Source organism: Cricetulus griseus (assembly GCF_003668045.3).
Source record: "Cricetulus griseus strain 17A/GY chromosome 1 unlocalized genomic scaffold, alternate assembly CriGri-PICRH-1.0 chr1_0, whole genome shotgun sequence".
NCBI classification, from domain to species: domain Eukaryota; kingdom Metazoa; phylum Chordata; class Mammalia; order Rodentia; family Cricetidae; genus Cricetulus; species Cricetulus griseus.
In genome coordinates, this window is record NW_023276806.1 from 192,342,654 (window position 1) to 192,414,742 (window position 72,089).

Here is a 72,089-nt window from a genome sequence, read left to right on the forward strand (position 1 = left end):
ACCCAGCACCTCTGAAAGGTAGCTTCACATTTGCACACACCACTGCTTCTAGCCCTCGAGTCTTCTCCTACAGAGGGTCTGCTGTGCCTACATCCCAGAACTGGGTTTTTTTGTTTTGGCTTCAAAGAAGCTTCTCCAAAAGGGCTAAAAAGACCTCTTGCCTCTCCATTAATAATTTCTTGAGACTAAGGTGTTTTGTTTTGTTTTGTTTTGTTTATTCTAGCCTCACTACTGAACTAAAGTATGAAAACAACATCTTTTTTTATTCATTCTTTACCTCATTTGACCTGCAATTAAGGTGTCTTCTGGTTCCACTTTTCTCAGCAACACATGGCCAGCCAGTGTTGTTCTGCTAAATACTGAGAGCTGAAAGAGGACTATAGTGGGTTTTTATATTCTTCATTTAGTTTTCTTCTTTGACAATTTCATACATGGATATAGTGCATTTCGGTTACTTTAAGCCCCACCCTCTCAACACCCCCTTCCAATCCTATTTTTCACATTTATATCACTTTGTTTTGTCTCATTAACCAGTGACAATTGTGTGAGCATAAGTTGTAAACTATATGCTTCGGATCCTGGTGATACACAAGAAAGAACAATGACTCCATTTCCCCTAGAATTCACCAATATTGGTATCTCATAAGGGTTGGATATGTTCCTGTAAATAGCTCCCTGATCTATAATGAACTAATGGCAGGCCCAGTCTCATACAGTCAGTGCAGGTAACCATAGCTGCTGTAAGATCATGATTGCATTCACTGTATCATGCCCAGAAGACAGCATTTCACAGACCTTCTGCCTATCTTATGGCTCTTATATTCTTCCTACATTCTCTACAGTGTTCTCTGAGCCTTAGAGGAAGAGGTGCAAGTGTCCTTTTAGGGCTGAGCACTCAACAGTCCATTTTTCCCACACCTTGAGCAGCCATGAGTCTCTGTATTTGCTGCAGTTCATTGCCAAGAGGAGCTTCTCTGGATAAGGCTGCATGTAGCATTCATCTGTTGGTATAAACACAAATACTTAGAAGGTGGTTTGGTGATGTTTGCTTAGCTGAATGAATGCTGTAAGTTCCTCTCTAGGGCCAAAGACCTTCTCAGCCATGGGTTTTTATTTTGGATTTACAGTACCAGGCATGAATTCCCTCCAGTAGAGCAGGCCTCAAATACAATCAGAATGACTGGTTTCTAGCATAATAGTACGACACCATTGTACAAGTGGGAACATCTTGCTAAGAAGGTCATTAGTATGGTTCTGAAGCTTCACTACTGGGTAAGACTCGTGATGTCTCTTCCTACCTAGCAGCCTGCATAGTATCTTTGTGCACTATGAAACAAAATAGCCCCCATGAAGAAAGTTTCCAGCTCAGTGCATGATGTCTTCAGCAAAACAGTCTTAACAACTAGTTCTGGTGGGCAACCATGAGGAGTGACAAGAGAGTGTGTTGTTTAGGGGGTTGGGAGAATTCTTGACCCAAAACTCTGCTTTGATAGTATGGCCATCCTTTCCCTGGAGGTCTCTGGGCAGAGTTTGAATGATAGGCAACCCCATGTTCATCACCAAATCCCAGAAGACGCTCTCCCTTGGAGTTATCACCACTTACTTCATTCCTGCTGTTTTTAATCTTTGTAGTTTTTAACTTTCAGATTCTCTTAGATTTCTAGGGAAACGTGTAATGATATTTAATTTTAATTCTATGGCTACAATGGATTCTGCTGATTAGAAGCAGGGGCTTCTTGGTGCAGTGCCATAATCCTCTTTAAAAATGGCTCCCAGGGCTCTCTGCAGCTGTACATTTTAAAAATTAAAGCAGGATTTTAAAAAACACACAAGTGCTGTGCATAATTATTTGAGTTTAAACAGTAATACGAATGCGTCTTTGGGATAACTGAGGTAGCCTTCATCTTGATTGTTGCTTACGCTACATTGATTGTACCATGTGCTGACAATACAAATCACTCCAAGGAGAAAAAACTCACCCCTACCTACCTCTTCTTGAGTCTAGAAATAGACATATAATAAACATGATACATAACTATTCCCCTGGCTTTACGGTAGCTGTCGTAGAAACGTCTTTTTCCTTTCATATTTACTTACACTTGTATTACCCAGGCAACTAATTACTACTGCAGGGGGTGTCCAACCTTTTGACACTGAAACATGATAGTGTTTTCTATAAATGTGTTCAGTCTCATTCCTAGCTTTTTTGAGACACAACCTGCCCATGAGCTACAAATTGCACACAATTTTTTGACTAAAGCATACGTTCTATGGGGAAAAGTCCATGTTTATTTTTATTGCACTCATAGTCATAGCACAGGACAGCAAATGGCCTTGTTTTCTTGAGAATGTCTCAGTTTAGACATGTCAAACTTCTGACTCCATATGAAACTGTCCAGCCACAAGAAAAGTGGGATAATCATCCTTACCACCAAGGACCTAGTTGCATGAACAACTTTTAAAATGAAAGAGCAGCTGAAGGAGTAGCACACATAGAACTAGACTGTGAAGATAGAACAGAGCAATGACTAAGCACATGAATGGACAGCCCAAGTTTGAATCTGAGCTCTTCACTTACCAGCCATGTGACCTTGAATTACTTAATCTACATCTGTCACGTGATCTCTAAGATGGGAAGAGAACCATACCGACTATAAAGGTTTTCTGGTGGTTTGAATGTGAGTGACCAGATAAGCTCATACAATTGAATGTTTGGCTACAAGTTGGTGAACTGTTTAGGAAGGATTAGAGGTGTGGTCTTACTGGAGAAAGTGTGTCACTGTGGGTGGGCTTTGAGGTTTCAAAACCTCTGTCCCTGTCTGTATCCATCTATCTGTCATCTATCTGTCATCTATCTATCTATATATCTGTGTGTCTGTCTGTCTGTCTGTCTGCCTGCCTGTCTGTCTGCCTGCCTGCCTGCCTGCCTTCTGCTTGTGGATATAAGCTCTTAGCTACTGCCCCAGTGTCATGCCTGCCTGCCTCCTGCCATGATGGCCATGGACTCATCCTCTGAAACTGTTAAGTGAGCCCCAATTAAATGCTTTGCTTTATGAGTCACCCTGGTCATAGTGCTCTTCATAGCAATACAACAGTAACTAAGACAGGAAAATTGTTAAAAATCCTCAATTAATATTTGTAAAGCATTGTGCAAGTGCCCAATAAATACATGCTTTAAACATATTAATTATGACATATGACATGCTACTTGGCACACAGTTGATGCCAACTTTTATTCAAATTAATTTGAATAGGACTAACTGTATACCAAATTCTAAACTATAGGAAATTGTTCTCCAATTTCTCTCATTTCCTTTCTTCCAAATTCACCAGCCAAATCATGTTTCTCCTCCTCCTGCATCAGTTCTCACTAACTCAGCCAATGTGGTTTAGTATTCAGAATGACCTCCCTAAAAGGAGTGGGACTGTCTTCATTCAAACCAAGCTTCACCTTCAACCATCTCTCTTGATACCTTGTCACTTTACACAAAGTTACCCTATTGAATGGGTGGTGGTGCAACCACATTCATTCTTTCCAAAGTATCTCTTTGAACTTGTTTTCCTAGCACTTCCACCCAAGGATGAGAAATAAGTTCTCTGAAAGCATCCCTTTTTGCTCATTAATAGTCACTTTGCATCCACACTGTCTTCATCCTGTTTGGAACTAAGTTGTTGGTACAGATAGATTCATTTGTGCTGAAATGCCTCCTACTTTTCTTTTTTCACTTCCCATGCCCATGGATTTAATTTTCAAAGGGAACTCTCTGTAACTTTGTGTTTTTTAATCTAGAGAAACTAATCTCTAATGATTGGGACTTAAGGCTATGTGGAAGGGAAGAGAGAATTTGGGAGCAGGGTCATTTCAATGGCATCCCACAAATCATTAGGAGGATGCCTGTCTGGTATATAGAAAGTTCATTTTGCTGAATGTTCTTTTCACAAATGCTTGCTTTGAGATACAAATTCATCACTGATTGTTTAATGTGTTCTGATGTTGATTGCATTGGAAAGCTGCTAACAAATGGAGACTTACTTCTCATCCTTGAATGCAAGTGCAAGGAAAGCAAGTTCAAGAAGATACTTTGGAAACAGTGAATGCTATTTCCCACCACCGGTTCAATGGGGTAACTTTATGTAAGAGGACAAGGTCTCAAGAGAGGCAGTGGGAAGTGAAGCTCAGATTGAAGGAAGACATTTCTGTTCCTTGAACTTCACCTTTACCTGGGAGAGAATGAAATGCTCAGCCAGGTGGAAAATGCAAAATGACCAGAGATTTATGTTTTATTGCTGATCTTCATCGAGCCACAATAGCCTTGGCTTGGGCACTCAGTTCTATTAAGCCCACTTTCATGACCTTTAAAAAAGACATATTTATTTTATGTATATGTGCCTCTGTGTGTGTGTGTATCTGTGTGTGTGTGTGTGTGTGTGTGTGTGTGTGTGTGTGTGTGTGTGTGTACATACACATGTATGTACCACATGCATGCAGATGCCTGAAGAGGCTAGAAGAGTGTATCAGATTCCCTAGAACTGCAGTTACATGAGGTTGTGAGCCACCTGACATGGGTGCTAGGACACAAACCTGGGTCCTCTACAAGAACAGACAGTGTTCTTAGCCATTGAAATATACCTCCAGGTCCTCTAATATCTTCTTCAGTCTTCCTTTCTATGTAATATCCCATATTTCTAACTCTCCCCTCTCATCAAAATTTACATGTTCAGTGTCTGACTCCTTCAGTACCTTATTTTTAAGGGAAAGTGAATAAAAACAAACAAACAAACTGTGTTAAGAGGTGATGGGCATTAGTTAGCATGTGCCCTTCTCATTTGCTGACTTAGAACCTTAACCCAAAGGTAGATTTTAAGCCCAGTAGGATCATAGAGAAGAAATTTTTTAAAAAGAGTATGTATGTCACACCCCCTCCAAAAAATTCTAGAGTTTTCCACTGGTAATCAGATGAGGTAGAAATTAATACTAATAGTTGCTTAACCTTTCCATGGCAAGATTTTATAAAATACATTTTTATTTTGCATTTGATTACTACATGAAGATTAAACTATATTTAGCATGGGATTTGAATTTTATGATAGAAGAAGAAATTTACTTATGATCAAGACTGGCCAGGTATTGTAGCACATTCTTCTAATGTCATCCCTCAGGAGGTAAAGGCAAGTTCAAGGCTAGCCTAGTCTACAAGTGAGTTCCAGCCTTCTCTACTTAGTGAGGTCCAGCCTAATCTGATTACATAATGAGACTCTCTTTCTCTCAATTAAAACAAACAAACATCTCAAAGTCACACTTCAATCAGCCCTCTTTTAAAAAGTGATACAAACAATAATGGATCCAGAAATACTACGGTTTCAGAGTCTGGATCCAGACCTCCATCTCCTCTTAATAAATTTAGACTTTACCCACAGCCTGGACAACAGACAACTGAAAGTTCAAACTCTGAAGTTCAAGGTTAGTAATATGAACCTCAAAAATATCATTGGCTAACATCAATCAATAATCTATGAACTATACTTAGAATATGTCTCTGGTATACAACCCAGCTCCTTGAATGAATAGGCAAGCCACTTTTGTTCAACTTTTAGAGACATGGAAAACCAAGATGGTACTCGGACCACTGCAGGAAGTTCTTCCCAGAAGAGGTCATTTGGGAGCATTGAAGTATTCTTTCAGCAAAACATGTTTTTTTCCTCCTCAGCCATCAGAGAAGCTGACGTGCTAACCTGTCCATCTCAGCTGAGGCTGGAGTTCCCCTGAAAGGCTAGAATTCCTTAGAAGTTTCTTAGAAATAACACATTAATCCAATATCTATCAATAACACTGTGAGGCCATGAGATGGGTTTAAGTTTTGGCTCACACAGTCAGAGAAAGCTGCAGGCACACAGCAAAGCAGTCCAGATCAGAAGAAAACCTTTAAACAAATACAGTAAAAGATGGTTAGAGACAGTCATAAAAACAGTTTAAAATAATAAAGTCTTTAAAAAGAGAGTAAAATATTATAAAAGAAGAAAGTCACATGAAGAAAAGGAAATACACAGGGAGTTTGGATCCTATATGGTGCCTTGTTGACTTTGAATTTTTTGAAAGCTAATGAATCAATGGCAGCTGATGAAAGACATTGGATGGTGGGAAGGACTGCTGAATTAAACCAGCCTAGATACTTTAGGGATGTCTTGGCTTCAAAGCCAGACAATGTGTTGCACTGGGGGAGAGTTGTGCTTTTGTTTTCATAGGACACGAAAAACTATCAGTTCCTTCAAAGTTAATCAATACCCAATGTGATTGAGGAAGACCTCCCAAAAATCTTGGCTACAGACATAAAGAAAACAAAACAAACAAACAAACAAAAAAACCCTACAACATAAGCGACTTACAAGCAGATCCTTCTACATGGGAAAAGCTGTGAGACTGGATGAGACAAGATAAATCTTGTTAGCTACAGAATCCTCATGACTTATTATTACATGCTATCTTTCATATGTCATGGATAGAGGTTTGGTTATATAGTCCAAACAAACTTATAAAGTTCAAAGATGACTTTTACTTGCTCAAACATAAAACAAAAAATAATCATAATTAATTGACTTGTGCACAATGCACATTCCATACATGTATTAACACAGATATATATGTTACTTTTAAAGGTTTATGTGTTTTCTAATAGGTTCAGTGTGGTTGGATTTATGTTGAGATCTTTGATCCATTTGGACTTAAGTTTTGTGCACAGCAATAGGCATGGATCTATCTGCAGTCTTCTTCATACCAGCATCCAGTTATGCCAGCACCATTTGTTGAAGATACTTTCTTAATTCCATTGTATAACTTTAACTTCTTTGTCAAAAACAGGTGTTCTTGGGTGTGTGGATTATATCAGGGTTTTAAACTCTATTCCATTGGTCTACCTGTATATTTTGTGCCAATACCAAGCTGTTTTCAGGACAATAGCTCTATAATAGAGCTTGAAGTCAGGGATGGTGATGCCCCCGGAAGTTTCTTTATTGTACAGAGTTGTTTTGGCTATCCTGGGTCTTTTGTTTTTCCATATAAAGTTGAGAATTAATCTGTCAGTGTCTGTGAAGAAGAGAAAGTGGGAAATACCCTTGAACGAATTGGTACAGGAGACCGCTTCCTGAGCATTACACCAGTAGCACAGACACTGAGATAAACAATTAATAAATGGGACCTCCTGAAACTGAGAAGCTTCTATAAGGCAAAGGACACAGTCAGCAAGACAAAACAGCAGCCCACAGACTGGGAAAAGATATTCATCAACCCCACATCCAACAGAGGGCTGATCTCCAAAATTTACAAAGAACACAAGAAGCTAGTCTCCAAAACACCAAATAACCCCAATTAAAAAGTGGGGTACAGAACTAAATAGACAGTTCTCAATAGAGGAATCTAAAATGGCTGAAAGATACTTGAGAAAGTGTTCAACATACTTAGTCATCATGGAAATGCAAATCAAAACAACTCTGAGATACCATCTTACTCCTGTCAGAATGGCTAAAATCAAAAACACCAATGACAGTTCATACTGGAGAGGATGTGGAGAAAGGAGAACACTTCTCCACTGCTGGTGTGAGTGCCAACTTGTACAGCCACTGTGGAAATCAGTATGGTGATTCCTCAGGAAAATGGGAATGAGTCAACCACAAGATCCAGCAATTCCAGTCTTAGGCATATACCCAAAAGAAGCACATTCATACAACAAGGACATCTGTTCATAGCAGCATTATTTGTAATAGCCAGAACCTGGAAGCAACCTAGATGCCCCTTAACTGAAGAATGGATAGAAAAAATGTGGTACATTTACACAATGGAGTACTACTCAGCCAAGGGGGGGGGGGCAATGGAATCTTGAAATTCGAAGGCAAATGGATAGATCTAGAAAAAACCATTCTGAGTGAAGTAACCCAGTCACAAAAAGACAGTGTATGTACTCACTCATATATGGATTTTAGACATAAAGCAAAGGATTACCAGCCTACAATCCGCACCTCCAAAGAAGCTAGGAAACAAGGAGGACCTAAAAGAGACATACATGGTCCACTGGAGAAGGGGAAAGGGACAAGATCTCCTGAGCTAATTGGGAGCATGAAGGGAGAGAAGAGGGAGCTAGGAGAATGAGAAGGGGAGAAGAGGAGGGGTGAGGAGGACATGAGGGAGCAGGAAGTTTGAGTTTGAGGAAGAATAGAGGAGAGCAAGATAAGCGATACCATAATACAGGAAGCAATTATAGGTTTAAAGAAAAATCAGGCACTAGAGAAATGTCTATAGGTTCACATCGATGACTCCAACTAACAGTCTAAGCAACAGAGGAGAGGCTACCTTAAATGCCCTCCCCTGATAATGAGATTGATGACTGCCTTATATGCCATCCTAGAGACTTCACCCAGCAGCTGATGGAAGTAGAAACAGACACCCACAGCTAAACACTGAACAGAACTGGAATCCAGTTGCAGAGAGGGAGGAGTGATGAGCAAAGGGGTCAAGATCAGGCTGGTGAAACCCACAGAAACAGCTGACCTGAACAAGGGAGAGCTCATGGATCCCAGACTGATATCTGGGAAACCAGCATGGGGCTGATCCAGATCCCATGAACATGGGTGTCAGTGAGGAGATCTCAAAAATCTATGGGGCCTTTTGTAGTAGACCAGTACTTGTCCCTAGCATAGGAATAGACTTTGAAGCCCATTCCACACAGAGGGATACTCCCTGAGTCTAGACACAGGGGGTGGGCCTAGGCCCTATCCCAAAGGATATGACAGATTCTGAAGACCCCCTATGGAAGGCCTTACCCTCCCTGGGGAGCAGAAAGGGTATGGGATAGGTAGGGTGTTAGTTGAGGAGGGACAGGGGAGGAAGGGAAGCAGAGGGAACTGGGATTGACATGTAAAATAATCTTGTTTCTAATTTAAATAAAAAAAAGGAGAGAAAGAGAAAAAATTATGTGTTTTCTGCGGGGAGAACCAGACACCAATAAAAACAAGTAGCCGAGGTGATACAGCCTCTCAGAATGCCTCTGTTGCAGTTTCCTCAAAACTCTGCATCCAGAACAACTTCAAAGCTGCTGGCTGACATCCCACGTGAAGGGATACACTCTGGCCCTGGACACATGGGGAAGGGCCCAGGACCAGCACAGGAAGATTTGATGGACTTTGCAGAGCCCCGGTTGAGGGCCCTACCCTGCTTGGGGAGTGGTGGGTGGATGGGGTGGGGGGTAGGTTGGGGTGGGGGAGGAGGGATGGGGTGAGGGGAGGGAGAGGGAAAAGGGACTTACATGTGAAACAAGCTTGTTCCCTAACTAGAACTTATAAATAAATTAAAAAAAAAAAAGCTGCTGGTTGAAATGGTCCAGACTCACAGACTATCCAGGCAAGACTTCAGATAAGCTCTACGCTTTCCTATCATACAGAGATTAAACAAAACATAATAACAGCTAGCTCTCCCAGAACTTGACCATTATACCAATTTTCTTAGGGTCACCTAAAAATTCCATCGCCTCCAGACAACATAAAGCAGTCTAAAAATCATGACGCCCACATTCCCAAGAGGTAGAATATGTGGTATTAGGGATTCAGGGGAGATTATGGATGTTTGTCACCATTTGGGGGGGTTGGATACAAGTTGCTATTGGTCATGGTCAGAGAGGAAACTAAGCAAAGGAGATTATATTCAGGTATCTCGTTCTGAAAAGAAAAAGGGTGACTATAGAAATTGTAGGATAAAAGGGTAGATTATTGAATCATTTTTAAAGTAAAAAAAAAATCTAGTCTCAAATATTTTACATTGGTATGGATTTTGTGTATTGATAGAAATTTAAGTTTATTTTTGTTATACTGTATATATGTTCCTATTCTTGCTTAAGGTAGTGTACCTATGCAGCTCATTTTAAAAGATTATATAAAGTTTTAGTCTTTGAAAGCTATTTAGGATAACAAATACAGATTAATAGTCATCTATAGCTATCAAACTTAAAATCATGTTAGATATGTTTTCAAGGTCACACCGACATAGTTTTTTAAATAGGTGATCTTCAAATACTTCAAAAACCTACAAAATTTGGCATTTAAAATGTTTCAATAATATGGAAAGATACCTTGCCCAGCCTGGACACAGGGGTGTAGGGTTGAAGAGGTTCCTTGGTCCTGCCTCAATGAGATGATGGGACAGACTTAGTAGACTTCCTAGGGGAGACTTTACCCTCTCCAAGGAACAGATAGGAGGAGGGGGAATAGGGAATTGGGATTGGAATATAAAAAATAATTTAATAAAAATTTTTAATGTTTTAATAACATAAGGCCTTTTAAGACAATGAGATATGTCTGCCCCTGGCAGCACCAATTTACTTTGGAAAAGGGTGATGGGCATTGAAGAATTTCCAAATGGAGCTTGCTTGCTTGCTTTATGGAAAAAGCTAGCTATCTGGGCAAGAAATTGCCCTTACCTCAACTGCTGGCAGTATGCTGTCTCAATTGAACAAATAGGAAACAAAAGAAGATGACTGCTGAACCTTATCACAACAAAGTAGGGAAGTCCTTCAAAGTTTCTGCTTCAAAGAAAATTCTGTCAGAAATTCTAGGCCTGTAGGCTAATGTGGATGCCCCAAAATTGCAGAAGAACCTTGGGTGACAGTCAGATATAAGGCAGCCAGATATCTCTGTTGTCTTATAATTTTGGAAGTGACTTGTTCTTACTTCCTCTTTATTCAGATAATATTATATTCTTCTGGAGTCTCTGATGGGGTTGAAGATTAGATAGTTATAGTTACAGTTTTCTGTACTTTTGATAAAAAGTAAGTTGGGTACAAAACTTTGAATTCACAAAGATAAGTAAGATAATGGAGTATTTTCTCTGATTTTACCAAATACTAATAGACTAGAAACTGTCAATGTATATCTTACTTGATAATTGTCCTTCTTGTATATAGTTTTACTATGTTAGAGTTAAAACCCTTCCTTTTTATTTAGACAAAAATGGGAAAATGCTATGAGATATTTGTATGCTGTGTGAAGGTGTATTGCTGTGATTGGTGTAATAAAAAATTGAACAGCCAATAGCTAGGTAGGAGGTATAAGAAGGATTTCCTTTGAGAGAAAGGCCCAGGAGGAGGACTCTAGGCATGCAGGAGATGCCAGCCAGATGTCAAATGAGAAGGACACACAGAATGGAATAGATGTAAAATCCATGTGGTAGAACATAGATTAATTATTTTAAAATGGGTTAAATTAAGTTGTAAGAGCTAGTTAAAAACAAGCCTAAGCTAAAGGCCAAGATTTCATAATTAACAATAAGTCTCCATGTCATTATTTGGGAGCTGGCTGATGGGACAGAGAAAGACTCATTTGTAAGTCTCCATACAGTTGTAGCCTAAGTGAAATGGTGGAGAGAAAACAAAGCAAATCAGCTAATGGTATCAAGTGTTATTTCAAACATTGCCTGACTGAAAGATAAGTAGTAGAAAACAGGAAGTGCAAACCCTTTTTCTGATTGGTTGTTACTCTCATGATTAACATTGCACTGGGCAACAATTTTATCCTTATTTTCCCTGCCTCTTTCTGGGTTGGAGATTTATGAATCCATCTTGCTTTTTCTCCATATATCCTCCCCTCCCTTCTCCTTTCCTCTCCTCCTTCATCATCATCCTCATCATCATTGCTATTATTAATCTCTCCTCTCCCAATAGCTCCCCCTTCCATTTCTATGATTCTATTATTATAGCAGAATAATTACACAGCAATGAAGGCATGGTTACAAACAATCAAAACTAAATCTCATGATGGTGGGACCCATAGTAGATGTTCAAGTTGACCAGTTAATCAGCTACTCAATACATATCGAGAAAATCAGCTGTCAACAACTCGTGGATTGAATGTTATTTTATGACTTGAGAAACTACACAGAGAGCTGTGTAACTAATGCCTCAGACATAAATCTCACATCACCATCCTCGACCTACCTCACACCAACAGACAGCAGAACCTGTACAAATACCCCTTTTCCCTGGCCCTTAGATGGAGCAGCTTTACAAGTTGGGTTATAGACCAATTCTCTTGCTAAATATGTTCTATTTCCTTCTGTCTCAGTCTCCCCTTCTCATCTCAACTAAACTCCTTATGATAAGCTCTTTTCTTAACAAAAGTATTATCCCAGGAAAAGCCAAATTCAGTAAGATGAGGTAGGCCTGGCTTAGACCCCTGGTTCTAGACAACTTCCATCAAACACAATTTCTCATTATTAAATGGAAGTAATTAACACTACCTGTGGATTTAAACAAAATTTTAACATATCTGAAGCATTGAGTATCACATCTGGCCAAGCACATACCTAACAAGTTTAGATTTTCCTCCTGGTTAAAGAGCTCTGTCAGTTAGATGAGCTATGATGAGTAACAAACCACTCCCAACATAGTAGCCCAAGGAACGAATTTTATTTAACTCTTTGTTCTAAGAGTCAGCAATTCAAGCTGGATCAATTTGGATGTTTGGGGTTTTCTTTGTGGGGAGGGATTGTTTGTTTGTTTGTATGAGTGGATTCACCTGTATAGAAAGCAGTGTCAGAGGGATGGTTATACCCCTTGGAAAGTAACTACTTGCTAAGGATGGCCTGGGACATTGACCTATATATCCCTATTAGCTAACACAGGCTTCACATGGAAGCTCAGGTAACCAAGAGCAGAGAGAGTGCACTGGTGTTGTGCAAGGATTTGCTTATGTTCTTTCTGTTATTCTCTCTATGGACAAAGCAAATCCAATGGCCAGGCTCAGGCATAAAGAACAGTGAAATACACCTGCTCTTTCTAGATATTACAAAAGTGTGCTCAGAGGAAGAGAAGAAACTTGTGTCCATGTTTACGATCTACCACAGAGAGTATGAGAGAGAGATAAAGACTAAGAGCAAAATGGGCTTCCACCACCAAACATTAGGAGTGTGACCTCCCGGTGCTTCAAATCTTGTTAGATAATTGAAAGACAGATTGACTCTCATTGACAGAAAAGTGATCCTTAAATTTCATTTACTAAGTTTAGGAAGCAAAATGTAGGTGTCATTTTTGTCTTTGATCAGAAATTTTCATTGGAAAATGATAAAGAGGTTTTAAATCCAATAATCTAGTTGTGCAAAATTGCCCAGCCATGTAGGCATTGTTTGCAACTGTTATTGATAGTGTTTTAATTATCTATGGATTTGTGGTCTGAACCTCTGAAGGTGGATAGTGAACACATCTCCCAAGAGTCTGCAGCCATCACCAATCCAAGATCTAAATGGTAAATGTCTTAGACTAAACAGCCCCTTCCTTTCACCAAAGACCAATTACTTCTGAGCCCAAAGGCTACACAAGGAAACCAGTAAAAACCTCTGCTTCCTTATGAAAGCAAATCACTTTTCTAAGTTAATTCAGGGCCATAATTACTCATCTTAATTTCAGTAATAATTATCTTTCTAAAATGTTTCATAAGACCTCTCTACAAAACTCTCCTTTATGGAAACTTTTCTAATAAAGGAAGAAAATATCATAAGTAACCTCGGGGAAAACAGTGCAATGGATTTGGTAAATTGCAAACGGCATTCCTGGCTGCTGTATAAAACTTGGCCTATTCAATAAAGCTCACAGAGACTTGAGGCATAGCCATGAAATTGAACAAATCATCTCATTGGGTAATTGCATTTATTCCTATTAGACTGCTACCTGTACCTGGTATTGTATTAGACTCTGTATAATTAGGATAAAAGAATTAAGGCTGAGATTCTGCCTCCTAGAAAGCTACTATCCAGAAGAGGACCTGCAGTGGTGGAAACAACTCTTGCTCTTTCCTAGCCTTCATCTAGGAATATACACTGAAAACATAAACAAAGCTTATAAGACATTTCCTAAGAAAAATAGATGGACCAGGCTCAGAGCAATGGGCAAGCTGTTCTAACTCTCAAGTATGCATCCAAAGAACAAGTCCATTCGTAACCAGGCATACCACAGCTCCTTTGGAGAGGACCTAAGGGATCCTTGGGTTCAGCTAACCTGTATCTAGAGACAATTGATTACATCATGAGATGGGATCGCCCTAAAACACAAGACCATATGATTTATCATCCAAACTAGGACACTCTTAATCACAACAGGGCAATCAGCATAAACCAGTTCAGGTGACCTCTGTATGGGAGATTGACTTACTATCTGATTATTTAAGAAAGTGTTATTTTTTTTTCTGGTCTTGTAGTCAGACCAAGCTATGATAAAGAAGAAGGCATCTCTAACATTACCAGGCTTACTTAGCATCCAGCAGGACCTCAAAAGCTACATACAACACTGTTGACTCATCACATCTAATGTGTGAATGGAGCTCAGTGTCACTCAAGCACAGTCCCTCAAATCTAAAAGACAAGTGGCAGCTGCTTCACTTGGAGCTTTGTCCGTCTCTACTTCACACAAGTGAAAGAGAATCTAACATGGTCACTCAGTGAGCCATTCATGGTTTTGGAGCACTAAAATATTCAAACATCCTCCAAGACCACAATAATTCTGCCCTCTGACAGGCCTATGCAGGTGTGGTGTAGTAAGGGATGCATTCTGAGAAATGCGTCCGTCTTGTCAATGTGCAAACATCATAGGGTCCTCTTATATGAACCAAGACAGCTATGACATCACTTGGTGATCCAATCTTACAATGGTGACCACAGTGTTCTTATATAGCACATGTCTGTCTTTTTCTGCTTGCCAGACATGACTTGTGCCACTAGTCCTTTAAAAGGATCTGACAGCATTCATTTGCATCTTCTAGGGCTTAGAGCTTAACACCACAGGCATATAAATAGCTCCATCAATTACTGCTAGAGCCTACTCTCAGCCCCGGAGTATTGACCCCCAGGGGGTTCAGGCAACAGAGAAGGCTACAATGTCATTTTATGCTTCACTCACTAAACAGACAAGAGAAGGATTAGAATTTTAGTTTTCCTTTGATTATTATAGAATTTCTTTTCATCTAGACACTTCGTGAAAAGAAAAAAAATACCCTCTCCTGTCCTAAATGAGTGCTTATATCACCGATGACAGTCCAGAGAGCTTACTGGGTAAGTATTAAAGTATTAGAGTTTATCTCATTTGAGAGAGGACTGACTCACACCGACAGCCTGATGAGTTTCTTTTATATTGCAAACCGGTCAAATATGATTGTATAAAAACAGGTCTGCTGACATGATACAAATTACTTGGAAATATTTACAGCTCACACTCTTCTTACCACCACCAAGCACCGAGTATTCTGGCCATGCCACTCACATTAGCATCTGTCATGGAGGACAGTGCTTTCTGTAGTATTTCTCTCCTTCTTACCTTAAATTCTTAATGACCAGCCCACTTGTCCCTCACTGCTTACCACTCTTGATCTTATACTACAGCAATAGACTTCTATCTGGGCCCCCAGTCTTTGGTCTCACTGGACTCTAACCAGTCCCAGCTGTATATCAGATTCATCCTAAAGCAAGCTGTGTAGGACATGTCATCACCCAGGGTTAAATTATTAGTGAGGGTATCTTGCCTGTCAGAGAATGCCTAAGTTGTTCAGCTCTACCAAAACCTGACATCGGTCCAGCTCACCACTGTTTGCCTCTTCCTATTCTCAGGCTAGACCCCTTCTTTGCCCCATTTCACCACTCCACTCCATCATGGAGTTCCAAACACTCACACTTGGGGTTCAGACCAACCACTTCCCACTAAAGATTCCACAGAACCTTTTCCAAAGCCCCTTCCATTGCTTAGGTCAGAGGTCAAAGTCATGGCCCTGTCGATGAAGGCCACACCAACAAAGAATGCAGGTAGCAGCCTTGGGAAGCTGGAAAGGGCCAGTAAACAGAATCTTTCATACAACCTCAAGGAAAACCATGGCCCTGGTAGCACTGGTTTCAGCCTAGGGATATTCATTTCCAATGTCTGACCTTCAGGGCTATAAAATGACACCATGTTCTTCTTCCAGATCTAGACAAAGTCCAATGTGCCTCTTTCATGCTCTACTCCCTAACAGCTCATCAATTAGGGAGCCTGTTCTCTATACTTGTGCAGCATTCATCCCTTCTACTGATGATCTGACACGTGGCATGCTCGAACCCATGTCAGGAGCCCAAATATTAATTATGATATTTTGGATACAGGCCTCAGCTCAATTCCAGGAGCTCAAATCTCCCATTGTCTTTCAGATGTTGGTTGATTACCTCTGGATGCCTGGCCTTGGTGGGGACTGGTTCCTAGTTTGTGTAACAACAGACCTAGGCCCCTGGGTGGATACACACCCATCATGGGGGCTGGTGGAACATGCCTGGAGACTAGTAAGGTACTAGTGAGGACGTGCAGTTTTAGGTGTGTCTCTAGGATTAAAGGAAATATTTGATATCAGCTTTACACATGATAATAGATGTCTTCTGCCAGCACCCCGACTTTTGGAAAGCTATTTAAGAGGATGCTTGAATAAACCGTGGAGTCCAGCATGAACTGAGAGCCCTCCTGAGATGACAAGATGTCTCCGTCTCATCCTTAATGTCATTGGATAGCTAGGACTTCCCGATCCACACTCCTCCACTCAGGGACAGACCCAGGGCTGGCTGGTTCCGATGGCAGCCCCAAAGACATCAGTCCAGAATAGATGGCCTCTGTAGTGTGTAGAGATGGCCCTGTAGTGATACAGGCTGGACACCGGCAATCTCAAGTCATTAATGTTTTGATGCAAGCATTCTACCCTTTGACAAGACTGAAAACCTCTGAAAGGAGGTATGTGTAAACCTTATGGCACTCTTCCATCACAGCACCTGTCAAGCTACTGCAAATATTTTTCTGTCCAAAAGCTTTAATGGCCCTCCTTCACATCCTGTCAAGTTAAGTGGAAACAGTCTAACATAACGTCCTGGGCCTTCCATGATTTGAACAAAACATCTAGCTTTCTCTCCTACTTTATCATACTGCCATATCCCCAAATCCATCCTCAACTGGTCATCCCCTGCTTCCATCAATGTTGTTTTTCCATTTTCTTCTGTTCTGCTCATCACAGCGCCACTAGCCACATGCCACTACTCAGCTCTTGAAATGTGGCCAGTTCCAACTGAGATGTGTTGTGTACTCAAAGTCCAAGCATTCTGAAGACCTTAATTGAAGGGGCCGGGGAGGGGGGAATGTAAAGTATTTCAACAGTCTCATTATATTTGTAATATTTTGATTATCTGGGTTAAATAAAATATATTACTTGAATTAATTTCATCAGTGTCTTTTTCATTACCTTGAATCAGGGACTGGAAAATTGTGAATTATAGCTGGCTCATGTAACATTCCTACTGGACCTGGCATCCAGAGGCTCTCTCTCCACCACCTGTCTAGAACCCAACCTTATCTCCTCTCCAGCTTTGATCCAACCACCAAAACTAATTGGCATCCTACTTGCACGGATCCTTTCTGATTCATGATCCTCATGACCAAGTGTGATCCTCCCTCGGCAGCCACTCCCACATCACTTATGCCATCCATCAAGCCATGTGCTATTTGGTGTTAACAGGCACCCATGGATTCTTTGCTTGCATCATTTCTATCAACTAGGACAGTTCATCAAGTTCAGCCACAGCTATCTGTATTAAACTCCATGGAGAACAGATTAAGGGTTCCCCAAGATGCCCACATCACAATCCGAAGACCTGTGATCTGTGTCCTTACATGACAAGGAAAGATTCAGTTTGCCAATCAACAGCCCTTTGAATAAAAAGATTATCCTGGATCATCCAGGTGAGCCCAAGTTAATCCAAAGAGAATTTCCTGCTTTGAACATCTGTGTTCCTTTCAGAATTTATGGTGAAACTTTATCCTCCAGGTGATAATACTTAGAGGCAGGAAGGTGATTAAATTATGGGCCCCTCTCCCCTCATGGATGGAATTCATAACTTAAATAAGGTTTGGGGAAACCCTTTCTTCCACATGAGGATACAGTGTTAATCCCTTCTGGAAGTGAAGCAACACCTGCCATTTTGGCAATGACAGAGTCATTCTTGACAGACAGCAATCTTAACTAGCATCCTGACTGTGGGCTTCTCAGCCTCCAGAAGTCTATGACATGGCTTTCAATGGTTGATTAATTCTCCATTCACTGTACTATAGTAGAAGGTTCTTGTTGTGTAGGAGGAAGGCAGAAAAATGGAGGAGGGGATGTGGTTGAAGTAGAAGCCAGAATGGCACTGTTGCTGGCTTTGAAGATGAAAGGGCCACCACACAAAGAATGAGGTGGTCTCCAGAAGCTGCATAGGGCAGGAATAGTCCCTTAGCACTTCCAAGCCCTGCCGACAGCTTGACTCTATAGACCAGTGAAACCTTGTGTAGTTTTCCGACCTCCAAAAGGATACAGTAATAATTCAGGGTTGTTTTGAAGTGCACAACTTACCATGTTTTGTTCAGCACAACATCCCACTACAGCTTAGCGTCTATCGGCTGGCCTGGTCCACAAACAACACTATAGGGCAATTACTACTTTTGCTCTGTTTCACAGGTGAGAAAATGAAGCCTCAGGATAGTGACTCAAGGCCTCACCACAGACAACTGGTAATTGGTAAAGCCAAACATCAGACTGGAGATGCTCTGATGATAAAGCCTAGATGAGCAATCATTTCAAATCTGTCTCAGTGTGAATTGAGAAAGGCTCACAAGAGATTATAGTTAAAGAAGGAGAAGAAACAGCATTGTTAGCTCTTGGCTAGCCAACTCATGGGAAAAAAGATTCTTTTTAACTGAACTTGTAAAGTACAAAAAGTACAGACTGCGTTCCACCTTCCCAATCCAGAGCAAAGCAACCAGGCAGCATGTGGGAGCCTCAGAGTTGTCTCTCTGGTGCCCACGTATTTTTTATCTCTTTGTAGGCCATGAGAACCAGAGGAGAGGAGGAGAGGAGTGAGGCTTCTCTCTGCACAAACTGCATCTTTTCTTTTGCTTATGTGGCCTCCCCAGATAAGGCAGCAGATCATCTTAAGGAAAAAGGATGCCTGTTCCTTCTGCATATCACTTCAGATTTTAGCTAAAACAAGTCTTCCCTTACGTACTTCACCTAGTCAATCTTGTGCAGCAGTGCAAATCTTTCCCCTGAAATACTGCTTCAATGCAATATTTTTTTCAGTTTATTTATGGGAGTTATTTAATTAAAATTTGTCTCCCCAATCTCTATGATATTCATATTTGTTCATATGTATCCCCAATGAATCATAATTTATTGTTGCCTTTCTTAAATATCCTATCCTATACACACATGCAGTAGTGGGGAGGGGAGAGGGGAGAAAATGGAAGAGAAGAGACAATGAATGAATGAATGAATGAATGAATGAATGATTATGAATATATGAATATCTTGCTGGCAAACCAATCAGCTCTGCCTCCAAGTTTGTATTCTGAGTTGAGTCCTGCCCTTCCTAATGTTGTCACCAAAGTCCAGCCCTTCATAGCCTTTCATTGGGGTTACACGAGTGGCATCCTGCTCCTATTCTGTTGTCTGTAAATTTGTATAATACATGGAAAGAATATGTACAGGGGCTGTGAGTAGAACTGAGCTAATTGAGGAAACACACGCTTAGCATTCTGGAGGCCCTGGGTTGACTATCCATCCATTACTACTAAAAGAATAAAATATATATGCAAATTCTTCCCATATCATTTGCTCCTCTGTCTATTTAAAGAGGAATTGAATTATGTAAATTGGATTTGGGCTAAGTAGAATGTGTTTGTCCTGGTCTCTGCCACTCTCTTCTATTTATCGTTCCTATACAAAAATGTCACTGTATGTCTGAAGACCATTGTAGCTTTGACCACACCACCTCTCGTTCCTCATGAGACATAAAGGTGGATCCACCCAGATATGAGATAGAAGAGGAAAGCAACCTTTGGGGTGTTTCATCTTCCAAAATCTAAAGGCTATTCTTTGAGTTTTTCCTAGTTGTGGAGATTAATCAGAATATATAATGTTTTGGCCTCCAGTGAACCGATAAACAGTATATCAAGTCTATAAGAAGATTTTCAAAGAGAAATAAAATTTCCATTCCATCATGTAAAGCATATTTTGATCTCTTAAAGGCTGTCTGTGTAAAAGTATAACCCTAAAAATGCTCCATTTACTACTATTAATGAGATCATTTATGAGATCTTGTATGTCTGTGTGTGACACGCATGAGTGTACAGGTGTGTGCACCAGTCTGCAAACATGTGAAGACCAGAACAGGACATCATTTGTCCTCTTATATTGCTCTCCATTGTTGCCTTGAGATGGGGTCTGAAACTGAACTGGAAGCTCACTCACTATCTAGGAAAACTGACCAGCAAGCTCTCGGGATCTAACGTGTCTCCCCACACCCCAATATTCTTTTATGTCAGTGCTTGGGATTCACATTTGGGTCCTCATGTTTGCAGAGCAAATGCTTTTAGTCACTGAGCCTTCTCCCCAGACCTTGAATTCTAAAAATGAGATTGAGAATAACAGCAAATTTGGAAACAAAGTAGATTGCAGATCTCATTAACTAAGCTAAAATGGCATTTTATTTAGCGTTTCGGTTTTAGTGTATCATAGCTGAGACCACGTGTCCCTATTGCTGGAGATCACTGACATTATGTTGCCATTTAAAATATGAAGAGTCATCAAGCAGCATAGGTCACTGACTCAAGTATGTATATTTTTAGCCCATGGACATCCTTGGACACTTCCTAATTCTTACCCCAGCATTTTACAAACAAATTCCCTGCATACCAGAGGGAAAACTATGGAAAGAAAGAACTGCAATCCATCACATAGAACAATTAAGAAGAAAAGCAACAACCTGGAAAGAACCAAGGCAATGGGCAGGATCTTCAGAGAGCACTTGTCCCTTTCTCTCAGATCCTAAGAAGAGACGTTGAAACAAATTGTCTAATGTAAATTGAGAGTAGAATGATGGTTACTTTTGGAAAGCATGAGCATAGAGATGGATAAATAGAGATTAGCTATGGGGAATAAAAATAAAGACAAGAAAAGTAAGTTCTAGCAAACTAGGGAGATTGCAGTTAATAATTCATTATGTATTTCAAAGTAGCTACATTTCATTTGAACATGCCCAACACCAACAAATGTTAACTGTTTGCAGTGATGAATATGGTGATTGCTCCTTCTGGATCATTACACATTCTATACATGTACTGATGCATCACAAGGCACCCATCAATACATAGAATTATTATGTGTCAATTAAAAATAAAAATTTTTAAAAAAGAGATGAACAGACAGCAGAATGTGCCTTAGAGATGGGGTTCACCAAAGGGTCACTACTCTAGTTTCTCTCTTTTTCTTGTGCAATCAAGAAAGTAACCTTCAAAACAGGAGCAAACAAGCTCGGAGACCAAGCAATTTGAGTCTGTTAGCTGCCAGATATTGAGAGCAAAATCTGAGGAGAAACAGAGCTGGGATACTGCAGGTCCTGCTTTGAGAGGGAGAAAACATTACCTCATAAAAAGTTGAGCTCAGGAACTTTCGATATTTATGTCTGTCTTCCATTGCCATAGAATACCCTCTCAGTTTCACTTCTAGAAACAATTTTTATGGCCATTTGAACTGGTTATTAGAAAGAAATTTTAAAAGATATGGAATCACACACACATACACACACACACACACACACCAGAGAACAAATTCAAAGAGAGCTAAATCTGACTGCTACCTACCACAACCAGTGTAGCTTGAATCTCAAAACTGACCTGGAGTGTGCAAGAATTGAGAAAAGACAGACAATGTACAGAAAAGCTGGGATTGGGTTTCTGTGCACACTCCGATGGAGTGGCACCAACTACCACAAGAACCAGGGTTCTGCTCTTCCTTCCCCTTCCACCGACTCATCTCACAGACCAGACCAGGTGAGCGACCCCCTGCTTTTACCCAACTTCTGTCCTAAGCGCCATTCACCCAGATCCCTCCAGTCTTGTCCCTCTTGAAACAGACATGCCCAGGCAGGGAGGAGCTCCCTGAATCTGGGTACAGGCCACTCTTCCTTCCGTTCCCGGCGACTGATCCGCCAGGAGGTGATTGATCCACCGCTATTACCCAACTCCCTATCAAAGCCCCATCCATCCCGAGCTCCCTGGGCCTGCTCCTGCTTCGGGTAGGCCTGCCCAGGCAGTGAGGAACCCCCAGAGCCTGGAAACACTTACTTCCTGCCCCGCCCTGCCCCCACTCTTACTTCCTGCCCCGCCCCCACACACCCGATCCCTATGGAGGCCTAACTCCTTCAGAGTGAGGAGACTACGAGGAGAGGCAAGACCATCCAGAGCTTCGGACATTGAATTCCTGGCCCACACACACTACAGAGTAATAAGAGAAGATAGAGAGATCCTACCTGCACTCAGTGGGAAAAGATATGGGAAGAAGACAGAATAAGACCTCGCTCAACAACAGAAAGACCAATATGACACCACCAGAATCTGGGGACTCCACTCCAGCAAGACATGAAAAGCCCAACATAGTGCATGAAGATGAGATGGACCTCAAAAATTATCTCAGCAAGATGATAGAGACCTTCAAAGAGGAAACAAGAAAATCCCAAGAAATAGAAGAAAAAGCAAGCAAAAAATTACACGAAATAGAGGAAAAGACAAACCAAAAAATTCAAGAAATAAACAAATCTCTTAAAGAAGCTAAAGAAACCCAAGATAAAACAACCAACCAGTGAAGGAAGCTCTTGAAACAGTTCAAAGCATGAAAGCTGAATTAGACACAATAAAGAAAACACAGAATGAGGCGATGCTGGAAATGGAAAGACTGGATACACAATCAGGATCTAAAGACATGAGAATAACTAATAGAATCCAAGAGACAGAAGAGAGAATCTCAGCTATTGAAGACTCGCTAGAGGATATACATTCATCAACCAAAGAAAACCTCAAGTCCAACAAATCCCTAACACAAAATATCCAGGAAATATGGGACACCGTGAAAAGACCAAACCTAAGAATAATAGGTGTAGAAGAAGGTGAAGAAACACTGCTCAAAGGTACAGAAAACATATTCAACAAAATCATAGAAGAAAACTTCCCCAACCTACAGAAAGATATGCCTATGAAAGTACAAGAAGCTTATAGGACACCAAACAGACTGGACCACAAAAAGAAGTCCCCCTGACACATAATAATCAAAACTTCAAATCTACAGAATAAAGAGAAAATATTAAGAGCTGCAAAGGAAAAAGGCCAAGTAACATATAAAGGCAAACCAATTAGAATCACACCTGACTTCTCAATGGAAACTCTGAAAGCCAGAAGGTCTTGGATAGATACCCTACAAGCACTAAGGGAGCATGGATGTCAACCCAGACTACTGTACCCAGCAAAACTTTCAATCATTATAGATGGAGAAAACAAGATATTCCATGACAAAAACAGATTTAAACAATACATATCCACAAATCCAGCACTACAGAAGGTTCTGGAAGGAAAACTCCAACCCAAGGAACATAACTACATGCACAAAAACACAGGCAATAGATAATCTAATTTTGCCAAACACAAAAAGAAGCAGGAGGGCAAAATCCACACACAATGACACCACCAACAATAAATCCAAAACAAACAAGAACCAACGAACAATGGACATTAATATCCCTAAATGTCAATGGTCTTAACTTACCCATAAAAAGATATAGGCTAACAGAATGGATACGAAGACAGAATCCATCCTTCTGCTGTTTACAAGAAACACACCTCAACTTCAAAGACAGGCGATACCTCAGAGTAAAAGGATGGGAAAAGATTTTCCAATCAAATGGCCTCAAGAAACAAGCCGGTGTAGCAATCCTAATATCTAACAAATTGGACTTTAAACTAAAATCAATCAAAAGAGATGAAGAAGGGCATTTCTTACTCATCACAGGAAAAGTCCATCAAGATGAAATCTCAATCCTGAACATCTATGCTCCAAATACGAAGGCACCCACATTTGTGAAAGAAACATTACTAAAGCTCAAACCACACATAAAACCACACACACTTATAGTAGGAGACTTCAACACCCACCTTGCACCATTGGACAGAACCACTAGACAGAAACTTAACAAAGAAACAAAGGATCTGAAAGAAGTTATGACCCAACTGGGTTTAACAGATATCTATAGAACATTCCATCCAAACACAAAAGAATATACCTTCTTCTCAGCGCCACATGGAACCTTCTCAAAAATTGACCACATAGTTGGCAGCAAAGAAAACCTCCACAGTTACAAAAGTATTGAAATAACCCCCTGTATCTTATCAGACCACCATGCATTAAAGCTAGAATTCAACAGCAATACGAATTGCAGAAAACCTACATTTTCGTGGAAAATGAATAACTCCCAATTGCACCATTCCTGGGTTGAGGAAGAAATAAAAAAAGAAATTAAAGACTTCCTAGAATTTAATGAGAATGTGGACACAACATACCCGAACTTATGGGACACCCTGAAAGCAGTGCTAAGAGGGAAGTTCATAGCACTAAGTGCTCACATGAAGAAACTGGAGGAAAGTCACATTAGAGAATTGACAGAACAACTGAAAGCTTTAGAGCAAAAAGAAGCAAACACACCAAGGAGGAGTAGATGCCAGGAAATAATCAACCTGAGAGCCGAAATCAACAAAGTAGAAACTAGGAAAACAGTACAAAGAATCAATGAAACAAAGAGTTGGTTCTTTGAGAAGATCAACAAGATAGACAAACCTCTAGCCAAACTAACCAAAAGGCAGAGAGAGAGCATGCTAATTAACAAAATCAGAAATGAAAAGGGGGATATAACAACGGACACTGAGGAAATCCAGAGAATCTTTAGGTCATACTTTGAAAACCTGTATTCCACAAAATTGGAAAATCTAAAGGAAATGGACAGCTTTCTGGATAAATATCACTTACCAAAATTAAATCAAGATCAGATAAACAGTTTAAATCGACCTATAACCCCTAATGAGATAGAAGCAGTATTCAAAAGCCTCCAAACCAAAAAAAGCCCAGGGTCAGATGGCTTCACTGCAGAATTCTACCAGAAATTCAAACAAGAGCTAGTTCCAGTACTCCTCAAACTGTTCTGCACAATAGAAGCAGATGGGATATTGCCAAACTCTTTCTACGAGGCTACAATCACTTTGATACCCAAGCCACACAAAGATAAGACTAAGAAAGAGAACTACACACCGATATCCCTCATGAACATTGATGCTAAAATACTCAATAAAATATTGGCTAATCGAATCCAAGAACATATCAGAAAAATCATCCACCACGGTCAAGTAAGCTTCATCCCAGGGATGCAAGGATAGTTCAACATACGAAAAACCATTAATGTAATCCACCATATAAACAAACTGAAAAAGAAAAACCACATGATCATCTCACTAGATGCTGAAAAAGCCTTTGACAAAATCCAACATCCCTTCATGATAAAGATCTTGGAGAGAACAGGAATAACAGGAACATATCTAAACATGATAAACGCGATATACACCAAACCAATAGCCAACATCAAACTAAATGGAGAGAAACTCGAAGCTTTTCCTCTAAAATCAGGAACAAGACAAGGCTGTCCACTCTCTCCATACCTCTTCAATATTGTACTTGAAGTTCTAGCTAGAGCAATAAGACAAGAACAGGGGATCAAAGGGATACAAATTGGAAAGGACGAAGTCAAACTTTCACTATTTGCAGATGACATGATAGTCTACATAAGTGACCCGAAAAACTCTACCAGGAAACTCCTACAGCTGATAAACACCTTCAGCAAGGTAGCAGGATACAAAATTAACTCAAAAAAATCTGTAGCCCTACTGTATACAGATGATAAACTCAATGAGAAAGAAATCATGGAAACATCACCTTTCACAATATCCACAAGCAACATAAAATATCTGGGGGTAACACTAACCAAAAAAGTGAAAGACCTGTACAATAAGAACTTTGAGACTTTAAAGAAAGAAATTAAAGAAGATACCAGAAAGTGGAAAGATCTCCCATGCTCTTGGATAGGCAGAATTAACATAGTAAAAATGGCAATCCTACCAAAAGCAATCTACAGATTCAATGCAATCCCCATCAAAATCCCAACACAGTTTTTCACAGACATTGAAAGAACAATACTCAACTTTATATGGAAAAATAAAAAACCCAGGATAGCCAAAACAACTCTTTACAATAAAAGATCTTCTGGAGGCATCACCATCCCTGACTTCAAGCTCTACTATAGAGCCATAGTTCTGAAAACAGCTTGGTATTGGCACAAGAATAGACAGATAGACCAATGGAATTGAATTGAAGACCCAGATATTAACCCACGCACCTATGAACACCTTATTTTTGACAAAGGTGCTAAATCCATACAATGGAAAAAAGATAGCATCTTCAACAAATGGTGCTGGCACAATTGGATTCGGACATGCAGAAAATTGCAGATTGATCCATACCTGTCACCATGCACGAAACTTAAGTGCAAATGGATCAAAGATCTCTCCATAAATCCAGCCACACTGAATCTTCTAGAAGAGAAAGTGGGAATAACCCTTGAACAAATTGGCACAGGAGAACGATTCCTGAACATCACGCCAGAAGCACAGACACTGAGGTCTGCAATCAATAAATGGGACCTCCTGAAACTGAGAAGCTTCTGTAAGGCAAAGGACACAGTCAGTAAGACAAAACGACCACCCACAGAATGGGAAAAGATCTTCACCAGCCCCACATCTGACAGAGGACTGATTTCCAAAATATACAAGGAGCTCAAGAAGCTAGCCACCAAAACACCATACAATGAAATTAAAAAGTGGGGTGCAGAACTAAACAGAGATTTTTCAACAGAGGAATCTGAAATGGCTGAAAGACACTTAAGAAAGTGCTCAAAATCCTTGGCCATCAGAGAAATGCAACTCAAAACAACTCTGAGATACCACCTCACACCTGTCAGAATGGCTAAAATCAAAAATACCAATGACAACCTATGCTGGAGAGGTTGTGGAGAAGAAGGAACACTCCTCCATTGCTGGTGGGAGTGTGAACTTGTAAGACCACTTTGGAAATCAGTATGGCGGTTGCTCAGAAAAATGGGAATCAATCTACCTCAAGATCCAGCCATTCCTCTCTTGGGTATATACCCAAATACTGCATGTCCATACAACAAGGACATATGTTCAACCATGTTCATAGCAGCATTGTTTGTAATAGCCAGAACCTGGAAGCAACCTAGATGCCCCTCAACTGAAGAATGGAAAGAGAAAATGTGGTACATTTATACAATGGAGTACTACTCAGCAGAAAAATGCAATGGAATCTTGAAATTCACAGGCAAATGGATGGAACTAGAAGAAACCATCCTGAGTGAGGTAACCCAATCACAAAAAGACAAACATGGTATGTACTCACTCATATATGATTTTTAGACATAGAGCAAAGGTTTACCAGCCTATAATCCTCTTCCCCAAAGAAACTAGAAATCATGAATGACTCTAAGGGATAAATGGACCCCAGGAATGGGAAGTGGCATGAACTCCCGAGCTAATTGAGAGCATGAGGGTAGGGGAGTGGGTGCTGCCACAATAAGAGCACAAGAAGAAGAGGAGAGGAGAAGAAATGGAGGAGCAGATATATTGAGTTGGGGGAAGAATAGAGGAGAGAGAGCAGGATGAGAGATACCATATCAGAGGGAGCCACTATAGGTCCGAGAAGAGATCTGGAACTAGAAAGATCTCCAGAGACCTACAAGGATGACACGATCTGACAGTCCGGGCAGTGGAGGAGAGGATGGCCTAGAAGCCCTTCCCCTAGAATGAGAGTGATGACTACTCTCTATGCTATCCTAGAGTCCTCATCCAGTGGCTGATGGAAGCAGAGACAGACATCCACAGAAATACACTGAGCTGAAATCTGGAACCTAGTTGAAGAGAGGGAGGAATGAAGAACGAAGGGGTCTGTACCAGGTTGGAGAAACCCACAGAAACAGTTGGCCTGAAAAAGGGAAAGCATATCGACCCCAGACGCTCTTTGGGAGGCCAGTACAGGACTAATCCAGCCCCCTGATCATGGATGCCAATGGGGAGGCCCCTGCACTCCTGGGAGTCTCCGGAGGTGGACTGGCGTTTTGCCCTGGTGTGTGTGTGGGACTTTGAGAGCCCATCCCACTTGAAGGGATGCACTCTGTCTCTGAACACATGGGGAGGGGCCTAGGCCCAGCACAGGAAGATTTGGTGGACTTGGTGGAGCCCCGGTTGGGGGCCCTACCCTGCCTGGGGAGTGGTGGGTGGATGGGGTGGGGGGTAGGTTGGAGGTGGGGGAGAAGGAATGGGGGTGAGGGGAGGGAGAGGGAGAGGGGAATTACATGTGAAACAAGCCTGTTCCCTAACTTGAATTAATAATAATAATAATAATAATAATAATAATAATAATAGAGAAAAAAAAGAACCAGGGTTCCATACAGTACAGGGCAAAGGAGTTAGTCTTAGTAGGAGATGTCTGTGAGCCAACAGTCTCAGGATGTGAGCATCCAGGAGGAGGAAGCAGCAGTTGCTAGTTTTTGTGTACACTGGTCACTTGTACTTGGACCAAAGAAAGGCTTTGCCTTTCATAGCTGACCTGGGTAAGGCCTTTCCCAACTTCCCATGAGTCTGAGACCTTCGTCCTTGACAAGGCTGTGCCCATGTCAACAATACCCATTCATTCTTTTAAGATTTCATCCACTCTTTATGCATTCACTCAAGACTTCCTCAGGCCCCCACATCAACCCTAACCCCAAAAAAATTTGAAACCTGACATGCTCCAAAATCCAAAATGCTCTGAATTCTGAAACAATAACATGGCACACTCAACTGTAGATTTCTGTATTAAGCATGACCAAATGGTAACGACCATATAAATATCCAAGACCCCAAACCCTCCCAAATCTGAAACACTTCTGTTCCCAAGCACTCTGAGTGATATTTGATCTATATTTATACTTGTCTTCAAATTTCAGACAATGTGAGTATGGGGAATATCTTTTAGTTGTCTTTGTAACTGCTACACCTAGCTGCATGTTGATCGTAAGATAGATTTTTAATACACACTGATCAGGTGATTTGGTAAATGTTTCTTGTCAGGCTTTCTAAAACATGCGTATATGATTCTGTCAAGCCCAATGGCCTCCCAAGAGGGGTAAAGAAAGAGAAATCAAAACCAGTGAAGTGTTAAGTTTCATGATGTTAGATTTCATGTGTCTTCCTTTGTTTTCAGTTGGCTCTAAATTGCAGATTAGTACACTGTTGGAGACAGATAAACAGAAACAGAACATTATCTGCCTTGTGCTTCTCAAGCTGAGTCTCTCTTTCCTCAAGGACGGTTCATGTCTCAATTAAACACATTTTGCTCCATGCATAAGGCAACCTCAGTATCCCATGACTAGTTGAGATGAGAAGAGATCTTGAAGGAACGGTCAAGTTTATTTACTGAAACGAGAGAACTGCACTTTAGGTTCTTTTGGCTGAGTCTTATATTCTAATGTTTTTGGTTGGATCTATCTTGCTCTTTTTAAGCTATGCAGTATCATAGAATTGTAAAATTATTTTTAAAACAACTGAAGTCATCAGCTTTGTCCCTTTTCAAATAACAGTTAAATAGTTTCAAGCTCATTTGGTACCTTCAACAGCAAATCACTTTTCTCTTTCAGACAAGGTTATATAGTGCATGTTGAGAAATAGGCTATTATTCCTTGAAATATTTGCATAACCCTCCCTTATTAACCCACAACTACACAGAACAAGACTCAGCACCTTCTGGGTGTTTATTTCTCCACTGAGGAAGATGCTGTTGTCTCTCTTGCTCTTTTCCAATAACAGATGCCCAATCCCTTCTGCTGTCTTCTCAGGAATTGGGTCCCCTGCTCTTCCTTTCTCAATAGGAAGTTTTCAGTCAGTCTCTTGCTCTGAATTTGCAGAGTGTGTCTGTATAGGAAGTCCTTCAACATTATTGGCTCAATAGTCTTAATTGAACTCTCTAATTTGCTATGTTCCTGACTCTTAAGGAAAGTATTGCTTGGCCATCAAAGACTTTCTAGCCATTTCTGGACTTTCATTTACTTTATGGTGTTTTAGAATTGGACAAACTTCAATCTGATATCATATTCTCTTTCTTCTTTTTGTTTTTCAGTTTGTGGTAAAACTTGGCAAAATTCAGAAAATTTGAAGGAACAATACAATAAACTTCACATCCTCTCTTCCTAGACTCAGTGTTTATTAACATGTTACCACCCTTTACTGATTTATTTCTGCATGTACACCTCTACACACACAAAAATGAGACTAGAGGTGTAACTTAAATAGATCACTTGCTTACTATACACAAGGGCCTGAGTTCAAAAGAAAATTTTAATTTTAAATTATACTCATTTATTTATTTGGAATGGAGAACACATGTCATGGCATAGTTGTAGAAATTAGAGGACAACTTGTGAGATTTGGTTCTCTCCTTTCACCATGAGGACCTTGGGAACCAAACTCAGGTTCTCAGGTTTGGTGATTTAGTGACAATCACCTTTATCTGCTGAGCCATCTCACTAACCCCATAAAGAATAAAAACAAAACAAAAATCAAAAACCCTTCTATGGAAGGTACAGGAATAGTGCTGGAGGGATAGCTCAGCCATTAAAGGCTAGGCTCACAACCAAAAATATAAGGAATAATGAATGATATTTCATCCAACATATTTCAGCATGGATCTCCGAAAAAGATATTCTCTATTCTCCCAATCACACTCAAGAAAGTAACAAAAGTCTACAATTATAATTTAAGGTCCAATATGCCTCCCATTTTCCATGCCCACTTAGTCAATACAGATACAGACTTAACAATTCTCTTAATGTCTACAAGCTTCAATTCCTTTATCAATAAAATGAGATCAATAAATCTACCATGACAAGTAGTTATTAAATTATAAAATGTCATTCTTCATTCAACAAATATAGAGTACCTGCTATGCAAGCCAGATGCTATGTAGGCTTGGAGAAGTAAGTGAAGAAAAAGTATAGTATACCTACTCTGATGGAGAAGGAGGAATGAATGAATGACAGTATAAACCTTGTGACTATTGTAATTCAGGCCAGCAGCTGGATGATGAGACAGAAAAGTCTGCCAAAAGACATATGTATTCCTCCTACATTTTAACCCAAGATATGTGTACATGTATATTATTAATCTTTTGGTGTCAGAACAAAGCCTGTTTTTGAGCATGGATACATGAGCCACTCCCAGAATGCACTATCTCAAACTTCGGGTTTCTACCTAGAGACAATGTAAAGAATCTTGTATGCAGTTTTTACAGTGGCAGCTTGATTACAAACATAACATCAAGCTGGGGTAACACCATCTTCCATCCCAGCACATGAGAGGCTAAGACATGAGGATTGAAAGTTCAGTGCCAGCCTGAGATATAGCTATGTCTGTATCTATAATCTGTCTATGTATGCATATCATACATATATTTATATATATACATACATATAAATATGGGTAGATAGATGATAGACATATATCAAGATCAAATACATACACTGACATCAAATGGAAATTTTGTATTTCTTTTCTATATTTTAAAACAGCTCAAATTATAGTAAAAAATATTGTTATTATCATCATCATCATTATTATTATTTAGAACTATTGCAGTAGGAATATTGAATAAGAGCAGACAGAGTGGTGGTAAGCCACCTGTTACCTTGGGTGACATCCAATCAGTTAACAGGAGTTAGAAGTTGAGTGCAAGTACAAAGGAGAGACTGATGAGAATTGACATACTTGTCTCTGCAACTGTGAAACTCCAAACATGCAGTACTAGCTTGCCTGAAGAGTGAGTTCCAGCACAAAACAGGCTGCGATGAGAAACTACACTGAACACACAAGATAAAGAAAAAAATCCACTTGACTGGTGGAAGTATCAGCATCAGCATTCCTTATACCCCAAAGCAGGTTTCCTCAACTGCCTTCACCTCCCTTGGGGCAGAAGACTAAATCTTGGAGCATAAACCTTCCCTTGAGAAACTACAGACCCCAGAGAAGAATTCGTGTGCTTACTTAAGGAGGCGTCTCTTGATAAAGAGGTCTAATGGTCAGCTGAGCAGTAAAGCAAACAGTCTTCCTGTCTCCTATCCAATCAGCTTTTAATCCAGGGCCTCATCTGAGTATATAAAATAGGCAACTTTGTGTACTATGTGTCTGAAAAGAAAGACTTCAACATTAACGGTAACTTTTCAAAGCCCGTAGCTCCTTCCTCTCAAAGGGTTTTTAGGAGAAATGTAGACAGTTGGATAACATTCAAAAATTGCAATCACTGTCATGAGAGAGCTTCAGTGATGCTTCTGTAAGGAAGAACACGGAGGTATTTTAATAGGATAACCTGAACAAAATTTGTCATAAAAGGAGAGGAAAATAAGGCCAGGAAAACCTCCCAACTAATTGGAAACAAAAGAGAAAACAGAAAAATTTAAAAAGTAAAAAGGAAAGCCAGTACCTGACTACTGGAATTCTCAAACAGAACAAACAGAGAAACAGATAAGTGGAAGTTATACTAGAAATAATATTAAAATAAGATTTCTTCAGTTAAGTCTCAACATTCAAAATGCCTATCAAAAACCCAGTCCGGTTTATTAAAACCTCCAAACCACATAATCTTGAAGTTGGGAATCAGCAGGTATGAAAAGGATCATGATCACATTCTTCAGAGTAGCCTGAGCGTTCCCTCAGTGCAGCCACAGGATGCAGGAGAGCCCAATGGTTGGTTGGATGGCTGGCTGGTTTTCCAGTGCGGGGTTCAAACCCAGAGTCTTACAAATGTTAAGCCAGTTCTACTCCTATTTTTATATCCCAGGCCCAGAAAATTATTTTCTACCTGTAATTCTCTCACACACTCAAAAAACAACTGTGCACACTCAAATAAAAGATGGTAAGAAGATATATAACTAGTAAAAATTACTTCCTATAATAAATGTCTAAGGAAGATAACAGACTATGTGGCTTAGTAAATTAGGGGAGAGATATCAAGAGAAGGCTTTGAATCCAGAATGTCCACATTATTTTAAAATGTGCTTTCCTTCTTGAGTCATCAATCAAAGGAAGTCTCTGGACAGCAGCAGTGTACCTGGTCTCTAAAGCAATAGCCCATAGCAACCCAGCAAACAATGACTGTAGGAAGAGGGCATGGGGGTGACAAAGAGTGACAAGACTTGTAAAATATTCAACGTGATTTTTTGGATGGTTGACAGATACATTGACCCATTCAGAGAAAAAAAAAAACATATATAACAACTCATACATAGAAAACGAAAAGACAGGCCAGGCGGTGGTGGTGCACGCCTTTAGTCCCAGCACTCTGGAGGCAGAGGCAGGAGGATCTCTGTGAGTTCGAAACCAGCCTGGTCTACAAGAGCTAGTCCCAGGACAGCCTCCAAAGCCACAGAGAAACCCTGTCTCAAAACAAAAACAAAAACAAAAAAATAGAAAACTAAAAGACCAAAAATTAACTCACTATTAACGATGAGGAAAATCAAAATTATACAAAGAAAAAGCCTAATCTGAGAGCAGCATTTGGTTCAACTACTAATAAGGTTGATAAAGTCATCACAATATCAACTGCAACTACTGTTTTAGCCAAGTGTTGTAATGTAATTATCAAGAGCAGGAATGTGGAGGGTAGCCTGGGGTGGGAGGGAGGATCCTCAATCACTGTTACAGGAAGTCGGTGACTCCTCACTAAAATCAATCACAAAACCGCAGCCGGGGCATGGTTGCTCAGATACATAGAGACAAATACCCATAGAATCAAGTAAACATTATTAAAAGTGACCGTCTTTTGGAAGCACTGACAACAGGGCCCAGCACATTGTGTATTAATCAGAATTATTTCAGGTGCAAGTGACAGAAACTCAAAGTAGTGCAAGCAGGGGAATGGATGCTTTTGTTTATACAGCTTAACAAAACATGAATCACCCTGGGCTGGACCCAGATTTTCAAACAATGTCCAGCCAATGTCTACAAGACACTGATTCTGACTCTCCAGCCCTCAGCCCTGTATTCTTTCCCTGGGACTTGGCTGCATTTCCAAGGCATCTTTTCTGTGTAGGGACAGAGATGGATTCTACATCTCCAGGTTTACCACGGGTCTTTGGCATCTAGGATCTAAGGGGGAGACAAACCTGCAGTCCTGGCCACTTCCACCCAAATGCCAGGTAAATCTATGTTCATCTGCTCTTGGTCATTATACTAGTTACTTTTCCCATTGCTTTGATAAACTAATAAAATGCCTTACAAATGCAACGTGAAAAGGGGAAGACTTAGTTTGCCTTGTGGTTTTCAGAAGCAGTAGGTTCCATTCCGGCCGAGAACACAGAGTCACAGGTCAGGTTCTGACCAAAGTGGAAGGAGTAGACAGGCATGGGCAGACCAGGAGGCAGAGAAATCAGGCCAAAACCAGAAGCCAGTACAGCCTTCAAAGGCCTTCCCCCAGCCACCTACTTTCTCTAGTTAGGCTCCACATCCTAAAGGCTTTACAGGCCTCAAAAATAGCACCACCTGCTGGACAGAAAGTATATAAACAGACCTGCCCGTAGGGGACACTGAATGTTCAAACCTTAACAGTCATGCTTCCATCCTTAATGCAGTCTCCTTGGCTGGGGCAATTTGAGACTATGACCATCTGGAACTCCAGTTTCAGGGGACCCGATGCCCTCTTCTGACCTCTACTACAACCAAGCTTGCACAGACAAAACACCCACACATAATATATATATATATATATATATATGCATATATATATATATGTTTCCTTATTAAATGAGATGGAAGTTTAAAATCAGTGGATTTTTAATAAAACATATTATTCTCTATAATTAGGTAATTTTCATCAAATCAGATAAAAGCCTTGTCTCCAAAAAACAAGGATTTAGGAGCAGGCAAAATGACTCAGCAGATAAAGGCACTTGCCATCAAGCCTGACGGCCTGAATTTCCTGCCCAAACCCACACAGAAGAAGGAAAGAATCAAGTCTCTCAAGCTACCCTCTGACTTCCACAAGGAACACCTGAAACATACACGTGCATGTGTACACACATAAATACATATATACATGCATACACACATACATATCTGTAAAAAGAAAAAGAGGGACTCTTTCTGTACACTGCCTTCAGAGGCCAGAGGTCTTCAACGTCAACTCCTCCCCAGGCCTCCAGTCCATAACCTATTCTGAAGATTTTGAACTACCCAATTTTATAACAATATGAGCCAATTCCATAAAATGAATGTCTGTCTGTGTCTTTATAGAAAGCTAGATGTAGGAGACAGATAGATGATAGATGATAGATAGATGATAGATAGATAGATAGATAGATAGATAGATAGATAGAGTGGGGGGAGGAAGAGAGAAAGGAGAGAAGGAAGGAGGAGAAGGGGAGAAGGGACAGAGGAATGCGGACTATGTCCCTGGAATTCCCAGCAGCCTGTGCAACAGCTGAAGGTGACTTCTCTGTGTGTCCTCTGCCTTCAGCCTCCACACTGTCCTCTACCTGCTACTCAAGTCCTTTCCCATAAAAACACCACTCTTTATTTTCAATCAGAAGGAAGCCACTCCCACAATGGAATTTGGAGGTGACAGACCACACACACAGACACACACACAGACACACACACACACACACACACACACACACACACACACACACACACAGCATCTTGAGAAAGGCTTTGAGAAGTAAAGAGCCAAAGGTTGTTCCTGCCCCTCCCCCACCTCCTGTCTGTGATATGTAAACATTAAAAATCATTGCGGGTTAAAGGACAGAGTGGAGGAAGGGTGGGTGTGGGTTAACCAAAACTGAAGATGTGTGAAAAGCTCTTACAGAAACTTACCACTTTGTAAGCTAATTTAAAAATACATTTTAAAAAAAAAGGGGGGGGGGAGCTTGAACATAGGTACCTTGCATGGGTGAACAAAGATTCCCTCAGAATAGGTGAGTTAATGAGCAAAAAATCTCCAGAACTAAATGATGAAACTCTGTTGCTAAAATCACAATGCCCTTTGGTCTAGCTGGAACAGACCTGGAAGTGTCCTGCCTGGTGTCTAGCTTCCATAGTGCCAGAAGCTTGCTACAACGCAGTCCGCTGGTAGTGAAAAGTCATCAGTGGTGTTACTGACCAGTGAAACCTAAGTGCTACGCTACTGACCTGCCTGGTAAGATGTGCCTACTGGTGCATGAGTGTTGGGGAGGGGATTAACCAGCCACTTTCTGATTGGATATGAGGCACGCTCCACAGGTGGGAGTTCATGCCTGGTACCGTGAACCCAGTGAAAAGTTCGTGGCTTGCGAGGTCATGGGAGATAGGCTGGGGCAGGGGAGGCTACAGCCGTCTTTTTAAACGGACGTATGTCACACTGCCTTCTAAATAGTAATCTTTCTACCCGAAGATCAGTGTTGTTCTCACCCTGGGCCAGAGAAGCTTCTCTCTGCAGTGGGCAGAAAATAATGCACACTCATAACTGGTCATAAATGACTGGTGAGTACTCAGTCCCAATTGTGGCATCAATACCCACTCCCTAGAGGCCCAGGGAGCATCACAGGAGAGGGAGGACGAAGAGCATAAGAGCTGGAAGAAGGAGTGGAGTGTTATAGCCTGCTGTTCTTCTGTGTATTACATAGCTGTTGTACTCGTGAGCTCACAGCCCTCTCTGGTTACCTGCATAAGACCTACACAAGATCAAGCCAACAAGATCAGTCACTATTCCCGTAGCCAGCGCTAGCTGGACTCCATGGGTTATAAAAAGGAAGAAGAGATGGCAATGGGGACATGTTAGGGAGTTTCTGGGGCAATGGAAGAGGGCAGTTGGGTTTAATCGCTCAAGATGCATCACATAGATGCATGAAATTCTCCAAGAGGGAATAAAAGATTTTTACCAGCTGATCTGTACAACTACCTTAGGGGACACAGAAGCTCAGAAATTCTCAGTAACAAATGTCTATGGAAGGATAAAGGCATGAATCATTCAAAGTGATTAAACAACCATTTATCTTCGAAATGTAATTGTCTCTTTTCTCAAACATAGAAGATAAAGTCTGTTTACAGACTTCAGAAAATGGACAGAAGTGAACTAAAAAAGATGACTCACAGTGACCAGAGGCTTATAAATAGCAGATAACAGCTGGTAGCTTACGAAAGATGATGTCACTGATGGGATTTCCAGTCCTGGCTGAGAGCTAAGTGGTGACTCCTGAGAACACTGGCCTTCCTTTCAGGAGTCTCACTCACTCAATTCAGCAAACCTTCACCAGTCCTCATTTTCCTATGACCTAAAACATAGTCACTGCTGGGGCTCCCTTTGCTCAAAAAATAGGATTCTTTCAGTAAACCTTGCTCAGCACCCCTGCAAGTGAAAGAACAGGCATCAGTGTTTTGGGTACCACGGAGACAGATTTTTCTCAGGCCCTTAGACAGTATCTAGTCTGATCTAAGTAAAATATCCTTAAAACTTAACTCAGAAGCTGGGGAGTTGGCTCAGTGGTTAAGGGCCATTGTTGCTCTTGAGGAAGACTCTGGTTTGACGTGAGACACCATGTGTGTGGAGCCAAAAAGACAGTTAACCTTTATCAATGCCCACAAATAACAGTAATAATTCAATACTATACACAGAGCACTTTTTAATAAGACACAGTTTTCAGTAAGAAGGGTTATGTCTTAGATTTTACTCTACTGGCTACTGATCACATCACTCTGTAACGCCAGTCTATATTGAAAATCATTGAGAGAGTAGTGGCATGCCAACACCACCTCAACAGTGCAAGCTTATCACAAAGCTTTGAGAGGAGCAGACAGTGAACAGTGTGGATTTCAAACAACCCTGAAGTGAAATCTATTTCTTATGAAAAAGTGTAAGTCAGTTGAGACAATCGCAAAGCATACACTAAACAAGTACAGCCAAATAAATCATCAGAACCAAAAGCCATTTTCCTATGCTAAACAAGAATGCAAAGAGTCCACTCCAAAGTCAATTTCACTGTTTACAAAACATCGCAAATATGATACGACCAACAGGATAGATAAAATGATATGTCAAAAAGTTAACAGAAAGATATAGTGATATGAAATGAAGCATGATTAAATGAAATATTAAACAAAAGGGCAAGCTAAGAATCTCAAAAAAATAATGAAATAGGTAATATTAAGTGAAAGAGTATTCTTAGAGGATAGCATGAAAATAAGGCCTTATGAGGAATTCCTATAGGTAAATAAAAATCTAATTAAAAGAATACCAGGAAGGAAAAAATACAGTTTCGAGTAGTTTGAGAAATTCAAAAGTCCTATGAGTCATCTCTGCACTAAAATGTAAAGTCCCTTGCAGTACAATGACTAATGATTGTTCCCAAACTGAAAGTTCCAGCTACAATTTTATGGGACTTATTAATCCATTGTGTATACACTGCCTGCCTGTTACTTACCTCAGAGCTGTCTCAGTTATCAGATTGCAATGCTTGTGCTTGCTTTTACTTAAGAATTACAGACACACACCCCCCAAAAAAAAGCCTTAATGGAGAGATACTGGCTGGCAATTGGGGTGTGCCAAAGAGAAAACTCAAGGAGGTTAAATGCAGAGGTGAAAGTTGTTGGTTCTCTAAAGAGAGAGGGAAAATGCCAAGATGGCTGGGATCGCTGGACAAAATGAACTGTGCACAGCTTCAACATCATCCTCAGTTTCTGTTGCCCCCCACCCCCAGGTCTTGAGGCATGGTTCAGGGGAATAATTGGGACTCAACATTACTATGTCAATAAACATTTGAGGGTGGTTCTCAGGGTGACTTAAAGTAGGGTTTTCAGACCACATTGCTAACAACTGGTCAGGAAGAACCAAAAAACTCATGTCATAAACAGAACATACCTCTAAGCCAATCAGCTTCTTGGTAGACTGATTGGGAGTCAAAGTCAAGAGTGACTCACCTAAAACTCCCCTGCTCCTTGAAGGCTGGTTCCCAGCATGAGACACAAAGCCTATGAGTAATTAGCAATTGAACAGAGAGAAATCTCCAGCCTTATGGAAAGTGCATGCATGCCAACGGTATCATTAGGCTGTCCCTTTCGTCTCAAAACACACTGCCAATTTAATCATTCCTCAACACACTTCCCAGAATACGACTTATCTCAGGCTGTAGACTGCAAGGCGCTTCAAGCTTCTAGGACCCAGATGAGAGTGGTGAGGACGGAACGGAAGTGGGTCAAGGTCACATGTTGAAAGAACAAAACAGATAGAGTTTTCTAGAGAAAGATAGATGCACACAGCCAGATACAAGATAGCAAGAGAAACTCTGGGACAAAGAAAGACCAGGAAAGAAAAGGGAAGGCCCGAAGGGACTAAGGAAACCAGGAGATCAGAAGGACAGACTTGTTGAGGTGTTAGGGAATGCTAAAGAAGGCAGGACCGTGGCAAATGGGAATGCGTGGAAAGCACCAGTGCTGGCTCTTGGAAACTCTAGACTCCAGAACCCACCTTCTCAGAATACAGCAGGAAGAGAGATGCAAGTTTCCCTTAGCCCTTCCCCATGTGGAAGCATCCAGCCTCCACTGTGTCGTGAACGAACGTCTTGGCCGTTATTAATAGCATTTCCCAGCCCTTCTTGTTTAAATAAAGGAGAGATGGGTTTAAACAGATTCGTTTTTAATTGTGATCTCTAAATCACGCTGTTGTTTACTTTGCCTGTTGTGGGGCTTTTAGGAGATAATTTAAGCCTTAAAGTTTGCATCAGGAGGCACTTTTTCTCTGGGCATGGCATAAATCTGCAAGATGAGCTGTGATTCATTCCTGTAGGTGTTAGTATGTGATTATGTAAGCACTGCCAATAATGAAAAAATTTACTAGAAATGTGGCAAAGGATAAATAAAAGCAGAAATAGCTGTGGAAGTGTCACTTCTCTGTATTATAATAAAAGACGGGTTGTGTGTGGAGAAGTAATCTTTAGCAGTAATTTATAGCATTTTTCAGATGATCGTCCCTCTAATGATTGTGAACCAAATAGGAAAGCAATAAAACAAAAACACAGCCATCTAAACAAAAATAACTAATCAGGGGTTCTCCTTTTCACACTGTTTCCTCACAATGAGTTGGGTTATGCCTCCACAAAGACACAGCCCCTTGAGCAAGGAGGCCCACGCTACACACAGGCACTGCAGCATCTGCCAGCATTTATCCATATTATGCGGAAAGTCCACGTGGCTGAGATGTAAGCGATCCTTTGTCTAATGTTTAGCACAACAGCACATGCAAATCGGCTTCCTACTCCTTTGAGGTCTTAACTGAAATTCTACGAGAGGCCCTGTACAGATCCTGGCACTCGGCAACTACGAAGAGCCCCCTCGCTGATGCTGAGTGTGTCCTATGCACTAAAACGCCTTGTTTGTGCATTAGTTACTTCCATCGTGTCTGACATGAAGCTGCCTAAGGGAGAAGGATTTCTTTCGGTTTGAGTAAACAGTCGGAGCAGACAATCTGAATAGAAAATTGAGTCCATGGAGGCTAGGAGCAGCGGCGGCAGCAGGGACATGAAGCTAGCTTGCATTTTAGAGACTCAAGAAACCAGAAGACTGGGGCTAGAAGCAAAGCTGTGCTGTAACTCTTTAAGACACACCTCTCTGCCCCTACAGGCTTGCTTCCTCTAGGTAGGCCCCGCCTCCCAAAGATTTCACAGTCACTCAAAACAGTGCCACTAGCTACGGACCAAGATTCCAAATAGATGAGCCTATGAAGGACATTTTACTTGCAAGGCTTAACAGCTGACTGAATTAATGGGTGAAAAAGAAAGCCCAAAGGATCTACTTCTCACCTTAGTACTCCTCAGGGGGGAAAAAAAGCAATGGAATCTTGAAATTCGCAGGCAAATGGATGGAACTAGAAGAAATCATCCTGAATGAGGTAACCCAGTCACAAAAAGACAAACATGGTATGTACTCACTCATATATAAATTTTAGACATAGAGCAAAGGCTTACCAGCCTACAATCCTCATCACCAAAGGAACTAGGAAACAAGAAAGACTCTAAGAGAAAAATGCTTGGTCCCCGGAGAATGGGAAGGGGCAGCATGTCCTGAGCTAATTGGGAGCATGAGGGTAGGGGAGAGGGAGCTCCCAGAACGAGAGGAGGAGAAGAGGAGAGGAGAGGAGGAAATGGAGGAACAGAAAGGGGGAAGAATAGAGGAGAGCAGGATGAGAGATACCATAACAGAGGTATGGCATTATGGTTCCGAGGAGAGATCTTGCACTAGGGAGATTTCTGGAGATCTACAAAGATGACACCAACTGACAATCTAGGCAATGGTGGAGAAGCTACCCTAAATGCCCTTCCCCTATAATGAGACTGATGACTACTTTATATGTCATCCTAGAGCCCTCATCCAGTGGCTGATGGAAACAGGCAGACACCCACAGATACACACTGAACTGAACTCTGGAACCCAGTTGCAGAGAGGGAGGAATGAAGGTCAAAGGGGTCGGGACCAGGCTGGTAAAACCCACAGAATCAGCTGGCTTGAACAAGGGGAAGCACATGGACCACAGACTGCTGTCTGGGAGGCCAGCACTGGCCTGAATCAGACCCCTGAACATGGAAGTCAATGAGGAGGCCTCTGCACTCTAGGGGGCCCCTGATAGTGGATCAGTATTTTTCCCTGATGTAAGAAAGGGATTTGAGAGCCCATCCCATGTGAAGGGATGCTCGCTCGGCCTGGACACATGTGGGAGGGCCTAGGCCTGGTCCAGGATGATGTGGTGGGCTTGGGGAACCCCATGGAGGGCCCTACCCTCCCTGAGGAGCGGAGGGTGGATGAGGTGAGGAGCTAGGGGGGCTGGGAGTAGGGGAGGAAGAGGAAGATAGGATTTACATGTGAAGCAAGCTTGTTCCTAATTTGAACTAATAAAAAAATAAAATTAAAAAAAAGAACTAACACTAGAACCTCAGGCCAGGCTGGCCTCTAACTCACAGAGATCCTCCTGCCTCTGCCTCCCGAGTGATGGGATTAAAGCCATGCACCACCACCACCCAGCACAGATACAAATTTTATGCTTAGACTAGATACTCAACTCTTTGGCCTCAAATGAAATTAGGGAACCCCTGCTATAGAATAATCTTAGCATAAGTGACACTTTTCCCTTAAAAATCATAGGAGAAATGTTTCTTATATGATTAAAGTATGTAGGAAGAGCTTTGCACCAGGGGCAAGTATCATCTTTCATAAAACCCAAGAACTAATGATAAAAAATAGAAAACTGAACTGAGAAAGAAAAAAAAAAAAAAACACATTATACCCAGAGGTACAAGACAACAGTGTGCCCAATGAGACAAACAAGTTCTAATGATTGAAACACAACACATGCTTGCCATACCACCTGTGCCTGAAATATATTAGAAGTGAATGTCATTGCAATTAATAACCTTCTCCCTCCTGCCTGTGTTCATCAGGAAGAAAATAAACAGAAGCCCGGTAATCGCAGAACTCAGAAAGCAGGGTGCTGTTAGTTCTGCAATATATTCCGAGAGAAAAGGTGTCTCTCTCTTAATGAAACTACCAGCCGCCAAAAGATAATATAAGAGAAATTTTGTGGCAATTCTAGAATGTCATTTCATAACAGCTCCCCCAGAAGTGTGGCTTCAGCCATCTGGTGTCACAAGCTGAAGAAAGCACACGCACAAAGTCACCCAGCCAGCTCCACTAACAGCTCGCCACTGCTTCCATGATTTCTAAATGATTTCAAAAGTCCTAATACAGAAAAGATTGCTGGTGTCACACAAACTAACTTTTTCAAATGCTTATTCATTCCTGAGGCAAATTAAGCCAGGTACCAAAATAGGAGGCAGAGGTAGAAAAGCACCGCCATAGAGGTCTCTCTGACGTCAGCAATCAAGAAAAAAAATCAACGTGACAGAGGGAATCAGGTAGTTCAAAGAGTCTGTGTCATTGCTTATTGTTCGGTTTTGTATTGTATGGTTCTGTGGCCATGCCATACCTACTGTATACAGTATATTAGGGGCATATATCCATCACTCTCTCTTATCCCCTCCTATTTCTTCTTCCCAAGTCCCCCGCCTATTTTTTTGTCGTGACCTGGCTTGTCTCAGCTTTAACCCACGACAGCCATGAGGTTTGGCCTGGGGGGGGGGAGATGTGGACCTGGAAGCTCCCAGCAACCCAACGACGATAAAGATCAAACACAGGCATCTTGTCATCTTTAGAGAGCTCTCAGTTCCTCGTTGTAGAACTAGAGTCATTTCTTTATTAGCCATCTTTTCTGGTGTTTCTTAACCATCCTGCTAATACCATGAGAGAACCATCTTTCTTTGTCCTCTCTCTGCTCTGGCCACTCGCCCCTCACTCCTAACCTTCTGTCCTCACAAGTTACTCACACACCTCTAGCACCTCCACCCAGGTGAGGGCCTATTCAGATGCTTAGGCACATACAGATGCAAATTAGGAGGCATATTACCCTGAGGCCATAGTAAACAATAGTAGCCCTACTGGCATTTAACAATACAATGGTGACCCGGAGCTTTCTGGTGCTGCTGTTTACAGCAGCTAGAGACTGGGACCCAAAATATTCCATAACAGAAATATTCGGTCCCCCACATTTTTTTTCATTTTTTATTATTTTTAATTACTCATATTTACATATCCATCCCCCCTATTCCCTGGCCCTCCCATCCTCCCATGTTCCCCACCCAACCCACCCCAACCCACCCCCTGACTCCTCCCCAGGGATAGTGAGGCCCTCCACCAAGGACCTTCAAAGTCTGTCATATTGTTTGGGGGAGGACCTAGGCCCTCCTTGCTGTATCTGGGCTGCAATAGTATCCCTCCAGAGGAAATGGCCTCCCAAAGTCCATTTGTGCTCTAGGGATAAAGACTGGGTCCACTGCTGGAGGACCCATTGAAAGACCCCCACCCCCGGGCTGTAGCCTTTCTACTCTGGTCGGCAGCTGGCGGGGCGCGCGAATACATCCTTCCCTCCTTAGCACTTCCCTCCTTAGCACTTCCCTCCTTAGCACCCTCCCCGACCTTTTGATCTCTGCAGCTGCTGGCCCTCACTCCCCGCCCCACGCAAGGCCAACCCCCGCCGGATCGCTCGGTCCCAAGGCCAGCCATCTGGACCGGCAGGAGATAAGGCCATTTCGCCTGGCTATTAAACCTTGAGAAAATGCTGATTTGATGCTTTTCGCTTCTGTACTATGCCTGTTTTCCCTTATAAAAGGACCCTCCTTCCGGGGCTCGGGGCTTGGCAAAACAGAAGCTAAGCCCCGGATATCCGTGTTATTAATAAATCCTCTTGTTCTTACATCCAAAGTTCGTGGTTTCGCTGATTCCTGGGTGTGGGTCTTCTTCCACGAAAGAACCTCTCCGGGGGTCTTTCACCATAGACTGTCTTGGACTCTGGATACCCACATTCAGAGGTTTTGGTTTGGTCCAATGCTGTTTCCCCAGCTTTATGACTAGGGTCTCCATTCCATCAGTAGGCCAGGTCCACTGTTTCTGCAGGACTCTCCATCCCTGTCTTGGCTCCTTTGCTCAACCCTCCTCCCTCTCCACAACTGAATTCCAGTAGTATAGTTCAGTGTTTAACTGTGGGTGTCTGTTTCTGCTTTGAACACCAACTGGATGAAGACTCTCCTTCCTCTCCCTGCCCCCGGGCTCCAATTTGGTCAGGGTTCTTGTCCCCATCCCCTTCTTCTAGGGACTATGCAATCTTCTCTTGGGGTCTTCCTTGTTTCCTAGCTTCTCTGCAGTGTGGAATTTTATGCCTTTTGTTGTTTGCTTGTTTTGGTTTTCTGTCTTTTGTGACTCACAGACTTAACTAGGGTTGCATGTATGACCATGCATGTGGACTTATTAGCTGTGAGTGTGGACAGTTTGCACTGGATACACCACTGAAGAAAATGATTCCCCGTCCCCAGGCCATAGCCTTCCATAGCTCCTCAGGGGCAGCTATGTCCTATGAACCCCTCTCCGACCTAAGATAGAATGTTGATTACACATTATGTTTAAGACCATTATGGAAACAAACCAGAAGCTCAGGTTTAAAATGACAGAGGCCTGATGGGGGAAGTGCTTCTGTGTATGTGTTTGTCTTACTGGATGAAAAATAAAGTTCTGTTTGGCCAATGAGGCAGCAAGTTAGATGGGACTAGGAGTCAAAGGGGATTCTGGGAAATGTAGTAGAGAAGTGATGATCCAGGCAGGAAGTGGCATAGCAGGGAGACTTATATTTAAGCAAGGAGAAACAGGAAATGTCCCTTTTCCCCCTCCACTCTTCCTCCAGCGGGACAATGGGAGCCACCGGCAAGAGAGGGTGAGAGCGGAAGACATCCTCTATAAGTCTTATAAAATATATAGATTTATGATAATTAAGACTGAGCCAGCAGATGAAAATCCTAGTCATTGGCCAAGCAACATTTGTACCTAATAGAAGTCTGTGTATTATTTTGTCCATCCACGTGAGGGCAGAACTCGGGTGGCTGGCAGAGACCACCCACATGGCGATAGGACTCTGGCAGCTTTTGGCGCAAAGATTTATCATAACAGAGGCCCTTACATTACATAGTCCAAAAAAAATCTTCTTGAAGAAATGTCACCAGAACTAATACTTTTGGGGGGGGGGCGGGGAGGGGAGTTGATTTTGATTTTTTTTTAATGAGCAATGGTCATACATGGAATGAAACAAAAATCCAGTGATTGAGAAAAGTGTGTGTTCAAAGACTATTAAGTTATGAAAAACATGACATTATTAGAAAGCAAAAGGGAGAGCAGATGAATTCTGTCTTTAAAAGGTGGAAAGTCTAAACATTAAGTTAGAAAGAAAAGCACTGGTTATCAGATCCTGAAGTCCATGAGTAAGAGCTCAGACTGTGTGCTCAGTAGAGTGGCAAATCACTGAAGGGTTTGGAGCAAGGACATCATCTGTGCATTTTCTATTTCAGGATAATCAACTTTGCCTGGAGCCAGAGCTCAGTGGCAAAACACTTGTCTTCCATGCACAAAGATCTGAACTAGATCCGCAGCCACACAGAAGAAGAAAGAGATGAGGAGGGGAAAGACCAACCCCACTTATAATACTGCATGTGAAGAATTAGTGTGGAAAGATGAAACGATGCTGACCTACATCCAAGAAGGGGTAGCCCTGGGTTAGGAGAGAGGAGCAATTATAGTATATTTTAGAAATAGACAGAATTTTCTGATGAACTAGAAATGTGAAAGAATGGGAGGAATCAAGTATTATTCCTTGAATTCTTAGATTAACCAACAGGATAGGGGGCCATTTGCTGATACTAAGCTTTACTTATGGGAGATGTTTCACATACATTTTAAACTTGTACATCTTGTCATGCCTGAGAGATATTCAGTGGAGATATCAAGTAAGCAGTTGGGTTTGTGCTGGAGGCGTAAAATGTGGTAGATTCTAATTGCTAGTAGAATCTATGGGGCAGATGAGATTCAACCCAGGATTCACTGGAGAAAGGAAGAAAGTCTGGAAATAAACCTTAGAGAACCAGCTGAGGAAGGGAAGCCAGGGAAGAAGGATAGGAGCAAGGAAGCAAGGAGCATGGATAGAATGTGTGCTCCAAGAAGAAACAGTAGCTGTAAGTACTAGATGATACCCAAAAGGAAAATCTAGTTAGATTTGTACCTTAACTTTAATGGCAATAATTTCAGACATGATGGTAAGTATCTGATTACTTCAGCTTTAGAAAGAAATGAAAATAAAGAAGCCATAATTGTGCCAACTGATTGCTTATATTACAAGTAAGACCTATTCAACTGTGGATTGTTGATAGTTAAGATGTTAGGAAAACAAAACCTATTCAAGGATTTTTTGACTATGTGGGACTTGTCACACCAACTTCTGTTGTTCAAGGATCCAGTTGAATATTTTAAGAATTAACAAAAGTTTTTGTCTATTCATAACCAATTACATACCACGTTCTTCTTCATAGCAATACAACTACCAAGTTTGTATTCTGCACCTGTCTGACAAAGGATAACAATAATTTGCCTAAAGACAATTCAGTGACAAGTACCTGCTTAACAAAAGCAAGGCCCTAGGTTTGATTCTCAGCACCACAGAAAGCAAATCATCACCATCATAATTTTTGTCCCTTTGGATCATAGTGATAACCCACTTTTTACTACCTGTGTTCATCGTCTAATAGGCACAGCAATTTAGGGATTGATAATAAAACTCCAAAGTACACTAATTGATCTTAAACTCACGGGCATTGATTCTTTAATTGCACTGCTTGATGTATGGTGGGGAGTTTTTTCATGCAATTAAAAACATCAAGGAATGCCAAGGTGTCTAGCACACATCATAGAAACTCCAAAGCTGGGAAAGTGGTGAAGAGAGGAGAGGCAGTTTTATGCGGTCTACCACTGTAGCTCAGAATACCAGATAAAAGCTGCTAGCTGACTTTCCAAAGAAACAGTCTAAATTTCAGTGATGCTTATTTTACCCAAAAATCCTGTAAGTATAACCCAAGAAGCAATGTCTATGAGTTTGAGAGTGTGCTTAAAAACATTTTATTGCCTCACAATTACACTCAATTTAATTAAATGGTAGACCCATATAGAACTACCGATGGCACTAACACCTACTTTCTATGCCTGGCAAGCTGACTCATGTACAAGGGCAAGCAATGTAAACATACCAAGTTTTACAGCTGCCCTGTGGTGCTCTCAAAAGACTTTAAGACGTGAGGTGATTTCAGAAATGTCCATTTAAAAAGACCTGCATCTTGTAATTAAGTAAATGTGCAATATCCTTTAGCTGGGGTGTAGTAAACAATGGATCTTCATTTAATGATCATGATCATTTCAAACACATGGTTAAAAGCACTGGCTACCCTTCCAAGAAACACAGGTTCAATTCCCAGCACCCACATGGCGGCTCAACACTGTCTGTAACACCAGTTCCAGGAGTTCTGATATCTTCTTCTGGCCTCCTCAGGCACCAAGCATGCAAGAGGTACACAGACATAAATGCAGACAGACTACCCAAAAACCAAAACATTAATAAATAAACAAAACACATGGCTCATTTATGCATTTTATAAATAAGGAAACTAAGATCTTAAGATTAAGTAGCTTCCCCAGTTATAGTAGAAGTGAGCCCAGCTTAAATGACACTAATCATATCTATATAATCAGAATCTCCAAATACACCTCAATTAGTTGTATTATAGTCAGCAACTATCAGTCAGAAAGATTAATAAGATTAACTTATATTACTCATATTTTCTTCATTTACTTTTTTGCTGCTATTAACTTAACTAGCTATTGCAGTTTTCTAAGAAATATGGGCAAGGCTACTGTCTTAGTTGCTGTTCTATTGCTGTGAAGAGACACCATGACCATATTGCTGTGAAGAGACACCATGACCAAAGCAACTCTTACAAAGTTGAAGAAACTGTAAGCCTGGCTTACAGTTTCAGAGGTTTAGTCCATTTATCATTATGGTGTGGGGAAGCATGGTAGCAGGCAGGCAGATGTGGTACTGGAGAAGTAGTTGAGACTTCTACATCTGGATCCACAGGCAGCAGGAGGAGAGAAACTCTAGGTCTGGCTTGAGAATTTGAAACCTCAAAGCCCAGCCCCAGTGACTCACTTCCTCCAACAAAGCCACACCTCCTAATGGTAGCACTCACTGGTGACCAAGCATTCAAATCTTTGAGCCTCAAATCACCACAACCACTAATATAACCATTGTACAAGTTGATAGCATTTCTGACACAACTTAGATAGAGTGTGTCCTGATGCGCTTTAAGTTTTGAATCTCTAAGTGCTTGCAACCTTTCAAAGAGGTATACTAATGGGATGAAAGACAACCTGCAGTCAGGAGTTTACGTCAATCTCCAGTCCAAATGAAGCCATTCTCCACCCACGCAGATGGCTCAGCAGAGAACTGTTAAATAGTTACCTGATCCACACAGGACCCACCACAGTCCTGATCCTCGCCAGGAAGAGACAAGGAAAAGAATGTAAAAAGTATCCAAAAACGTTAAACCCAGGTGCCATCCAGTGTAGGATTTTGCCTCTGGAAGTGTCTCCAAGGAATGACATTTGGGACATCAAGGAGTCCCTTTGTGATGCACCAAGGAAACAGTGATGCTTCCTGCTCCTAACTTGCCAGGGTTTGGTGATTGTGATTGCTATTTTCAGTTGCCAACTTTGACCATATTTAAAATTTATTAAAATCCACAAATGGAGGGCACAGCTGTGAAGGGTTTTTGCTTAATTTAAGTAAGGAGATCCACATGTATCCCAGATCTTTGGGGTAGGAAGGCACACCTTCACTGCAGACCTTGAGGCAGGGAGACAACACCTTCTGCTGGAAGCCTATGCAAGAATAAGGAAGAAGGAAGCTTTTGCTCTTTGCCGGCTTGCTTTCACCTTGCTGGCAAGTCCATTCCTTCACTGGCATTAGCGCCTACTTCTTTGTGATTCCAGCACAGACTGAAGATCAGCTAAGACATCCAGCCTCTTGGACCGAGCAGCTACTGAATTCTTGGACTTTATATATAATCTATAAGTTCTGTTACTCTGACTAGTACAGCAACAAAGGTAAGACTATGCCACCCCAAAATAAAGGCAATGCATACAGAACTACAGGAAGATCACATTGATCTTCCCCCTTCTGTTTCTTGGAAGACAGAGTGCTCTTATCACTTAAGGACAGGCCTGGAGGCTGAGGGGAAACAGCATCAACAAACCTGGTTAAAATGACCATGTCTTCCTAGCCCCCCTCTACCCTGTCCTCTAAAATAGGCTGGGCCCCTTGGCCTTCTTCCGTTTTCACTCCGGACTACTCTTTGCCAACCTCAGCATGTAAGTAACCGGCTCCGCTTCTTCAGGTCTTCATTTCCTTATAAGAGCAATAACATCTGAAATTTGAACTAAATAAATGTGTATACTTTTCTCCTGGTAAACTCTCCTATATTCATTTAACTCTTGGGACCAGCAGGGAACCCTAAGTGGATGGAGGTGGGACGTTGCCTTCCTACACTAGCTATCATTGTGGGTAGATAGAAGATGGCATAGAGCCAGGCAGCACCAGCTACTCCCTACTGTGGTCCAGAGTTGTCCCTTTGTGTAGAGAACAAACTTCTTGCCTTTTGAGTAACAGTAAATTAATAAGTTTCCCAATTAATGCTCTGAACCCAGCAAGAAAACCATTTGGACTCTGGTGTGGCAATTCATCCAGGGCACCAGGAGGCTCAAAGCATTTGGTCCCTTGATGCTGGGGAACCCACCCTAAAAGCCTCATTGACTTTCCAAAGACTGTGGTTGTGTTTTTCTCTAATAGATTATTTAATGAACTGAAGAAGAAACCCATTATTATTGTTCAGAGAACTAAACAGAAGACATGAAAGCCTCTGTGTGTGGGTTTAAATGTGTTTGCCTTGTTTCTCATTTCCTTCTATTACTTTCAGACCCAAGATTGTTCTCATCTCCAATTTCCCCATCTTTATGGTTTCATCTGCATTGACTTAATTTTCCTTCCCTGGTATTGGTCATGCCATCTGTGTGTCTTCTCTTAAAAATCAGCACCCTCTAGTTGATTTACCCTTTTCCTTCTTTCATTTGTGTTGTTTGTCCATTTGTATCACAAACATTTATTGAGCTCTCATTATATCCTAGGTCCTGATAAGTATATTTGTCTTTGTTATTAGCTCACAGGGAACATTGAAATCACTTCAAACAGACAACTATTTTTATTTAGAAACAAACAGAAAATCAGTTCTATTCTCAGAACTCCACTTGGTTGCTCAGTTCCCCTTGGGGCACCTTAAGGATGGAGTCTGGATCTGCCCCTCTACGTCATCATCCCTGTTGTTCCTAAGAAACATCAACAGCTTGAGGATGATGAATACGGACATTGGTCAAATGTGGCCCATGTTCTCTACCACCTATGAGGTATGGGTTTAAAACAAGTTTTGCAAGTTTTCTATGTCTGCACTTGGTTATTGACTAGGTGGAACAATCATGCTTATCTCAGAGTTGTTCAAAGGGTCAGATTGGTTATTGTAAATAAAGCCACATGCATTGGCAGTCAATAAATGCAAATTCTCCATCGAATGCTTCCCTTTTTAGACATATTTTATACGTAGAGATGTTTTGTCTGCATGCATTGGATCCTTTGGAACCGAAATGACTGATGGTTGTAAACTACAGTGTGGGTGCAGAGGAGCGAACCCAGGTCCTCTGAAAAAACAAGTGTTGTTTTGTTTTTGTTTTTGTTTTTGTTTTTCAAGACAGGGTTTCTCTGTGTAGCTTTGGAGGCTATCCTGGCACTCGCTCTGGAGACCAGGCTGGCCTCAAACTCACAGAGATCTGCCTGCCTCTGCCTCCCGAGTGCTGGGATTAAAGGCGTGCGCCACCAACGCCCGGCTAAAACAAGTGTTCTTAACCCACGTCTTTTTCATTTGTGTACTTAATTATATTCCATGCATATCTGTTCCATGCATATGGACTCTTATACCAACTTCATAGCAGACACTGTGCTAGATTCTAAGGACACATGGAAAGCAAAAAATCACAGGGAGCACATCCCCTTAAGCTTATAAAGTATTGACCAAACAAAAAAAAAATACAAAGCAAATAAGTGATTTTCCTGTTTTTAAAATGAGACCCATAGTGATAGCGTAAAATATGCAAGCAAAAAAACAAGGTTAGAAGCGATGTGAATGAATTAAGATTTGCATGGAGACTATTTCTGTCAACTAAAGTAACCTTTTTACTAAGAATCTATGAACATATAGGGTGGTTTTAGGGGGTGCTGATAGAAGCTACACACAGAGAGAGCCATTTCTTCCGTGGAGATCTGAATACCTTCTGCTGACCTGAAGGGTACGAGTACCGCACACCTTCCTCCTGACACTGCTCCTGGGTCTTCTTCCAAACTGACCCCCTGCAATGTACCTAACTCCCTGCTAATGAAACTCTTCTCTGTGGTTCTGGATGATAAGACTCCCAAGCTAGCTTCCTTCCAACACCACACTACATTCTCTCCGTTCCTACTCAAATTGCTTCTGTGTTGAACCATCTTGGTTTTTTGTTCTATTGGTGTCAAATTTTCCAGTTTGCAAACATACTAATTTGTGCCCTGGATATACAATACATTCACTGTGTTTTCAGATCCAAATATTCTCTATTCATGCTATCTCATTGAAATATGGCAACAACCCTGAGATGTACCTATTACTACTCCTAATGTTTTGAAGATATTTTTAAAAAAAATCTAAGGAAGACTAATATACAGGGAATATTTTCAACTGCAGATGCTCTCCCTACCACCCAGAGAAAGAATTATCATATTCTGCAAACAAACTCACCAATTTAATAGAATATAAAAACAACCTTTGGGGCTGGAGAGATGGCTCAGTAGTTAAGAGCAGTAGTTGCTTTCCCAGGGGACATGGGTTCTGTTCTAATACTCACGTGTCAGTTAACAAGCAGCTGTAACTCCAATTCCAGAAGATCTGATGCCCTATTCTGCCTTCCTTAGGCATTATATACACGTCATAGACAAACGTGCAGGCAAACCACCCATGCACATAGAATAAAAATAAACCAATATTTTTAAAGTTAAAAATAAAAACAACCTTTTCTATTGCCAGAAAATAGTACATGTATTAGACTTGGTTCCTTTTTAGTCTTAAGTGCTTGGGCAATTTCTAACCCATAGGAAACAGCTGAATCTAAAATTTGAAAGGCAACTTATCAACTGATTTATTCACTTCAAGGAGTTATTTAGTTATCTATTTTCTCAAGTATGGATAGACCAGATAACTTGTCAAAAGTAATAGAGTCCAATTATTACCATATCTATCAATTCTTTGTACCTTTTTTTGAATTTACTTACTGAGAAAGCCTTTTCCTCTAGTGTCAGCAATATACATTTAATATAGTGTTAGAAGAGAATTATAGCCTGGTCGGACTCATATATCACTAGCAAAATTACTAGCAAAGATTCAATTCTCAATTACAAGCACAAAAATAGTCCTATGTTTTATCATATAGAAAGCCCATCCATTTCAACACCTATTCTCCCACACTTATATATATTTCATCAAAATGAATCAAGTCATTAAAAAAAAACTCTAGAAGTCCTCTCCCCAAAAATCATATTCTAAAATGGCACTTTTCTTTTAGACCTTGAATTTGTGCCTCACATCATTGTGACCAGTTGTGAAGAAGTCTTATTTTAATTTTATTTATGTTTATTTCATTCTGAATTTATTTCTATATATTGGGTCCATTTCTCCAGTTTCCTCCAGGTTATCTTTTTCTGTGTAAAACTTCCTCTTCTGGTTTGGGAGTAATTTGTCTCTTTTCAATGAAGATCATCTCAACTCTGCAGGGGCAGTTCCTGAATGAGTTCATCTAACCACAAGCTCTGTAAGTAGACAATGTGTCTTAGGTGCTTTGTTCAACTGGATGATACGTCCAAAGACCAGAGAATCCACATCTAAACCTTCAAGTTTAGCATTCCTCTCCATTTTAAAGCATTTGGTATTAGTCATTTCTTTCACTGCTATGACCAAATACTTGGCAGAAACACCTTAAGGAAAGAAAACGTTATTTGGACTCCAAGTCTCCGAGAGATGTCAATCCTTCATAGTGGGAAAGGTAGGGTAGAGGGAGCAACTTTATCCAAGTTGTGACTCTGTACAGAAATGGTCCCCCACACAGCAGTAAACCAGGAAGCAGAGAGAGCTAGACAGAAACTAAGAGTGAGTACAACCTTCAGAGGCCTGCCCCTAGTGACTCACTTCAGCAAACTAGACCCACCTCTGGAAGACCACACAGTCTTCAAAGTAGCACCGCAAGCTAACCAAGCACTCAAAACAGATCCCCAGGGAATATTCCAGATTTGAGCAAAACATTTACACACCCTGAATCCAGTCCCTACCTTTTGGCCTAGGGACACCTAATGTTTCACCATTGTAATGACAGCATGCTACACAGCTGCTGGTGAGCTCTAGGTGCCATGCAAGCCCAGGTTAGTAACTGTAAGATAAGCACATTTTGTTTGTTCACTACAATCACTAAGAGGCAACAAACAGTAAACCTAAATTTCTGCTGTGCAGTCCTGTTATCTGAGTAGTGTTCTGAACTCTTGAGTATAAGGAATTTCAATACTGGAAATTGTGTTTTGTGATGACTCTCCTCTGCGGTCACGAGCATACAGTCACTTGCACTCAGTGAGCACTCCTCAGCAATTGACAAAATAATCCCTCAAAGCAGAATTTCCCTTAAGTCCAAACTACCTGACAAATCCTGATGTTATCAGCTTTCCACATTCTCCTGGGCATGAAAAAGGAACAGACATGCTGCGATCCATCCTTCATCATCAGAGGCCTGAAAACATCCCCTGACATCATCACTGAAGGCCTAAAATCGTTCCCTGACATCATTACTGGGGGCCTGAAAACATCCCCTGACATCATCACTGGGGGCCTGATAACATTCCCTGAGTTTCCTCAAAGAATCAAGTAGTATCATTTCCATCCTGGGATGCTCTATTGAGTTCATCTGAGAAGTATAGACCAGTGAGAGTTGCATGGGACACTAGAACTGAGCCTGATAGAGGATGGATAGAATCTCTCGGCATCTTTGGTTTTCTGCCCTGGAGTTTGGTTATTAGTCTGCAGTCCCTAGGCTGTGTCTACTTCTCCACTGGCCTCCTCTTGATAAGCATGTTCTCCCTTAAACATGAAAGCATAAGGTCTATTTCTAGACAAGTAGAAATGAGTCCGTCTCTCAATGATTTTATAAGCCATTTGAATTCGAGTATAAATTTTCCAGTGCTCATAATTCATAAATTCAATTGTTATTAAGGTTCTCAATATATTAATTCTGCTGTTTAATGAACTAGCTTGCTCTAAAGATATTAAAACTTGCTATTGAGCCTCACATGGCAAGCTGTGTTCACCCTGTCTCCTGCCTATACATGCATTCGTCCAGAGAATTAACTTATTAAATCAGAATCCCAGAAGAGGAAAACATTTAATCCAACTGTTTATAACTTGAAACAAATGTAGTAATTGGTTTGGGCATAAAGCTGGAGCAGCCAGCTATAATATTAATATATAACTTGACAAAATGTATGTGAAATGCTGTTATAATATGCTGCTTACCGCTGCACTAAAATATTCAAATATTAGCAAATGTGGTCATGTTTTCATGTATTTTAAATCAAACATCTGTTTTGCACTCTTTTAGGAAAGGATTTGTATAATTGATTCCCTTCTTTGTTTTGAATTAGGCTAAACAGACAGCAGAAAGCTCACAGGAGCTGTCCTGACACCTGGGGTAAAAACAAAAAAGAACTATACTTTTTGATGTTCATTAAAAACCATTTCCCAAAAGGATTTTTGAGGGAATTGTTTGAGGAACTGTGGCAGTTTAGTTGTTCTAGCAATGAGGTTTTATTAAAATGAGAGAGAATAGGAGATGTTAGGGAAGAAACAGAATTTAAGGGAAATTTAAACTAAAATGCAATTTTATATTGAAGCTCATATGATTGAGACCCCTATACAAGTTCTCATAATTACTGAAAATCTGATAGACCATGCTCCTCCCTCCCTGGCCTACCAAAATCTCCATCACTTCCACAGTCAGGTTCATGTGTCATGAGGGAGACTGTCTTCAACCCTCTTTAGGAATATATGCATGCCAAGAAACACCCAGGAGTGTTTCTCAGTATTTTGGTTCCCTATGCCTAATGAGCTTCATAAATAAAACTAATCTTATGTTTTATAACAAGGAAAGAAGAAAAACAAAGGCTTTACAGGAAGAGGGGTAGGGAAGGAGGGAAGGAGGGAGGCAGGGAGGGAGGGAGGCAGGGAGGGAGGAATGGACCAAAAAACTACAGATTTTTCTAGAGAATTTGGACGTACAAAGCAGGCTATGTCAGGGACTGATCATGGCCCACACAGCATCACACCCCTTATATTAACAGCAGATAGAACCAATTGGGTGAAGTGAGTAGACATATTTAAGAGGCTCCCCATGAAAATACAGAAACTTTGCCTTCGACCTAACTGTCTGCCAACTTATTTTAAAAACAGACCACGTATTAGGTCACAAAGAAAATGTCAACTAACCTAAAAAGTAGTAACTCTAAATCTAACAATCTCATATCGCAGGGTAGCAAAATTGGAAACAAATAACAGTAATAAGGAAAAAGCTGTAGCACTCAGAAGGTATTTAAATTCTCATGAACAATTTGGTGAACAGGAGCAAACATTTCAAACAGCTAATACAAAAAGCATAACGAAAATATTAAGTGATGAAAGCATCGATCAGAAGAAACACCGTAACTATAAATAATTACTGAACAAAAGAAGGTCTGGGAAAATAGCTCAGTTGGTAAAGTGCTTGCCATGCAAGCCGAAGAACCGACCTCAGATCTCCAGCACCCGCACAAAAAACACAGATACACACAGTTGGATGAAGGGAAAATAGCCACAAATGGCTAGAAAGCAAAAATAGCTTCAGGATAATGATCTAGCGTGCATTCTGATGCGGTGATAATCACCATGGCCAAAAAGAACTTGGGAGGAAAGGGTTTCTTGGCCTTCCACATCCGCTCACAGTCAGTCTTTGAGGAGAGTCAGGGCAGGAACCATGGAGGAATGCTGCTTCTCGGCTTGTGCCCCACGGCATGCTCAGCCTGCTGGTTTTGCACAACCAGCACAGAAAAGACTCCACTTCATAAAAATATTAGGTTGAAATCTACGCAACCATCATTTTATAGATCAAAAGCTAAACATTTGCAATTTCATGCGTTTTAACCCATCTGAAAATTTAGATTAAGTGGAAATATTCAAAACTATGACAAAGAATAATTGGAACACAAGCCAAATGGTGAAATATGGTTGTTTTCACCTAAAACGGTGATTTTTTTTTCACTAGATTCACTACTAAGAATTTCCTGGGAATCCTAGCTAACACTACGAATAATCATAATGGTAGTTAATATTTGCTGAATCCTATTGCTGGGAACTAGTACCAACCTGCTGTGCACATTGTCTCGTTGGTGCCTCCAGAAGCCCTGTGGAGCAATATTAGTATTTCCAGGTTACAATGAGACACTAAAGCTCAGAGAGGTTGGAAGAGCTCTGTAGCATCACAGAATCTGAACTGAACACAGACACCCACTCTTTCCTGCTAGGCTTACAGTGTAAGAAAATAGGTAGACAAATATTGAGGAGTCAGAGATAAAATTGTATGAAATCTTACATTTGGAAAGCAAATAAACCAACCATATTCACCTGGCAAGGGTAAGTGATCATAAAAAAATTAACCAAAAATATTCTAAACCATTAGAAAAAATCATAAGATTCAGTAAGTGACTGCCACAATAATATATCAAAGTCAAGGGCATTCCTCTGTACAAACTTCCTATAGATAGATACCAGTGTGTACACACACACACACACACACACACACACACACACACACACACACACACACAGAGTTTGGAGTTTGCCCAGCTTTGAAACGAAACAGTGTTTCCTCACTATGCTCCCTCCCCTCTGTTTTGGAATGGTTATGTATATCCTGTGCCATTATCCAATGGAATTATGGGATCTGCTTTTTGATTTTGATTTTGAAGGGGATTACACACATGTACACACATGTACACACTCATGTAAATGCATACACACACTCTAGAGCACACAAGGGAGGAGGAATGGAAGGCAAAACATCTTTCATCAGTAATGTTCTGCGCATTTCTGGTTTTATATGTTAAGATCATTTTATAAATAAATGTATTTATGTTATATAATTACCACAACAGAAAGATATTTTTAATATCTAGGAATAAATTTAACTGAAAATCAGCAGTTGGGAGCCACGAAAGACTTTAACTAGTTTATTATAAAATCTTATTCTTCAATTAATAAGCCTAAAATTACTGGTTTCATTCCAATGGACCTTCAAAATAATTAAGAGTGGAGTAAAAATCCAGTTGTAGAGAGGGAGGAGGGATGAGCAAAGGAGTCAAGACTGTGCTGGAGAAACCTACAGAACCAGCTACCTGACCTAGTGAGAGCACAGGGACCCCAGTTGTAAAGCTGGGGAACCAGCATTGGCCAAACCAAACCCTCTGAATGTGGGTGTGAGTCAGGAGGCCTGGGCAGGCAATGAGACATCTAACAGTGGAACCAGTCTTTATCCCTAGAGCACAAATGGACTTTGGGAGCCCATTCCCTATGGAGGGATGATGTGGGAAGTACTTCTGTGTCAAAACATGGTTTTACATACTTCCACATAAAAACTTCACAAAAGCTTAAAAAGGGATTTTAGAAACAAAAGAACAGAAACAAGCAGGACTTTCTGGTAGCAGCATTTTCTCAGGTGGGGTCTGTTTGCCAGAGATAAGCCGAAGCTCTCAGCTCCTTTAAGAGAGGTTTCCTGATTCAGCATAATCGGTGGGGGGAGGGGGACCACAGGGCTCCTGCTAACAATTGAATGTTGTGTACCAGCAGCTGGCAGTGGCAGTGACCACCTCCAAGCCAGCAATATAGACCAAGGCAGTGAGCACAGCTCACAGTGCTGGTGGTAAATGTACCCCTGCCATCTTGGAAACACATTGACTATAAAAGCCACTGCTTTAATTTTAGCAGTGTTGCTTAATAGATAAAAGACTGCATGGCCAGAAAAAGGTAAAGATTTACAATAAAGACAGATTCAGATTTAGAGATTTTCTAAAGGTTTACAGTGTGTTTAAAAATACATGTAGGCTTGTGAGAGAAAAGAAACAGGATAAAATAATTAAAAGAAAGGAAGGAAGGAAGGAAGGAAGGAAGGAAGGAAGGAAGGAAGGAAGGAAGGAAGGAAGGAAAAGAAAGAAAGAAAGAAAGAAAGAAAGAAAGAAAGAAAGAAAAGCTGGTGGTGGTGGTGCACACCAGTAGGATTTGCTGAAGGAAGCAGAGGCAGGAGGATTTCCATAGAAAAAAATTTTCCTGTCTCAGGAAAAAAGAAAAAAAGTAAGAAGTAAAAGAAATAGAATAATAAAACGCCACATAAAGATGGAAAATACACAGAGAGTCTGGATACTATATGCTAAATTGTTATCTTTAAATTGTTTGATTGCCAAGGAAGGAGCAACAACTGCAAACAGATATTTGATTATAAATGCTGCTGAATGCATCCAACTTTTTAAAATATATTAAATATATAAATATTAAAATATATTTTAAAAATGCTTTGACTTCTAAATTTAAATATAAGGACAAGTTACTTGGGAAAGGAGTTTTTGCTTGTGTTTCCACAGAAAATGGAAAGCTCTGGATTCCTTCCAGACTAATATGGTTTGATAAAGCAAGACCCCCTAAAACAGTGTCCCAGGTGATCCAACATCTAAAACAGCAGAGACAATACAGCCTTGCAGACTACAAAAACAAGGACCTGGCCAGGTCTCTATGTTTTATCATGATCCCATGGTATGGACATCGCCCCCAACCAGCAGTTTGGAATGAATGATGCCCAAATTCCCAAATATTGTTTATAAATGTTTGTTTTCATTTAAATGGGGTTGGTTATAAATGGTAATGATCACAGTCAATCTCTTTTTAAAGGAAAAAGGGGGAATAGGATATAGGAATGAATATTTTGCATTAGTATGGATTTTCATTTATTGATACAACTTTAAGGTCAATTTTGTGATATTTCTCCTCTTATTTAGGTATTGTGTTTATACAGATCTTTTAAAAATGCAATGGATAATTAAATAATATTGTATATAGTCAGGTATAATAGTCAAAACTTACAGTTAGGTTACTTAGGTTTTCTAGATATGCAGAGATATATTTGAGATGGATAGCTATTTTTCAAACCTTTCAAAGACCTACAGAATATATAGCACTTAAACAGTTTAGGGCTTTTCATTACAATGAGAAACAACTGCTCCTGGCTCACCAATTACATATGAAAGGAAGATGGGCATCAAAGAAACTTGTTATAGAGTTTGCTTTCAACATGGCAATATTAGCCATTTGGGCAAGAAACTGCTCTTGCCTGGACTGTTTGATAAACTGGACATGCAGGACCCACAGGAAAATGACTGTTGAACTTGCACAACAAGACAGTCCTGAAGAGTTCCTGCTAAAATGGAGAAGTCTGTCAGACACACTGTGGCCGATAGGCTGAAGATGGATGCCACAACGTTACAGAGGAAGTTTGGGTGATGGTCCAGGTAGCGAGATGTCTCTGTCAATCCTAGAGTTTGTATATTATCTTTCTGTGGTCTTTGATGAAGTTGAAGACAGATAGTTATGATTATAGTTTTCTTTAGTTATTATAAAAGATAAGTTACATATAAGACCTTAGAGTCACAAAGATAGGATAGATGATAGAATATTTTCTTTAAACCTTGCTAAATATTAATGGACTAAATATTGTAACTATAATTCTTACTTGATAACTGTTTTGTTAGTATTTTACTATGTTAATGTTAAAACCCTTCTTTTTATTTAGACAGAAAAGAGGAGATAATGGGGGAGGTCTTTCTGTGTATATGTTTGTCTTATTGGTTGATAAATAAAGCACTGTTGGCCAATAGGGGAGCAAGATAGGTGGGGCTAGAAGAGAAGGAGGATTCTGGGAAATGTAGGAAATGGACACAGCTGCCATGTGATCACCAGGAAGACAGGACACATTCCACCAGCATCCTCAATAAGATAAGTCTTTATAAAATATATACTTAATATAATACTTAAGACAGAGATAGCAGATAAGAAATCCTAGTTACTGGCCAGCAGCATTATAATTAATATAAAACTCTGTGTGTTATTTCAGGTGCCCACATGGCAGCAGGCAGAACTCAGACGGCTGGCAAAAAGATTTATCGTTACAGAGGGATACTTCTCAGGCCCAATACACGGAGGAGGGCCTAGGCCCTCCCCCAAATGATGTCACAGAGTTTGATGATCCCCCATGGAAGGCCTCACTGACCTTGGGTAGTGGGTGGGGGGTATGGGTTGGCGGGTTGATAGGGGGCATGGAAGGATGGGAGGGAGCGGGAAGGGGGGTATTTCTATGTAAAATGATCGTTTCTAAATTTAAAAAAAAAACAAAGAAATGCTTGTTTGATATATGAAAAAAGAGTGGAGTAAAAATAACTAAGAAATGCTTATCAATAATTTCTTGTGAAATTGTAACTTTTCCTTGTGTGTCATTTCATTGGTTAACTCCTCTAGAACAAAATTTAGTAGTAAAGATGGGTATGCGCTTCATGATTGTCTCCCTCTTGAATTTTTTTGGTTTTGGTTTTGGTTTTGGTTTGTTGAGACAGGGTTTTTCTATGTAGCTTTGGAGCCTTATCCTGGAACTCGATCTGTAGACCAGGCTGGCCCGAGACTCACAGAGATCCTCCTGACTCTGCCTCCTGAGTGCTGGAATTAAAGGTGTGCGCCACCACTGCCCAGCCATCCCTTTTGACTTTTAATTGAAATGTTTTTCCACCACTAACAATCATACTGGCACCTGAACGACTCTCACCATATATATATTTTTTTTTCAAAAGATATAAACCCAACTCTCTCTCTTCTTTCTTTCTCTCTTCCGTGGCCTTAATGGCCACCATTGGAGTCTCCTGTCTCTCCTTCACCATCACCCTTTCCTGTCTATTCTATTCCTCTTCCACAGTAGAAGGTACCTCAGAAGTTCTGTTCACTTAAACCCTTGGAGTGTATTGTCCTTTGAGTCATTTACATCACCTTAAGTTAGAATAGCTGCCCAGAAGTTTCTCCCAAGATCCTTCCTCATGTCTGTTGTCTTATTAGCATCACCGTTGCATGTCAAATAGGCATCTCAAAGTGACAAAGCCCTAGAGAGAGCTCTGCATTCTCTCTTCCTACTTATAACTAACTTCACGTGCCTTCTCTCCATCAATGGCAACACCAAGCACCCAACTGCTTAAGTCAAAAGCTTATTCTTCTCCTTCCGTTATCCTATATCCAGTGTATTGTACAGCTCTTTGTGTTGTGCCTCTAAAATAGTTCTTCACTTGGTCCCTTTATGTACTAGAATAAGCCATCATCGACTTCGGCATAGACCACTTTAGTAGCCTCCTAGAAGATCTTCTGCTTGTTTTCCAGCTGTAGCACCCACCACTCACTCTTGTCCTTCGTGCACAGACCAAAATATCATTTGAAAGTGTAAATCACATCTTCTTTATCCTCTTCCCATATCCAAAGCCTTCATCCCATCAGCAAAGTTCCTGTTGTAAAGGAAGGTGGTTCTAAAGATTAGGGCATGTACATCTCAGGAGTTTCCCGGGGAGTGGGGTAGGTCTGCCTACCACGTTGAAAAAGAAGAAAAGAATAAAACAGTGAGAGAAAGATGAGCTGGGAGCCAGGGGTTCTAGAGTGCCTCATTGTTTTACCAGAATGCTGACTCTCAGCCCTGCCTATATACTGGCATGTAGTGTGAATATAATTTCCCCCATAAGCTGATAGGGAGTGGCACCATTAGGAAGTGTGGCTTTGTTAAAGTAGGTATGGCCTTCTTGGAGGAAGTGTGTCACAAAGTCCACTGTGGTGGTGGACTTTGAGGTCTCATATATGCTCAAGCCACGCCCACAGTCTCAGACCACTTCCTGTTGCCTGTGCGATGTGGAACTCTCAGCTACCTCTCTAGCACTATGTCTGCCTGCACGCTACTGTGTCCCACCGTGATAACGGATTGAACCTCTGAACTGTAAGCCAGCTCAATTAAATATTTTCCTTTATAAGAGTTGCCATGGTCATGGTGTCTCTTCAAAGTCATAGAACCTAACTAAGACAACTGGGAAGCTTTTAAGCAGCCTGACACCTCATCTTACCCCCCCCCAATCAGATACGTATGCAAATTTCTGGAAACAGACCCAGAATTTTGTGGTTCTGGGATTGACTCCAGAGCCTCCCATGTGCCAGACAAATGATCCACCACTAAGCTACATTCTAAGGGCCAAGGTCGTTTCAGTGATTCCTAGGAAATTCCGTGCTTGAAAACCTCTGGAGTATCCCTAGTGATTACTGAAGACCTCTCCCTACGGTGCTATTATCTTTGAATGGGATGTACTCCTCATTGTTGAAGGGGACTTGAGTTCTTCTGGTGGGATGACTTCTACTTCCAGGCCCACTATACACTGCTTCCTCCACTTAGTCTCTCCAAGCTCTTGTTTCCTCAAGCAGACCTATGTCTCCAAGCTGCCGGAGCCAGCACAACATCAGAGTGAGATCCCATCCTTCTGGGAGACATGAGCTGCAGCTAGACACTCTTCCATCTTCATCCCTTAATGGTGGCTTTGCCATCCTCTTGGTCCAGTGACCCTCTCCTTTAGCAGCTCTCCAGAAATCAAACAGGGCAATAGAAAGAAACATACAGATATTGATTGCACACTTCCAGGTGGAAGTAAGGTCATGGGGTGGAAGGGAAGGGAGGTGGGTGTACAGAGAGCTATAAAAACCGAAGAGCTAAAACTGGGCACGAGCCAGGTGCTGGTGGCGCACGCCTTTAATCCCAGCACTCGGGAGGCAGAGGCAGGCGGATCTCTGTGAGTGCGAGGCCAGCCTGGTCTATAGAGTGAGTGCCAGGATAGGCCCCAAAGCTACACAGAGAAACCCTGTCTCAAAAACCCAAAAATAAATAAATAAATAAATAAATGTATAAAAATAAAACTGGACAGAATAGTTCATACCTGTAATCCCAGCACTTGGTAGCCTTGATCTCAGTGAGTTCAAGGACAGCCTGGCCTTTAAACTAAGACTCTGTCTAGAAAGGAAGAATAGAGGAAGGAAAGGAGAGGGATATTTTTGAAGAGTTAGGAGATAGTTTCAAGCTGAGTATGTATGCTCTTGTGTCAGACTGGACGAATGAAAAGTGATAATGATTTTCATCATTGAAAAACTAATTTTAAAAACTAACATTCTAGCTGGGCAGTGGTGGCACAAGCCTTTAATCCCAGCAGAGGCAGGAGGATCTCTGTGAGTGTGAGGCCAGCCTGATCTACAGAGTGAGTTCCAGGATAGCTGAGGATACACAGAGAAACCCCGTTTCAGAGAAAAACAAAACAAAACAAAATAACATTCTGTCCTAACCATGTAAAAGGTATTACCAAGTAACTATTATAAATCACGTATTTATGTATTAAAAATGATTATTCTACTGCATGAATATACATACACATCAGTAAATGTATCAAATTTTTATAAATTGCATCAAATAGAGATTCTTATATTAGTCATATGAAATATTAAAATTATTTAAATGATAAAAATTGTGGCCATCTATTAACTTCTTAAAGAATTGATAAAGAGCATTATTTAAACATGGCTATAATAATTATGTTACATGTATCCAAATGTCATTAATAATTTTTTATCTAGGAGGATCAAACCCATTGCTTGTCTATAATACATCTGACTACTGACAACTGAATCTTGCTCTATCTGGTAATTTTTTAGTCTTTTAATCATACCTGACCAATAAGATGTGGCCTAGTCTAGTAATGAGTGATAAGCTGAAATTATTTTCAGAATGCAGCACTGATTGCTATAGCAGGCCTAAGGTACGCTTTTCCAGCAGGGGGCGCTCTCACCATTAGAAGTACAGATAGAAAACGTTTGAAATGTTACAGCCTCACAATTCATTTGCTCAAATAAAAATGTTACTGAGTGGCAACTAACTGCTAAACTCTGTTATTTTCTGGAGACACAATACAAAGGCCTTTGTCCCCATAGAAGTTAGTTCTCATGGTGTCTGAATCTTAGCCACTTCTACCACAAATTATCACTGTTTTCAAAGTAAAAGCTGTTACAACAGAGAGAACATCCATTTGGGGAGCAGGCAATGTGGATTGCTGGGAAAGTAAGTACTTTGGAAACAGCCCTGAGCACACATTACATTTGGCCCTGTTCTCTGGGCTCTCAAATGTGCTGATTCATGAAACCAGAAGTGAAATTGCCTTGGTTCCTTCCGTGCCCTCTCCTGAGATTCAGCAGAGGTTGGATTCTGAAAAGAACCTGATCTACAGGTGGAAGATTCCCGGGCTAACAATCCAGGAATCTATGCCTAGGATCTACAATCCTAGGAATGGTAAGTGACATTGAAACAGTGTTTAAGCTGCAAAGACTGAAAACACCATCTAGCGAAATTGTGGTACATCGAGAAATTCCAGACATTTTTCAGATTTTATTTATTTTTCTTCCAAATAAAAATTATTCCAATGTGACTTATGAATTTGATCCATCTGACATTGTGGATCATCTGCTTTCATAATAAAATGTCAGTGAGAAGATTGGTGCTTTTGGATAGACTCGTGAGGTAACATGGTAGCGAAAGTTCCAATCTTTCTTCTTAACCTTTCAGGCCAGGGGCCGTTCAAATGTCAAAGAATGGATCGAGGACACATTTCATTTCACAAACTAGATACTCAGAGGCCAGGAAGAATCCCGAGCTTGTCCATATCCCACGCAGTGCCTGCTCAATACATTTTCTCTGGCTCAGTTCTTAAAGATAGGAAACCAAGGCATCTTAGAATTAAAACTGAATCTTGGGAAGTCACCAATCCAGACTCCTGCCCAAATTGAAGGCCATTTCAGTAGCACCTTTGAAGGAACTCCATGTGAGCAGTGGCAGAGCTAACTGTTGTCAGCCCTGGAAGGTGCCTGCTCCTTCCACAAGATGTTCTGATTGTTGTGAAAGTCTCCTGTGGGACCTGTAGAGCGATCATTTATCACTGCTTCCTGTTTTACCATCTGAGGCTACATTGAACTGTGCCACGGTTGTTTAAGATTGGACATTATAAATCCCAATTCTTAACTTGTCACCTATTCTCCAAATGTTATATATGGTTTCTCTTGCTATCTCCCGCTGAATTCCACCCCAACCTTAAACTTGTGCCTCATGTGCAATTACTGCATTGCTTAACCCAGCAAGCATTGAGTACAATGGGATACACAGAAACACAAGTAGATCTCTCTCTCTCTCTCTCTCTCTCTCTCTCTCTCTGTCTGTCTGTCTCTGTCTCTGTCTCTCTCTCTCTGTCTCTCTCAGTCCCAGCTCCAGCTAGTGCCTTTTGTTTTGTTTGTTTTGTTTGATATTTTTGCCTTCTGAGAAAGGGTCTTGCTCTGTAGACCCAGGCGACTTGAATTCAATTCTCCATGGCACTGATGGGTATGGCAGGCCTGGGATCCATTTTTCCATCAGGGCGCCCTGGTGGCAGTCCTCCTGCCTCAGCCTCCCAAGTGCTGGGATTACAGGCGAGAGCTGCTACATCTGCTTCCACCTCTCAAAAAGCAAACCTTATCTAGGGGGTGAGAAAGAATATTATTCCATACCTGAGTGATTTAAAGCAAAACTACCTCTCGCACCATTTCGATCTGTGTAAAGATTTTCAACTGAGTCAGCTCCATAAAATGGAGAGTACCAACTGCACTGGGGAGATGACTCAGAGGCAAAAGTGTCAGCCACGTAAGCCTGATGACCTGAGTTCAATCCCAGGACTGAAGCTGAATGCGATAGCCTACATTTGTACCCTCAGGACCCCTAGAGGGAGATGGGAGGTGGATAACAGAGAATCATCCAGAAGCTCCCAGGCCAACTAGGCTGTGGGGGTGCAGTGCAGCATCAGAAAAAAAGAGAAACGAAAGTTAGCATGGTGGAAGGGACAACTACTCCTAAAAGTTATCCTCTGACCTCCTCACGGGCGCTGTGGCACAAGTGCGCGTGCACACACACACACACACACTCACACACACACACACACACACACATACACTCACACACATACACACACCACACACACACTCACACACACACATACACACACATACACTCACACACACATACACACACATATACACCACACACACACACTCATACACACACACACACACACATACACGCACACACATACACACACCACACACACATATGCACATACACATACACACGTACACACACACATACACTCACACACATATACACTCACCTACACATACATACACACACATATATACACATCCACACACATACACATCCACACACTCACACACACACACACACACACACACACACACACACACACGCACGCATGCACACACACATACACACATATATACACATATACACACATACACATACATACACATATATACACATATTCACACATACACATACACACATAAACACATGTGCACACACATACACACACACACACATACACACACACACACACACATACACACACAAACAATAAAAACTTTAAAAATTTTTAATGCAAACCTGGGAAGGAAAAAAATAATTTGTTCATATTACAGCAACAGAAATCAACTCAGTAGTTTCTAATGTCAGCATCCCCCAAAGGGCAAACTGGGCTCAAGTTAATTGGGTTGGAGTAGACCAATATATACTAACCAGTTTGGGAATTTCTTTGAGATTAATCATTACCAGAAGGGAAATACACACCAAGGTTGAAAGATAAATAAAAAACAATAAACATACCAAGAAAACAGCCAAGAAGTCTTCCGCACAAATCACTCTGACTGATAAACAGGATGCAGATACATTTATGCAAAACTATGATTTTTTTAAAAGACCCACTTCTACAATTTCCAAATAACATTCAGTTCCTAAAACCAATTTTAGCTAATTAACCATCCTGTCTAGCCCACCAGATAGGATTGTGTCTTGTAAGACATGCTAAGCTGCTCAGCAATCACTCAAAATAGCCCTGAGTGTAAAGCCACAAAGTCAAGATTGTCAGATGTTCAGAATTAAACGCCAGCGCCCAGCAGCAGCACACATGTGATGGCCTCCTGTATCTTCTCAGCAGAAGCCAGCTGCATGCTCACCTACTACCAGAGCAGCAGAGGAGGAATTCAGAGTCAAAAATAACTGATAGGCTTGAGTATCTTCAGAACATTTTTGTCAAATTGCCAATGCTCATGCCAGTTTCACCCTGGGCATATTCTATTTGATGAGATCTTTCTTAATACAAAAGCCATTACAATCTTTCGTTCACACTCCGCTTACTTCCTTTGAAGACGTAAGACACTGAGGCAATTACTAATAGACCTACTTGACTAGAATGGCTTCCCTTCCTCCTCATCCTCCAACTCTTTTCCAGTGGGTATCCTATTCGTCTCTGCTCTGCAGATGAGGAAGCTGGGTGCTGGAGAGGGGAATTCACTTGTTCAAGGCCACTTAGCTAGGAGATGACAGAACTGTTGTCAATGTTTAGATGAGGTGCTTCTACAGGGTGTGTTAATCATGAGGAAGAGAACATCTCTATGATGCTGGACTGGATGAAAAGTACCCAAGACGGAAGCAAGCAACTCTCCCTCTTGTTTTTGACAATTTCCTTGAACACCAATCAAATATGGACATCTAACTTTCTAAACACTTTGGGTGGTTTCATCCAGAATGGCTCTCATGGGCTCATATATTTGAATACTTGGTCCCCAATTGGAGAAAATTTTTGAGAAGATTTCAGGGGTGTGCGTGGCCTTTTGGCTGCTGGTATGTCACTGTGGCTGGCTTTTAGGTTTCAAAAGACTCATGCAATTCCCAGTACCTTCACTCTCTCTGCCTCATGGCTGTGTCTCAAGATCTGAGCTCTCAGCTACGGCTCTAGCAGCAAGCCCGAATGCCTGCATGCCTGCTCACTGCTCCCACAATGATGGATTCCAACCCTCTGAAACTGTAAGACTCAATTAGATGCTTTCTTTTGTAAATCTCTTTGCTTATGATGTCTTATCACTGCAATAGAAAGTAACTGAGGCACACTTGTTTTCAAAAATCCTAAGATCGCCTTACACTCTATTGAGATCCAGATCCATTTTCTTTCCTGCACAGAGGTAGCATTGTGTATAGGATGATAAGTCAGAAAATTTGGGGTCTCGTATGAGTTTAACTAGCTATACCGTTGTGATTGCTACTCTCTGTAACTCCACTCCATCAATGCTAAAATAAAAATAATAATGATAATGTTATCAATTTTATGAAGTTGTCCTAAGTTGTAAATGAGAATAAAATGTGTTTTAAAATTCTTTGCAAATGCCATCTACTCTATTTATATTGCATTGTGCTTTAGTAATGAGTTGTAGCTGAGTGGAAGATTTTGATAGTCCATCTTTTATGACTAAGCAATAATCAGATGCAAACAGAATAAGGGAATTTTCAAATGTAAAGTTTTATGGTTTGGCAAACATACACTGTTACTGCTTAAACTATATTGCTCCTATCACTTTATTTTATTTGTTCTAACAAGGAGAGCAACAATGACTTTACTAAGACTGATTACCAATTAACCTCACTACCATAAAGCACTTGGTTTTTATAGCATATGTGCAGCAGGTAATAACCACGGAGATATGTAATTGCTTCTTAAGAAATATTTGTTTTCAGTTTAGGCTTTGGAGTAAGGTGGGGAGCTAAATTATGTTATTTTAAATGGCATTAGTCAGGCAAAATTCTCAGTATTGGTAATAGATTAGGTAATAGAAGCATAGTCATAGAAAAGGGAAAATGAATTTTTAGAAGCATTGGACCTTAAATGCTATCATTGCCCTATAAAGCACAATGATGACAAAGACTATATTGAGATAAGAGATTATCACTCATATTGCATAGTATTTTATCTGTGATTGAATGTACTTTGTTATTACATTATTTTTAATATAGGATTTCATTCTACTTTCTTTTTTATTACCAAGAAATAAGATGCATGAATCCAAATAGATGCTAACTGAAAATTTAAATTCTTTCACCTCTGAGTATATTTTTTTGTATATATTTTGTGAGACTCCGTTTTACAAAATACTATTCAAGTATGTGTTTGAGGCTCTTGGCCACGCACAGGATCCACATATGGGGGTTTCCCTCTCCATCTCCTTTTCCTTTATTCCAGTGCTGAACTGTAAGTATGGACTTTCCTTTGCTCCCAAGTCTGCTGTTATCTCCTGGTTCCCCCTTGGCCACCCAATCCTATCCTAGCTGCATCCCGGTTGTTTGCCTCATACACTCAATTACCTGCAGATCAAATCACTCTCAACACTCAGAAAAGGCCAGGCAGAAAGAATATCAGCCATCTGCGTCTTCAAAAGAAAAATATGGCCATGGAAACAGGCTTAGCATGTTCCTTGTCTGAAAGCAGAGATGCCGGGTGGTCATAAGCAGCCATCTGTGTGTTTGTCTGTTCCTTCAGAGGTGTATGCATTCATTCACACTCCATCCCCAACTGTGCCTATCACTGGCTTCGATAACTTCAGGGACTTAACCTCTCTATGTGTTTCCAGAGCTGTAAAATATGCAAAATCATTGAATCTGTTCCAGAGGATCATTCTAAGAAGTTACTGAATTAACGCGTATGAAGCTATATAATGGGGAAAGTACTTCTATGTATGTTTATCTTATTGATTGTTAAATAAAGTTCTGTTTGGACAATGAAACAGCAAGTTAGACAGGACTAGAAGTCAAAGAAGATTCTGGGAAATGTAGTAGAGAAGTGGTGATCCAGGCCGGAAATGACATAGCAAGAAGACTCATATTTAGCAAGGAGAAACAGGAAATGGCCCCTTTTCCCCTCTGTTCTTCCTCCAGCAGTGCAGTGTGATCCACCAGCAAGGAGGGACACCAATAAGGCATCTGATAAGATAAGTCTTATAAAATATATAGATTTATGATAATTGAGACTGAGCTAACAGATGAGAATCCTAGTCATTGACCAAGCAGCATTGTACCTAATACAAGTCTCTCTGTGCATTAATTGGGGCCCTAACTCAGGCAGGCGGCTGGCATAGAGCGCCCACGTGGTGGTGGGGCTTGGCGGCTTTTGGCAGAAATATTTATCGTAACAGAATGGTGTCAGTGAGCGGGATGACCCCATGCCCCAAGGTTCCCAGAGAAAGAGGGAAACCTGCTGCCACAGCCTGCCCTGTCGGGCCGCTGAGAGGCATCGGAGCAGCTTCCATATGCTCTCGCCGTCCCGGCGCTCTTGGGCGTTGGACTTGGCACTCCCAAGATGATAAAGACAGATCCAGATAAAGAAAAACCTCTAAAGGTTTACACTACGTTTAAAAATATGTAGGCTTGTGAGAGAAAAAGTAACAGGAGGAAATAGAGTAGCTGGTTGTGGTGGCGCAAGCCGGTAGGATTTGCTCGGGAGGCAGAGGCAAGCGGATTTCCACAGAGAAACCCTTTCTCAGGGAAAAAAAAAAACAAAAGGAGGTAAAAGTAGAATAGTAAAAAAGCTACCTAGAGATGAAAAATACTCAGAGAATCTGGATACTTTATACCATATTGTTGTCTTTAAATTGTTTGATTGCCAAGGGAAGACTTCCTGCTGCTAAAATACATTTGATTATAAATGCTGCTAAATTAATCCAACTTATACATTTTAAAAATGCTTTGACTTCAGAATTTAAGTTTAAGAACAGGCTACTTGAAAAAAATAGTTTTTACTTGTGTTTCCACAGAAAATCAAAAGCTGTGGATTCCTTCCAGACTAATACGGTTTGATCAAGCAAGACCCACTGAAACTGAGATGATACAGCCTTACAGACTACAAAAACAAGGACTAGGTCAGATTTCTGTGTTTTATCATGATTCCAATGGTATGAACAACGCCCCTAATCAGCAGGAAACAGTTTAGAAGGAATGATGCCCAAATCCCCATGGGGTTTGTTTTCATTTAAATGGGGTTGGTTATAAATGATAATGAGCATAGTCAATTTTTTTAAAGAAAAAAAACGGGAATAGGATATAGGAATGAATACTTTGCATTGGTATAGATTTTCATTTATTGATACAACTTTAAGGTCAATTTTGTGATATGTATGTCTCCTCTTGTTTAGGTATTGTGTTTATACAGATCTTTTAAAATGATACGCATAATTAAATAAGATTATATAATCGCCTATGATAGTCAGAACTTATAATTAGGTTAGTTTGGTTTTCTAGATTTACATAGATGTATTTGAGATGGATAGATATTCTTCAAATCTTTCAAAGACCTACAGA